General features: G+C 44.4%; 1 protein-coding gene across 1 annotated transcript; it reads left to right on the top strand.

Moving 5' to 3' along the window:
• The first annotated feature begins 32,534 nt into the window (after positions 1-32,534).
• Positions 32,535-65,796, top strand: rnf139 (ring finger protein 139). The gene is made up of 6 exons (XM_084312250.1): positions 32,535-32,878; positions 46,546-47,201; positions 48,127-48,274; positions 52,528-52,634; positions 53,742-53,993; positions 61,943-65,796. The coding sequence occupies exons 1-6, from the start codon at positions 32,713-32,715 to the stop codon at positions 62,723-62,725; spliced, it is 2,112 nt and encodes a 703-aa protein (XP_084168376.1). The 5' UTR covers positions 32,535-32,712; the 3' UTR covers positions 62,726-65,796.
• Positions 65,797-66,669: the final 873 nt, after the last annotated feature.

Below are 66,669 nucleotides of genomic sequence, written 5' to 3'. Positions count from 1 at the left end.
GGTTCAGGTTAGCTTGGTTCAGGTTAGTTTGGTTCAGCTTAGCTTGGTTCAGGTTAGCTTTGTTCAGGTTAGCTTGGTTAGTAAACATACCATACTGTACTTTTACTGTAAACAGATACTATACTGTACTTCTACTGTAAACAGATACTATACTGTACATCTACTGTAAAAAGATACTATACTGTACTTCTACTGCAAAACGATACTATACTGTACTTTTACTGTAACCAGATACTATACTGTACTTCTACTGTAAACAGATACTATACTGTACGTATACTGTAAACAGATACTATACTGTACTTCTACTGTAAACAGATACTATACTGTACTTCTACTGTAAAAAGATACTATACTGTACTTCTACTGTAAACAGATACTATACTGTACTTCTACTGTAAACAGATACTATACTGTACTTCTACTGTAAACCGGTACTATACTTCTACTGTGCTAAGACCCTATGCTTCTACAGTGAAAATATATGACTACACAGGACAGAATGTTGCTTACTGTTTACTCATCAGATATCTCTATACTCTGCGTCCCACAGAGCCCTCTTCACTCGCTGGAGCGACTCAGAGAAAGCAGTCTACACTATCCCTGGGGTGTCCCCGGGTATGATGCAGCTCATCATAGAGTACTCCTACACACGCTTTGTGCTGGTGACAGCAGAGAACGTGGAAGAGCTTCTGGTGGCTGCAGACCAGCTTCGCGTCACTGGCATAGTAGGAGCGTGCTCTGACTTCCTAGAGGGCCAGCTGTCTCTGGAAAACTGTGTTGGCATCAGGAGGTTGGTGGACATCTACTGCTGCCCTGACCTGAGGCGCAAGGCCCATCTCTTCATCGTGTGCCACTTTGAGGAGATGTTGCACGTCTCACAGGAGTTTGTGGAGCTGTCCCTGCAGCAACTGGTGGACATCATCGAGAGGGATGATCTAAACGTGAAGAGCAAGGAGACGGTGTTCGAGGCCGTCCTCCGTTGGATCGACCACTCCCGTGAGGAGCGTAAAACACACATCCCTTTGCTGCTGCCCAAGGTAACTAATTGTATTACGGATACACAAACATGGTTGCTAGTGCCTGAGCCACATTTATTTTTAATTTTATTTTTATTATTTTACTTTTTCTTGTTTGTCTGTCTCTTGTCAAGGTCATTATGATTCATGTTACTGTTATTATTGTTGTCGTCGCTGTTGCCATTATTATTATTATTATTATTATTATTATTATTATTATTATTATTATTATTATTATTATTATTATTATTATTATTATTATTATTATTATTATTATTATTATTATTATTGTACTGTTATGTTCTGTTTTATGTATGAAAATAAAATAAAATAAAAACATTTATATAAAAAAATAAAAAAACGAATTGTATTACTGTGCATTACATTGAAACAACACTAGGTTCTCTAGTACGGTGGTTCTCAAACATTTGGGTCCAAACTGTTCCCTAGCAACAGAAACCGCCTACAACCGATGTCTAAGTTGTACCCGCTGTCTGCTTGTCTCTTCCCAGGTTCGCATGGGCTTGATGAGGCCTGACTACTTCAGGAGCAACGTCCAGAACAACCCTGTGGTGAGGGACAGCCACGACTGCAGGCCCCTCATCCTCAGCGTCCTGAACCCCCCTGGCTCCGACAGGCTCCCAAACCCCCTGATGCGTCCACGCCGGCCCCAGGAGGTCCTATTGGCCATCGGAGGCTGGGGTGACCGCATCCTGACCATGGAGGCTTACGATATCCGAGCCGGTGGATGGATGGACGTGAGCGTTGAGAGGGAGAGTCCCCTGTGGCGCCACGGCACCGCTTATCTCCACGGTCTGGTCTACTGCGTCGGTGGCTCGGACGGCACAAAGGCTTTCAACAGTGTGTGCAGGTTCAACTCCGTCACTCGCAGCTGGCTGCAGGTGGCTCCCATGCACTCACCCCGCTGGGACCTCAGCACGGTCGCGTTGGGCGGCTGTATCTACGCCATGGGAGGGTGGGACGGACGCGTGGACCTGAACACCGCCGAGCGCTACGAGCCTGAAACCGACCAGTGGACAGTGATCTCACCCATGCTGGAGCACAGGAGCACCGCCGGGGCAGCAGCCCTCCAGGGCAAGGTGGGTGGAACTGAGGGACACAGGGTGCTAGATGAACACAAGGAACGTTAGATCAGAAATCATAAATGTCTTTATTGCCAAGTAAGCTTGCACATACAAAAGATGTGTCTGGGTCCTTTGGTGCATCAACATTAACAGACAATTAAAGTAGAATGAAATCAAATGGAATATATAAACTAAATTAGAATATTCTTTCTTATTACAGGTTTACATCTGTGGTGGCGAGAACAAGAGGGCGGGGTGTCTGTTCACAGCTGAGTGCTACAGCCCAGACACTAACCAGTGGACTCTGATCGCCCCCATGAGCACCAGGCGTTACGGAGTGGGAGTCGCTGCATACGGAGGAAGAGTCTATGCGGTAGGTGCACATGGAGACAAATGCTTTATACTAGATATTTGTAGATATGTATCATTTGACTTTTAATGCCTCTGTGATGCCCTAATTTCCCTAAATGGATTAATACAGTGTCTGCCTGCCTTAACCACACAATAAAACATTCCTCTCATGTGTCCTGTCCTCAGGTGGGAGGGTGGGACAGTAGAAACAACCTGCGTAGCACGGAGGCCTACAGCCCCTTGACTGACTCCTGGAGCGCCCTGCCCAACATGCTCACCCCCCGCAACAGCTTTGGCATCGCGGTGCTGGACGACCTGCTCTTCGTGGTCGGAGGCTACAATGGCTCCAGAACCATCTCCAAGGTGGAGCGCTACGACCAGAGCAGCGACAAGTGGACTGTAGCCGAGGACATGAAGATCCTGCGCGGTGACCTAAGCTGCTGCATAATGCATGGCCTGCCATTTTACATGAGCCAGTACGCTGCTCCCCGTGGAGGAGGAGGAGGAGGAGGAGGAGGAGGAGGAGAGGAGGAAGAGGAGGAAGATGAGGAAGAGTATTAGGAGGAGGAGGAGGAGGAGGAGGAGGAAGATGAGGAAGAGTATGAGGAGGAGGAGGATTAGGAGGAGGAGGAGGAGGAAGAGGAGCAAGAGGAAGAGGAGGAAGAGGAGCAAGAGGAAGAGGAGCAAGAGGAAGAGGAGGAGGAGGATTAGGAGGAGGAAGAGGAGGAGGAAGAGGAAGAGGAGGCAGCAGGGGATCCATCTAAGAACCTTAAACATTTATTAAACCAAAAGAAATCCTAGGAAATTAATAAATTACTATCAGCCAAAGGTGGTGCATTTCTTTCTTCTAGTAATTCAGACAATATCTGTTTTTAGTTTGTGTAATGTAATGTAATATCTGTTTTTAGTTTGTGTAATGTAATGTAATATCTGTTTTTAGTTTGTGTAATGTAATGTAATATCTGTTTTTAGTTTGTGTAATGTAATGTAATATCTGTTTTTAGTTTGTGTAATGCACATAATATGGGAACTTTTATCCATATGCTAGCCCGGCATAGTTCTGACAGCTGTCAGTTTATATATATATAAATAACTGTCTTTTACTAGTACCTTACTACTATGTACTATGTTACTATCCGTATACTACTACCTACCATGCTAATATGTCTATTATACTATGCACTCAGGGTGTAACACTCAAGTTCAACACTATTTGACGAACAATGCCACTGACCATAAGCTGCCAGAGATGCACATCTCCTGCTGACCAGAAAACCACACACTTTTCTGATAGTGGGGTTGCCTGGACAATCAGTCATTTCAAATGTATATGCGAAAGTTTCGTTTTCACTTCTAATTTGAAGATAAGGATCTATAGAACAATTTTGGCTTGAGTGTCAAGGAACCAGTTGAATTTAATAAAAATGTATCCAAAATGGCCACAATCGAAATCATGAATTCTTTAAAAACGTCTTAATGTTCACACAATTGCTGTGTAATATAATTTTGTATTGCTATTTTAAGTTAATACTGTGTGAGGAATCAACTGGAGTTCAAATATTGATGTTTTGAATATTCTGGTATGGCAAAAATCAAAGATGGCTGCAATTTCTGTATTTATTTCGATTTACGCTTCATACCTTTTATTCTATTGAACCTAGAATGGTGATGTTGGTGCCTGTACCTATGTTTTCATGAATGAGTAATTGAATAAAAATTAAATAAACATGATTGGAGCATATCTTATATGATATTTCACACAATGAGACAATAAATATGTGGAGAACTAGAGTTAGATATGAGAACTGTAAACAACAGTTGATTGTGAAGAACAAACGATGATTGTGAAGAACGTCCTCATCACAAGAAAGGATCTGCATCTCGGCACCAATGTCAACGCCATGCCAAAGACCTGATGGAGGTGTTGCTGAGCAATGGGAATCCCTTTGAGGAGGGCAGTAAAGACGGTTACATTAGACAATAAGGTGTGTGAGTCTGCGGCTGCTGCCGTATCTGTCCATCAACTCGAATCTACGGGACAAGAGCAGTACAACAATTTCAGGAAGAGTGCTTGAATCAAATGACAGACTTCTGACAGCACCGATCAAGCGAAATGCAGAGCTCTATGGGAAAGCTTTTATTGTGCTAGACACAATACACGTCAAGTAGAGATATTTCTGTTGACGTGCAGTTAGTTGCGCCAGGTGTAACAAGACATTTTCTCATTCCTGTCAAATAAGTTGTTAACAGATGGACAGTTCCCAGATGACAATGATGTCTACATCACTGCAGGTGATCAAGTCCACCATGTTGGAAACAGTCCACCAATGGATCAATGCAACCATGAGGAAGCTGACACTCGTGTCCTATAATACATCTCCTCCACGCCCTCCAAACATCATCAATTGGGAGGGTGCATACTGGAGATACAGATGTTTGTCGTAATCCTTCTGACTAATTTCCATCACATCAAGCCACTAACAGATACACACCCACTCAGGGACGTGCACAGGACTTTAGAGGGGCAGGTGCTCAAAGGCTGAAAAGGGCACTATACCTGTGTGTGTTTTAACCGAGCGCGCGTTAAAACAAGCCCGTTTGGGGGGGGGGGCAGGTGGCGCACGGAGATTACATTCGTCACCAACACCGGGAGACACTAGGACTCGCCTGTTCGAATCCAGCTACCGGCGTTGCTATCAGCTTGGCTGTCCTCTCACACTGATACAATTGGCTGTATCAGGGGGTGGGAAAGCTGAAGGGTGGGTCCTGGGCGTTGTGGACAGCGACCCCTACAGTTCGGTCGGGGCGCCTGCTCAGCGAGGGTTGGAACTGAGGAGAGATAGTGTGGCCTCCCACACGCTACACTCTCCCCGGTGAGAACCTGCGCGGCCAGGTTGGCCTGCCCCAGGCTGCACATGCGTCGGAGGAAAGCATGTGACAGTCTCCGGTCTCCCGGACCAACAGTAGGGGAAAGTACGCAACAACCAGGAAGGGTGGGATGGGAGAAAAATCGGGAAAAAGGAGGGGAAGAAAGATATATATATATATATATATATATATATATATATATATATATATATATATATATATATATATATATATATATATATATATATATATATATATATATATATATATAAAAAAAAAAAAAAAAAAACGTTTTTTAAGGGCCCTTTTCAGGCGGGGGCCCCCTTTTTATGCTTTTTGGGGGGTTTTGGTGATCAAATATTGAATATTGAACTATAATAATCAGTGCAGGGGCTCACTTATCCTTGAAAGACACTTTTATCACTGGCTTAAAAGGCCCATACATCTCCATAAATGTTCAGGGGGGAGGGAATAAGTGCTTACCCTACAGACCCCAAGAAGTGCTGTATATTCTGTATTGTTTAATATAAATGCATTTTTTATTCCAATCCCAATTTGTATTTGAGATTCCCGAATCCCATCGGACTTGACTTCTTCGTGTCCCTCAGTGAGTGTAATACCAGCATTCAACTGTATGCGCCACAGCGGTTTCTATCATCATCATCATCACCACCCACGCTATGCATAAAATATATAGGTCCGCGGAGAGGCACGCTGAGGAGGCCGTGCAAACTCTTTACCTAATATTTTGATTCCATCCTGACATTTTTCAGTAGGAAGGGCAGTCTATATGCATAACGAAATTTTTTATTTTATTTTTTTCAGAAAGGGCACTTTTTTTATGAGGCTCAAAAAGGCAGGTGCTCAAGCACCCCTTGGGCTCTATGTGTGCACGTGCCTGCTTTCAACATTCATCTGTTATGGAATGTTAATATTCTCGACCATGTCCTGAAAAACATTAGTATTTTTGTGTGTCAACAAAGGATGTTTTTAATGAAGGGGAAACTAGTCTTCCCAACTGTTGTCAATTGAACACATTTCAAATGCACCAAAGAATGGTTTGCGCCTCAATTAGAATGAACAGAGTAGAAAGCTTAATATTGTTATTATCTTAAATTATTTTGATCTATTTTCCTTCACCTGGTGATTGACAGAATGTATAATAAACTTTATATTGTTATTTCTCACAAGTGATGTTGAAGAGTGGAGGATTTTGGGGCGTAACTTGCGGGGGGGTCCGCGGAAAATGTCCCCCGCATGATTTCAGAATGCAGTATTTGTCCCCCCCATGTTTCTACCCCCAAACCGCTGCAACTGCGCGGCCTGGCGGCCAGCACTGTGACTCGCTACTACACAGTGCCGGCACTGCAGATTTACCCTACTCTTGGAATTCATTGCCAGATCCTCAAAGTCATAGGGGCGCTGTTTCGATAATGCAGTGTTATTAAAGCAGCGTGTAGCCGACGCATGAACCAGTTGGGATTCGAATAGACGCGGCCTGGAAGCGTCAACGCGGAACTGGACGCTTTGGACGCTCTCAATTCGCAGTAAAGGAATATATCTGCGGTTTCCCTGGCGGATGGCGAACAAGCCAGCCGATTCTACTATAAGTCATGACATTTGACATAGTCTATGACATCATACTTAACTTAAACTTGAATTCTAACGCAGGAGTCCTGGACCCGCGACAGGTAAGGTAAGCGATTTTAGATGTATCACTTTAAGTGTGCGGCTGTTGTCCGACTCCGAATACTAGTGAATATTGAAAAATAAATGCATGACATTTAGAGACGTCCCCGTCGTAGCGTTCTGGTGCGGGGATATGGGTCTCTCTGTGCGGGGGCGCAACAGCAACAGGTGGGGTAGGCTGGGCAGAGATGTATGCATCAAAACGATTACATTGTTTGTCTCGCATACATTCGATTTATAATGCGAGCACCTGCATTACAATCAAATGTAGCCCTGTAGCCCTCACCTCCATAGCCATGAAGTGCTTTGAGAAGCTAGTGAAGGGCTACATCTGTTCCTCCCTCCCCATCAACCTGGACCCCCTGCAATTTGCATATCGCCCCAACAGGTCCACGGAGGACGCCATAGCCCATGTGCTGCACACAGCAGCATCACACCTGGACAAGAGGCAGGGGAACTATGTGAGAATGCTGTTCATCGACTACAGCTCAGCATTCAATACCATAGTCCCCTCCAAACTCATAGCCAAGCTCAGGGACCTGGGCTTGAACTATGACCTCTGCCAGTGGGTCTTGGACTTCCTGACGGACAGACCCCAGGTGGTAAGAGCAGGCAACTGCACCTCCTCATCCATCACGCTCAACATAGGGGCCCCCCAGGGCTGTGTTCTGAGCCCCCTCCTCTACTCCCTGTACACACATGACTGCGTGGCACAGCGGAACAACAACACAATCATCAAATTTGCTGATGACAGAGTAGTGGTGGGCCTGATCTCTGCCAACGACGAGAGGGCCTACCTGGAAGAGGTAGAGAATCTGTCACAGTGGTGTCAGGAGAACTGCCTCTCCCTGAACGTCAGCAAAACAAAATAGATGATTGTGGACTTCAGGAGGTCGGGGGTCAAGGACTACAGCCCCCTCAGCATCGACGGGGCACCGGTTGAGAGAGTGAACAGTTTCAAGTACCTCGGAGCCCACATATCCGAGGACTTGACATGGACCACACACATTGACAGTGTTGTGAAGAAGGCACGACAACGCCTCTACTTCCTCAGGCGCCTAAGGAAGTTCCAAGTCAGTCAGAGGATCCTTAGGAACTTCTACTCATGTACAATAGAGAGCATCCTGACTGGCAACATCACCTCTTGGTTTGGGAACAGCACTGCACAAGACCGTAGCAGACTACAAAGAGTGACACGTTCAGCCGAACGCACAATTGGAGGGGGGCTACCCACCCTCCAGAACATCTACAACAAGCGGTGCAGGGGGAAGGCTAAGAGAATCATCAAGGACTCCAGCCACCCGAACAACTGCCTCTTTGAACTGCTGCGGTCAGGCAAGCGATACCGGAGTCTTAAGGCGAGCACAGAAAGACTCAGAAGAAGCTTCTATCCCCAGGCCATCAGGCTGCTCAACGAACAATAAACACTATGCAACAACCATCAAATGCACACAGCACACACACCCACACGCACACACTCACTTAAACAAACAACACACTGCAGCACCCACTCTCCACACTTTAGATCACACTAACACACTTTATATTTATTGATAAAGGATTTGCACTACAACTCGTACACCTACTGTAAATTGTACCTCATCCCATTTCTGCTTCGCACTATATAGTATTGTATATTAGTACACTGCATAGTATATTGTATATTATATGGTAACTGTTACAAAGGATCAGATTAAACCGAATATATATATTTATTGATTGATTTATATTGCATAATATTTGTATATCGTTTGATATCCCTTGTATATTCCTTGTACATATACACGGAATATCCCTTTAGCCTAGTACAGACCATAATATTTCATTCTCCTATTGGACAGCGGTCCACAGGCGCCAAGGCCATGCCTCCAAAGTCAGGTTCAAAGCCACCGTCAAGACATGTCTGTACATGCCCGGCCTTGCCCAAGAATACGAGACAGAAATGAGGTTGGCACTAGATTGTTCGCCGTGCATATAAATATGGCGCAGGTGAATACAGAAGTAGGTTACCCAATAAGTTGAAGCCTCACCCACGATACTCTGTGCGGTGAAGTATGGCCTGTTTGGCCCCAAATAAGAGCATTGAGACCGCGTGCGAATTGATAACTGAATTGTCAGAGTTTGGCGCTATACCGTCGAGTGCGACATATTTCTATTAAGTCAGTAATAGTCTATTTGTGTATAGTGTATCGTGCGGCTAAAGTTCTACAGTGACCAGCATCACCAACGCTTCCTCGTATCAGCTAGAGAGCTTATCCAGGCTGGGCTGCTTTCATGGCGCTTTCACCCGAGGAGCCCTAGACGAGAACCGTGTGGACATGTACACTGGATTAATCTACCCGACGACTACATAGCCCTTTGCGGCTGGATTATATTTGCTTTTGGTCCTGTGATTAATGGAGCGGAGAATCGCCGACGCCTACACGTGTGTGGGATTTACCCTGTGAGGAGCCACGTCGAGTCTGCGCCTCAGAGAGCCTGAGGCAGGCTAGCTTTCTTCCCTGTGGATCTACAGGCTACGGAGAACAGCTGTATTCGTCTGTGGATCAAGATCTTATTGCACCGTCTCCCGTACTCGGAGTCTCCTTATCATCGTTGACCCAGGCTCTACTACCGACAGATCCTCTACCCCTGCTGGCTTACAACCGGGGGGACCCTTCCAGTATCTCCCGCTATACATTACTAGTGTACCATAGATATAATTCCCTAAGATTCAGGTTGTATAATTACCTCCTGCGTAATCAGAGAATGGACATTCATTATTGATTTGCCTACGCACATTCCTTTGCCTTATAAGCGCATCCAAAGTAAAATAGAGAAGTATATTATGTACCTTTTGCTGCAATAAATACTTAATTACAACTTTGTGTGGAACCGATTCATTGTGGGAAGTGTTCATCATATTTATATATCATGTACTGTATGGCCAGTAATTAAAGTACATAAGACGGTAGTGGTTTAATGATACCATACTTATCAATACAGTCAGGGAATTGTACCCCTCAGTTACAATTGGTCCTTCGAGCCGGAAGGTAACTAGTGTAATATTAATATAGTGGTATTAATATTGACATGGCCAATGATGAACACTCCACAAAACGGTTCTCCTAAAGTAGATCGCCCGCAGCGTAGACGGCAGACACCTCAGTACTTAGAGGATTACGTTGCCAATATACTACCTAGCTTTCTACAGACGGTAAACGCGGAAAAAGTAGATAGTAAAATTATGTCCGACCCTATCGACCAGGCTACCCCGCCAATAGAGGCCCTAGTGGGTTCTAACGTAACTGACCAAGCTCACGGTAGGGACCAGGAGGGACCCGACATGACTTTACCCCCCGCCAAGACCGAAGAAGTAGTCCCCGGAGAGCTCCAGGATAAAGACAGCCCTCCAGGGATGGAACTCGACCCGCTACAAGAAGAGGCGAGCACCCCGGAGATGGATCTCCTGGACTCGCCACAGGAGAACAGATCTCCAACGAGTACTGCCAGGAGCGGATCACCTCAACCAGCGTCTTCCCCCAGCGAGGCGGACAAGATGCTGGCACAGGCATTCCTCGCCAGCCTGGCAGCCTCAACAGAGCGCGATCGACTCCAAGCACAGACGCCTAGTGAGCGCGAACATTCTTCCATGGAAAGAGAACGCCTTCAAGCGCAGCAACGGAGCGACGAAGATCGTATACGTCTAGAGATTAGACGCCTTCAGACGGAAGAGAATATGGTAAGGGACCGGGCCGAAGCCCAGCGCGCCGCCGCCGAAGCCCAGCGCGCCGCTGCCGGTGCCCAAAGAGAAGCAGAGCGCGACCTCGCTCTCACCAAGCGCGAAGCCGAGCGCGACCGATTACAAGCGCAGATAATGGAGCAGCTGATCACCAGGGCAACACCCCCTCCCTCCGCACGGGGTTCCAGGGCCTCGTCAAGACAAGGGTCAAGGGCACCCTCCCCTACCCGATCAAGCGACCCTGAGCCCGACCACCAGAGAGAGCCTATACCCCCCTCCGAACCCCTTCCCCGACCGGTCCAAGTGAGACCCAGCTACAAGGAAGAAACGGTCTACACCGCGGAGAGGCTAAATAGACAACTACAGGATCTAGAGGACCTGCCAGAGGAAGAAGAAGAGGGAGAGGAGGAGAGTCAAGCCCGACAGCAGCACAGTACTCCACAGGACCAGGAGGTCCAGTACAGCCCAGGCTCTACCCCCGCGGCTCTGCGCTACAGACCCCCGACTCAATTCACGGGTGAGCTTGACGCACGACCAGCCCCGAGGAACAGCACCTGGATACGCGGGCCATGGTACCCAGCAGGTACCAGCCCACCAAGAGGCGTAAGAGGAGACTCGCCTAGGAGGCCTCTCTTCCAACGCTCACCGATGTGCCAGCCATCCATGGCATCATACATTGGCACACCGACGTTTCCGGACTTCACCCACGAGAACAGAGCACAGTACACAGAGCTACGAATGTGCTTAGAGACAATGATGTCCGATGTAGCTGATGAACCGTACAAGTATGCTATCCTACTGAAGCACCTCAAGGTGCCCCGAGCGCACAATATAGCGCTGGCCTATGCCACCTCTACTACCCCATACACAGCGGCTCTAGCAGCACTCGACCAAAGATATGGACGCATATGGGACTACGTAATACAAGAGATAAGGCATATTGACCGCCTACCCCCAGCCACAGACAATCGCTCACTAGATGACCTGTCTATCAAGGTACAATCCCTGGTAGGGATGCTGGGGGCGCAAAGAGAAAAGGGTATGCACGAACTGTACGCGAACTCTAATGTCGAGAGGATTTTAGAGAAGCTTCCGCCCGCCCGACAAGAGCGCTTCAGGCGGCAAAGAGACCACCGTGATCCTAACGGTCCTGAGCCATCCCTCCTAGACCTAGCCGACTTCCTGGCGAGAGAAGTCAACAGCCTACGGTTGGATACGTTCATGCGGAGCACACCAAGCTCCAGAGAGGGACCTAGGAGAGCAAACGATGGCCGCAGATTGGTGACCGTCATGCACCAATCAGAATCAGTACCAAGCAGCAAGAACCACAGTACCCCCTCGATGAAAGAGAAGTGGAAGATGGTGTGCCCGTACTGCGAAAAGGAACACTGGTTGTCACAATGTGACACGTTCAAGAAGATGACCGCCGACGAGGTGAGTCAATGGGTAAAGTCCAACCGACGCTGTTACCGATGTGCGCGCAGTCACATGGCAGCCGATTGCCGCTTAAAGAAGAGGTGTAGTCGGTGTGACGGAGCCCACCTAGATGTCCTACACGACAGTAACAGAAGAAAGCCTGCACCCTCAAGCAGCACAAAGGCAAGTGTTATGTACATTGACCCCGCCAGCAGCGGGGGCGCCCGAGTGCTCTTAAAGGTGGTCCGCGTAACACTGAGTTACCAAGATAAGGTCATGGACACTTACGCCGTCCTTGACGACGGGTCAGAGAAGACCCTTCTCCTCGCGTCCGCTGCGGCCCAGCTGGGGCTGCGGGGGAGCGAAAACCAGATGACGATTCGGACAATAAGAAGAGATCTAAAGACGATAAAGGGCGAGAATGTCTCCTTCACTATCGCAGCAAGCGGGCAGCCAGAGAGACGGTATAGGATTACTAACGCTTTCACCAGCCAAGAAATAGGCCTGTCGCAGTACACCTACCCCATCGCCAAGCTGATGGATAAATATGTGCACCTGCGTCAACTACCTATACCGCTCATAGACGGTGCCACCCTGCTGATAGGCTCCGACCATGCAGACCTCATCGTCCCGATAGACCGGGTCCACACAGGGCCCAGAGGCTGTCCTGCAGCAGTCGAGACCCGCCTAGGATGGACATTACAAGGCCCCCTCGCTAAGTCTCTTAACCAAACAGCAGCCACTAACTGCCTCCACTCCAGAGTGACAGAAGAAGACACCACCCTCCTACAGCATGTCGAGAGGCTATGGACACTAGAGACAATGCCCTTTAAGAACGAAAAGAAAGACATTCGTTCCAAGGAAGACATTTACGCTATAGCCCTCCCCGAGCAGGGGACAAAGAGAGTCAAAGTCAACGGAGTGATGAGATACGCAACTCCACTCCTGAGGCGAGAGGGTATGCCTACCTTCCACGCCCCAAAAGAAGCGACGGAGCGGTATCTATTGAACACAGAGCGGCGCCTAGCCAGAGACCCCGCTCAAGAGACTGTGTACCGCGCTGAGATTAACAAGCTAATCACAGCGGGACACATAAAGAAAATTGACATTAAAGAGGCCGATCAGACGACCGAATCATGGTACGTGCCGCACCACAAAGTCCACCACAACGGCAAGGATCGTATTGTGTTCAACTGCAGCTACCAGATCGGATCACAAAATCTGAATAAAGAGCTCTTGCCCGGCCCAACACTCGGCCCCTCTCTACTAGGCGTGTTACTACGTTTCCGCCAAGACAAGGTGGCCATCAGCGGCGACATCAAAGGGATGTTCCTGCAGGTGAGACTAGTGGAGGAGGACAAGCCCCTGCTGCGGTTCCTATGGAGAGAGAGGATCGGGGATGAGCAACCAGCCATCTATCAATGGGAAGTCCTCCCTTTCGGAACCACATGCAGCCCATGCTGTGCTACGTTTGCACTGCAAAAGCACGTCGCAGAGGATCCAGCAGCTGATGAAGAGGTCCGACAAAGTGTAGGAAATAGTTTCTACGTGGACAACTGTCTGCAAAGCGTCTCGACGCCAGAAGAAGCCGAGGCCCTTCTACTCAAGCTCTGCGCCTCCCTGATCAAAGGCGGCTTTGATCTCAGGCAGTGGGCCAGCAGCGACCCGCAAGTATTGCGCAGCCTCTCCCCCGAGGACAAGGCAGCAAGCAGCGAGACCTGGATGGCGACCATCCCAGGAGAAGCCCAAGAAATGACATTAGGACTAGTCTGGCGCTTCAAAACAGACTCGCTCCATTATAAACACACACCCCTGACCAAGGAGCAGGGAAGGTCGACTGCACTACCGACCACCAGACGGAGTGTATACAGAACACTCGCCAGACAATATGACCCGTTGGGATGTATTCTACCTTACACCACCAGGGCAAAGATGATTGTAAGAGCGCTATGGGACAAGGACCAGGGCTGGGACGACCCCATACCCGAGCACCTTGCGTCCACATGGAGAGAGTGGGAGACGGAACTCAGCTCACTCCCAGGTGTCAACATACGCCGCAGCTACTTCCCACCCACAGTGAGGCCGGAGACGTGCCAGATGGACCTGCACGTCTTCAGCGACGCCTCCGAAGTAGCCTACGGTTCAGTGGCCTACTTGCGTGCCCGAGAGGAGGGAGGAGAAATACATACTGCTTTCATCCTGGCTCGCTCAAGAATAGCCCCACGCAAGCAACAGTCTATCCCGCGTCTAGAGCTCTGCGCAGCCCTAGCAGGAGCGCAACTCGCCACGTTAATCCAACGTGAACTCACCATTCCGGTGCAAAGAACAATCTTGTGGTCAGACTCCACGACAGTACTCACATGGATCCGGTCTGATTCGTGCAGATACAAGGTCTTCGTGGGAGTCAGAGTCACAGAGATTCAAGATTTAACAGAAGTAGCAAGCTGGAGGTATGTGGACACAAAACACAACCCAGCTGACGTCATCACCCGGGGAATGTCCCTGGATGACCTCACCCGTCACAACCTATACAGTGACGGGCCAGAGTTCCTCAAGCTCCCGGAAGAAGAGTGGCCTACACCCACCCCACGGGAAGCGAGTAAAGAGGAGGCCGAAAACAAGAAATCTATGTTCTGTGGATTGAACACACTCGTCTCCACAGACCCAGACATAGACGATTGCCTCACCCTAGAGAGTGCGCAGCTAAAGACATTCCTGTGGCACCACCCAGAGGTTCAGCTCACTACTGACATTACAGCAGCTGACTACGAAGAAGCAGAACTTCTTCTACTACAACGAGCCCAGAGAGACTCGTTTCCCGATGAGCTAGACTGTCTACAGGGAGCAAAGCCTGTCCCATCAGACAGCAGACTGCTCCACCTAGCCCCCGAGAGCGACGCCCATGGTCTCATCAGAGTGGGTGGTCGTCTGCGGAGAGCTCCAGACTTACCGGATGACGTCAAGTACCCGATAGTCTTAAACAGCCGACACAAGGTCACAGAGCTGATCATAAAGAAATACGACGAGGATGTGCATCACGCCGGGGCAGAGAGAGTCTTCGCGGAGATCAGACGTCGTTATTGGATACTGCAAGGGAGAGAAGCAGTGCGGCGCTTCCAGCGAACCTGTCTAGACTGTCGTAAGTGGCGAGCGCAGCCCAGTATACCCCGGATGGCTGACCTACCTCCCTGTCGCCTCCGACTCGGCGACAAGCCTTTTCACTCCACCGGTATGGACTGTTTCGGCCCGCTGTATATAAAGAAAGGAAGAGGAACCGAGAAGCGGTGGGGTATTGTATTCAAATGCATGACCACCCGAGCGATGCATATAGAACTCCTTCCAACCATGAGCACAGACTCATTCCTTATGGCCTTCCGAAGATTCACATCACGGAAAGGCAAACCGTCTATACTATTGTCTGATCACGGGACAAACTTCAAAGGCGGAGAAAGAGAGCTGAGAGAGAGCTTCCAAGCTATGGGCCCAGAACTTAAGACCCACCTCGCTCCATCCCAGATTGACTTCCAGTTTAATCCCCCGAACGCACCTCACTTCGGTGGAACTTGGGAACGAGAAGTACGTTCAATAAAGACAGCCCTGTACGCCGTGCTTGGGGCCCAGACCGTGGCGGAAGAAGTCCTAATGACAGTCCTCGCGGAGATCGAGGGAGTATTGAACTCAAAGCCCCTCGGTTACGTCTCAAGTGATGTAGCAGATGTCGACCCAGTCACCCCCAACACACTCTTGATGGGGCGGCTGGACCCCGCGCTACCACAGACAATGTACAGGCCTGAAGAAGCGAACGGCCGAAGAATGTGGAGGTACAGTCAAGTATTGGCTGACAAGTTTTGGAACAGCTTCCTACTCCACTATCTACCGTCTCTACAGACCCGCCAGAAATGGGTGAAAGAGAGAGACAATTTGACAGAAGGAACAGTCGTCATGATTATCGACCAGTCACTACCCCGAGCTATGTGGCTGGCTGGCCGCGTAAGCAAAGTGATCACCGGTGCCGACGGAAAGGTCCGAGCAGCCGAAGTGCTCGTCCAAGGACGGATCTACACCCGACCCGTGGCGAGGCTAATAGAACTGCCAAGGCTCCCCGATACTATCGATGACGACCATGACCCCATGACTTTGTGAACTGCCCGACCCCTCACAACAGACATTGAGTAGTGGACAGTGCGGTTAATCTGTCTCTGCTTAGCTAATTAGGTGGGACTAATTAGGAGGCGGCTGTTACAAAGGATTAAACCGAATATATATATTTATTGATTGATATATATTGCATAATATTTGTATATCGTTTGATATCCCTTGTATATTCCTTGTACATATACACGGAATATCCCTTTAGCCTAGTACAGACCATAATATTTCATTCTCCTATTGGACAGCGGTCCACAGGCGCCAAGGCCATGCCTCCAGAGTCAGGTTCAAAGCCACCGTCAAGACATGTCTGTACATGCCCGGCATTGCCCAAGAATACGAGACAGAAATGAGGTTGGCACTAGATTGTTCGCCGTGCATATAAATATGGCGCAGGTGAATACAGAAGTAGGTTACCCAATAAGTTGAAGCCTCACCCACGATACTCCGTGCGGTGAAGTATGGCCTGTTTGGCCCCAAATAAGAGCATTGAGACCGCGTGCGAATTGATAACTGAATTGTCAGAGTTTGGCGCTATACCGTCGAGTGCGACATATTTCTATTAAGTCAGTAATAGTCTATTTGTGTATAGTGTATCGTGCGGCTAAAGTTCTACAGTGACCAGCATCACCAACGCTTCCTCGTATCAGCTAGAGAGCTTATCCAGGCTGGGCTGCTTTCATGGCGCTTTCACCCGAGGAGCCCTAGACGAGAACCGTGTGGACATGTACACTGGATTAATCTACCCGACGACTACATAGCCCTTTGCGGCTGGATTATATTTGCTTTTGGTCCTGTGATTAATGGAGCGGAGAATCGCCGACGCCTACACGTGTGTGGGATTTACCCTGTGAGGAGCCACGTCGAGTCTGCGCCTCAGAGAGCCTGAGGCAGGCTAGCTTTCTTCCCTGTGGATCTACAGGCTACGGAGAACAGCTGTATTCGTCTGTGGATCAAGATCTTATTGCACCGTCTCCCGTACTCGGAGTCTCCTTATCATCGTTGACCCAGGCTCTACTACCGACAGATCCTCTACCCCTGCTGGCTTACAACCGGGGGGACCCTTCCAGTATCTCCCGCTATACATTACTAGTGTACCATAGATATAATTCCCTAAGATTCAGGTTGTATAATTACCTCCTGCGTAACCAGAGAATGGACATTCATTATTGATTTGCCTACGCACATTCCTTTGCCTTATAAGCGCATCCAAAGTAAAATAGAGAAGTATATTATGTACCTTTTGCTGCAATAAATACTTAATTACAACTTTGTGTGGAACCGATTCATTGTGGGAAGTGTTCATCATATTTATATATCATGTACTGTATGGCCAGTAATTAAAGTACATAAGACGGTAGTGGTTTAATGATACCATACTTATCAATACAGTCAGGGAATTGTACCCCTCAGTTACAGTAACTCAGTTACGTCTATTCTGCATCGAACATGTACATATGTCTATACTGAACACTGTGACCTCATTTTTTACTTCTAATTTACATGCCATACTATGTTATTTTATTCCATACTTATCTTGTCTTGCACAGTCTCTGGAGCGTAACAGTAAGAAGCATTTTGTATAAAAGTATTCTGTACTTCAAGTTTCAAGTTTCAAGTTTCTTTAATAGTTGCCATACAGAAGTACAGAATACTTTTATACAAAATGCTTCTTACTGTTACGCTCCAGAGACTGTGCAAGACAAGATAAGTATGAAATAACATAACATAGTATGGCATGTAAATTAGAAGTAAAAAAAAAATAAAAAATTAGGTCACAGTGTTCAGTATAGACATATGTACAATGTTCGATGCAGAATAGACGTAACTGAGTTACCATATAATATACAATACTATGCAGTGTACTAATATACAATACTATATAGTGCAAGGCAGGAATGGGATGAGGTGCAATTTAGGTACAATTTACAGTAGGTGTACGAATTGTAGTGCAAATCCTTTATCAATAAATATAAAGTGTGTTTGTGTGATCTAAAGTGTGGAGAGTGGGTGCTGCAGTGTGTTGTTTGTTTAAGTGAGTGTGTGTGTGTGGGTGTGTGTGCTGTGTGCATTTGATGGTTGTTGCATAGTGTTTATTGTTCGTTTAGCAGCCTGATGGCCTGGGGATAGAAGCTTCTTCTGAGTCTTTCTGTGCTCGCCTTATGACTCCGGTATCGCTTGCCTGACCGCAGCAGTTCAAAGAGGCAGTTGTTCGGGTAGCTCGAGTCCTTAATAATTCTCTTAGCCTTCCCCCTGCACCGCTTGTTGTAAATGTTCTGGAGGGTGGGAAGCCCCCCTCCAATTGTGCGTTCGGCTGAACGTGTCACTCTTTGTAGTCTGCTACGGTCTTGTGCAGTGCTATTCCCAAACCAGGAGGTGATGTTGCCAGTCAGGATGCTCTCTATTGTACATGAGTAGAAGTTCCTAAGGATCTTCTGACTGACTTGGACTGACTTCTGTATGACAACTATTAAAGAAACTTGAACTTGAACTTGAAATGACTGATCTGTTATGTGTTATGGACCCGAGTCTCAAGAGGCACTTTATAATAGAAAAAAGACAGTGCAAACATGTATATGTCGCTTACAGTTTATTATGCCTATGCAGCTCGTTTATTTTGACAGAGTTAAAAAAAATTCACTAGTATCATTATATTAAATTAGCGGACGTGCAGCTGGACAAGCCCTGGCTCCACGATGACCACTTCTTACAAGAGGCACCACCGCCTGGGAAAATGCGTATTGCACACCTGGTATTAGAAAAAAAAATTGGGAAGGGGGGGCGCCTCCCCCTACCCCCCCCCCCCCCCCTGCGACGTCACTGACTACGCCCCCTAATATGTCCCCCCCACCGCTAAGAACAAAGTTCCGCCACTTACATGACATCACTATAACACTGGTTGTAATGACACACATAAGACAAACTCTAACCATAACCAACTTCGAAAGAGTGCCTAAGCTTAACCGTCGGAATCAGGGCAGGTGTTCTATCGCCATGCTCTAACTCTAAGACAAACTCTAACCATAACCAACTTCGAACGAGCGCCAAGCCTAACCAGTGTAGAAACTTGCGGTCCCACGATTGGGCGTACATGTCACATGACCAGAAATGACCTGGCCAATCAGAGACGCGGAAATGCAGTTCTGTTACAGAAAGCATTCAGGCGGCCAATCAGAGACGCGGAAATGCAGTTGTTATAGCCTAGGAAATGTCCCGGCCTAGTGGTCACACTTGTGTACTGCTGAAATACTCTCACCTGAGCATCAATATACACTAACATTAAGAGTTTGCCGTTAGGACAACTTGAGAAGACCCCTTCAGCTAATTGTCCGTGCTTGTCAACCACTTGAGAAGACCCCTTCAGCTAATTGTCCTTGATTGTGTCGTGACTCGTGAGTAAATACCTATGTAAGTTGTTTTTATAGTTTTAATCAGTCGGAATTGATTGATTGATAAGTTCAATCAAACTGTACAGTAAATCAAACGGTTGTCTGCTAATTAACACAATCACCGTTAGCCAACCTGTTAGCATGTCAACAAATTAACGTTATGCTAGTTTGTTTCACAAGTACATAAATCATATACAAGGATAGACTTAACGGATTCTGTACCTCATAATTGGGCTAACTTCTAGTCAGTTAAATTATAGTGAAATGAACTCATTTAGCTGGGATACAAACTGGCTGGAACCCTCTCAAAGACCCCTGACTTACAGTACAACAAAAATAACTTGAGTGCAAATACAAAAGTAAAGTGCAATATACAATGTATAAGTGATTAAACTGGAGTACATGTATAAATGAGTATTAGTGCTAATCAGACATAATACAATTTTGGTTTCAATATCAATATTCTATCTAGAAAAGCAGGTTGTAACAGGAAGCATCACTGCATTATTTTTTTAATGACTGATTTAGTCCAGAACTCCATTGCTGTCTTGTAGTTCTGTTAGAATTTAGAAAGTGAGTCATTCTTATACATGAAGTACTTCATATTGGGAACACTTCTAGTCAGTTAAATAATAGTTAAAAGTTAATAGTGGCTATACCGGATTGCCTATACTCTAGGATGTTATCCACTGTTCAAACTCCTGCATTTCACTGTCTAACTGCCTTACACACCTACCTCAAACTATATTCTGCATATACGTCTGTATGATAGCATGTGCAATAATGCTGCATATATATAATGTGTACTATATCATATCCCCCCCACCCCACCTCCTCCAATGTAGTTTTTTTGTCAAATGTATAATCTCTTTTTTAGACTCTTTTTGTACGGTATGTAAATCTGGTATGTCATAAATGTATAAATGTAGCAGTACTGTCTATATGTATGTCATATGTTATGATGAATTGAAAATGGGGGACCCTGATGTAAACAAGACGAAAGTCTTTCTCTGGTCTGCATCCCCTTAATTAACAATTGTGTGTATTGAGCTGTACAGAAATAAATTAAACCACATTATCAGAGGAGCTAAAAAGCATTACTACAATATGGAATTATCTAAAAACAAAAATAACATGACTCTCTTATGGAGAACAATTAACTCTATCCTCAACAAAAAAAATAAACGTAATCAGTTGCCTAATGAATTTAAGGTTGATGGGGGTATTATCACTGACCCGCAATTAATTGCCAATAACTTTAATAATTTTTTCTCAGAAGTTGGTCCAACACTGGCTGCAAAGATTCCATTTAGTAATCATAGTCCCCTTCAGTTTATGAATCCTCCAATCAATGACAGTTTTAATTTCTTGCCGGTTACAGAGGATGAGGTTCGGGAGATCTTGATAAACCTGGGGGACTCTTCTCCGGGTTATGATGGTATTGGGAGGTAGAATCAGCTGTGTTCAACGAAGTCATTCTTCTCAGCCTCTATTCCATAAGTTAGGTATACTCAGTGTTTATCAATCTTCTTCAGATTGGTTTATTTGTGCAGTTCTTTAAACAGAGCCCTTCCCTTTTTTTCATGACATGTTTGCCCACAATCACCAAATTCATATTCAATTCACCTCACTCCTAGAACCCACCTCACCCCTGCCCACTTTGACAACCTAGGATGGCTTAGAGTAGACGACAGAGTACAGCAACTTGCAATGGGCCTGGTCTACAAGATACACTACACCAGGGGTTCTCAACCTTTCTGCTTCCCCTGTGTCCAATGTGTCCAATAAAATATTCCAGGGCACCCCTACATACGATAAAGACTTTTCCGGTCCTGTCTTTTTGGCTACAATGATGACAAAAGTGCTTGCTTTCAAAATAACGTTTATTTAACCCATTGAAACCGGGAAACACATTTGTGTGTATATGCAGGCTATATAATGCATTATTAGCAGGCGTTTCAGGTCTAAATGTATAAATAAATATATAAATAAAAATAAATTGTGATTTTTTTTTTTAAATACAGAAAAGGATCACTAACTATCCTATATCTAACTATCTGTTGCAGCTGCAGTTTTCCAAAAAAAATAACTAGTGTGACCATTTCTCAAAAATCAAAGGATCACCAAGTTACCATTTCTCAAAAAATTTAAATAAATACAGAAAATAAGCACTTGTGGACATTTCTAGCTCAGTGCGAGGTCTGCTGCTGGCTAATAATACGGTCAATACATGGAGAGATCAATGACAAGGCAACACGCGTCATCCTCAACTTTCCATAATGTGTCTAGATAAATCCATTTGATTAGATCCAGCACTGAATGCATTTAGTTATTATCAATTTTCAATGACGACGATTGCCGATAGCCGCTTGGCATTTCCTTGATAACGGACATAGGACCCGTGATGTCACACGAATGAGACTGTTGGTAAAAGTAATTATTATAAGTCAAGAGCAAGACATTTTGATCGATTTCTTTTTTAGTTCATGTTATTAGATTAGGCAATTATTGTATACACATGAAGCACTAGATAGACTATTTGTTTAGTTAAATAGTTGTCATTCTATATTTTTAAAGAAACATTCCCAGGCATCTCGCGGCACCGCTGGCAGCTCTCCGCGGCACCCCTAAATAATGTAAGCCAAATAATAAAGGCATTTTAAAATTGTAGAGCTGCCTTGGATCTCAACTTTTCTTCTATAACGAATCCTACCCCGGATTTAATCCAAAGAGCACCTACCGAAACAAAACAAGAACGCTGAAGCCCTCTCCATATCCTCTTTTTTGATGTCTCTTGCTCTGTTGCGGCGGCCATTTGAGAGGTAACCAGTTACACTGAAGACACGTTCGGCAAAGGCTTGGGATGCTGGCATCGCCAGGAGATCCAAGGCCAGAGGTTTCAGATGTGGAAACACCATAGGACTCTGAGAAATCCAGAACTCCATAGCAGATTCCTCAACGTCTGTGTTAGCACTAGCAGCCTGGTGGTTGGACAGCCCTTCTTTGTATTTCAGAATCTCCTGTCTAATGTTAGTGGTCTTGGGCATCTTTCGCCTTGCTGGACGACTGGCACTGAAAATCTCTGCCGAGGGTGTCTCTGCTGAAGCCACGTTTTCCAGTTCCTCATCATCGGTCACCTGCTCCACTCGCACTTCCACTCTTCGTGGCATGCTGTGAGCAATGTAGTCTTCTGCCTTTCGTAGAAGATCCTGCATTCCCTCGTCTTCATTCTCAATAAGGGTCTCAGCTGATACATGGGAATCAACAAAACAAGCTGCTGCAGCAAGAGGAGAGAACTTGACGGCTGTGACGTCAAGGAAAACGCTGAAACGATTGTGCATGTTGCAAAGCATCTTCTGTGCCAGTGAAGCTGCCTCTCTGTAGTTTCTAGAATGAGCTACATTGAATTCAGACCGATGACTTCTGAGATCCAAAAGAGCAGGCACAACGAGGGAAAGGGATTGGGTGTCACTTTGCAGCATCTTTGTGTGCAAATGGCAGTAGAAGGTCTCGCAGCATGTCAATCTTCTGCCACTCACTGGGCTGCAGGCTGGGTCAGCTCATGGATTCCGCTACTGCTGTGACGCGGTCCTTGAGTTGAAGACAACGCGCCATCATGGCGTGACAACTGGACCATCTGGTGCAGGGGTGGGCAACTTTGTATATGGTGAGGGCCACAAAATGTCCACAATCAATCTGGGGGGCCGCATTGTTTATCGGCAGTCCCGCCAGTAGTACCCCATCACTCAAATAGCCACAAGGTATATAAACAATTATAATTTGTTGTAACTTTGTTTTTATTCCATTTCAAATGCATTTAGTAATGCAATTTCAACTTTATGAATTTATAAACAGCTGAATTTAAAAGTATTGCTGTGTAACCCCAAATATATACAAAAATTATCAATTATAATTAAGGCTTCTAATAAAATAAATGTATGAACTTAAAGCCCACTGCTCAACAAACACAAAGCAGCATTCCTGCTGCATTTCACTACAACAGTCAATCAAAAGTGCAATAATAAATGATTTTGTTAAATGTATAAACTTTTATCCTGCTACTAAACAAAACATTATAACACTGAAATGCATGTTATGGATATGAAGCACTCAAGAATGTTTTGTTTAGTAGCAGGATAAAAGTGTATACATTTAACAAAATCATTTATTATTGCACTTTTGATTTACTGTTGTAGTGAAATGCAGCAGGAATGCTGCTTTGTGTTTGTGTTATTAGTGTTATCTGAACACTACAAAAGTAAACAAGTAAAGTGCAAGTAAAGTAAAGTGCAATACTACATGCCTCCCATTGACCCTTTATCAAACTGGCATGACATTCACCCTCGCCCCACAGTGGGTCAATAATGGTTATAATAATAATAATAATAATAATAATAATAATAATAATAATAATAATAATAATAATAATAATAATAATAATAATAATAATAATAATAATAATAATAATAATAATAATAATAATAATGGTCCCCTCTCTACACCTCTCCATCATCCCCCCCCCCCCCTCTCTACATCTCTTCATCATCTCTTCCCCCCTCTCTACACCTCTTCATCATCTCCTTCCCCCCCTCTACACCTCTTCATCATCTCCTCCTCCCCCCTGTCTTTAATGAGACACTTGTTGTCTCTCTTGTTGGCGCACAATAGCAGGAATGTCAACTTCAATGTTTGTGCATGCAATCTGCATCAGATGAAATAATGTTTCATCCGACAGCCTGTTTCTCTCCTTTGACTTGATGTGCTTCATGTTTGAGAAATTGCTCTCACATATGTATGTGCTCCCAAACATAGAGAGGGCAAAGTCCCTGAGGAGTGGGAAGCGGGGCTCAGGTAGCAGTTTCCAAAACGAAATTCCCCTCTCATTTCTCTTTGCTTGAAAAAAAGGATCCGACTGTAGCTTGCACAGTTCAAGCTGCAACGGTGGGGGCTGCTCTGACACCGTAGCGGTGAGGGGGCCGGCAAACAGCGCTATCCGTGACGGCATGCCATTGAAATCTTCAAACCGATCATTGAATTGCATTTGCAGTGTTTCAATGTCGCTCCTGTACTTTCTGACGGCCCAGCCATCGGATTTCTGTGTGTAGCTGCAAGTCGCCATAATCAGTGTCCATCTCTTCCAAAAAGGAGACAAACGTTCTATGGTTTAGTGACCTGTTGCCTCCACGAATTAGATTGGTAACCTTGGTAACCAAATCCATAACATGGCTGCAGTCAAGCTTCTTGGCACAGAGAGCCTCCTATATCAGAAAAGAAATAAAATAAAAAACGATTTAACGACTCTCGCATATAATTTGACTACACTCGACTCACATTGGTCATTATAATGACCCACAATAGATGGAAATTATGTTAGCGAACTTACCTGATGTATAATGCAGTGCAGCATTGGACACTCAATGCCACTCTGCCTTAGAAGCCCGGCGAATCCTGTGCGTTTTCCTTTCATTGCCGGTGCTCCATCGGTAACAACAGCCGACAGTTTATCAAAACCCCCATATTGCTGCACGGCACTTTCAACAGCGTTTCATATGTCCACACTAGGGCTGACCCCTATTAGTCAAATAGTCGACTAATCGATCGAAAGGAGCCATAGTCGACTGCCAACTCTTCTTAGTCGAATACAATACAAAAAAATAAAAAAATAATTTTTTTTTTTTTTTTTTAATATTGGCCTGGGGCCGCATAGAACGTCGGTGAGGGCCGCATGCGGCCCGCGGGCCGCCAGTTGCCCCTCCCTGATCTGGTGGGACAGTCTTTGAGGAGGATGAGACCAGACCTCTGCAGCAAGCGCTCTGTGGCGACAGATGATGTGCGGAACTGGTTGACCAGGTGTCTTGTTTTGTCCAGCAGTCTTCGGATTGAGGCTTCCTTGTTCAGCGGCATGTTTACTACAAGCTGGAGGGTGTGCACAACGCATAGGGTCCTCTCCATTGCTCCATAGGCATAGTCATCCCTACATGATGGAGATAAGAAAAAATACAAATGCATAGTTTAATCCATTTATTCTTTTTAACTTATTTATTCAATTCACAATGTTTAACCTTTTAACGTATTAACTTATTTATTATGTAAATGGAATTCAATTATAACCAGGCAGTTACCCATTTATTATTATTCGAATGAATATAGAATTATTTCAACTTCAAGCACAGACTGACCCGTCAATGTCATCCTCTCCTTCCTGCAGCACATCGTTGTTGTTCTCGTCAATGTCATCCTCATTGTGCTCAGAGTCCGACTCCTCAGAAGTTGTGGCCTCTTCTGCAGTACGGAACGGGAACGCAGCCACCATGTTGCTGCCATTGTCAGTGATCCTCATGAGGATTTTCTCTTTTGGGATCCCCCAGGCTTCTATGCACTCCTCCACAAGCGCACTTATAGCTTGAGCAGTGGGGGGGTGAACCATTTCCTTCAGGTTCAGGAGAATATGTTCAGGCTTATTATCTTCTGGGTTGAAATAACAAGCACGGATTGCAATGAAGGATGCAGTGAGACCCTTTTTGGACCATATGTCTAAACCTAAGGTTACTTTGCGTGCCATGGACAACCTTGTGCCTGCATTTTTCTCGTTGTTCCACATACACTTTGTCCATCAGGTTGGAAACTTTAGTCTTTTTTGGCACTCTGAACCTTTTATCAAATGTTCGCAACATCATTATGAAATCGTCATCTTCCACTGTACGTGCAGGGAGTGCTGTGCGGCCAATCCAGGCGGCGACTGCCTCCTTTCTGCTTAGTTGCTTGAGGGAGTTCTGTTTGTATAAGGCGCCAAATAAATCACCTGTGGATGGAGGCTTTGGCTGTAGTGTCTTGGGTTTCTTCACATCTGCAATCTAAGACAGGAATAAATAAAGTCAGAACAGAATATGCAACTTCTGAAAAGTCTAACTCTTCCACTATAGGTCAGAGGTTACGTAGTAGTAACTGGGCTGGGACTGTATATTCTAGGGTGACCATATTGTGATTTCCAAAAAAAGAGGACGATGCCCACAGCCTCAAGATACTTAAAGTTGACTCAAAGATATGCCTTATAATTTTAATATATTTAAAGTATGCCTCCTCTGTAACTAACTATGGATATACAATTATTATTTATATAACAATTATATCTCTATTACCAAAGTTACTCAACATGCTTTATTATGCTTAGTCATCTGACAAATCACAAGAAAATAACTTAAAAAGCAACCTATAAATAACAAAATAGCTCTTTTCTTTCAAGCCTTACTACTAAATATGAATTCATGTAAATAATACCTCTTTCTGTATACAATTTTTTTTTAGTTCAGAGGAAAGAGACATTCACATCAGCATTTCATATTAATTCCCACAGTGGCATAAAAAAGTGTCTTTTCAGTATATAGATTGTCCGTCAGTATAGTCATATACTGTGTAGCCTGCCTGCTTGCAGTTGGGATTTTTATAGATGAATCATTGTTTAATAATAAAATGTGTGGCAAACAAGTTAAGTTTATCTCCGTTATATTAGTGAGAAATAACGCAACCTTGGCCCAAAAAGCGAGTACTCATATGTATGTATGTTCCTATGACTTTTTGCGGACATAAAGCACATAGGGGACTTTGTAAAATTTTTATTTGACAGAGTTTCCTGGGTGACCGATAAAATCTTTGTATCAGTTTGTAATAAGTTAATTGATTATTATAATTACGAGAGGTTAACGGAATATTATCCCATACATTCTGCCAATTTATGCAGGCGTTGTAATCCTTTAAATCTATGTTCCAGACAGTGGTATTACCTGTAGTTCCGTTTAGTTTTCCTTGTATTTTATTATATAACCCAGAAACAAAACCATTTTAACATTTATGCCACTCACTATAATCATTAAAGGATGAACTGGTAAAGGCTGATTCCATGGGACACCATAAGTGCGCATTGCAGTGCGCAACTGTAAATAAAAAAAAGAAGGATGTACTAGCAGACCAGGCTGCAGAAACAAATTAGTGGGGGGGCATTAAATGTTCTCGGGGGGGCACAATGGTTTTTCAACACAGGTTCCTTTTTATACGTTTCAGCTGGGACAGCGGCGCTGTGGCTTGCTTGGCGCTGCCCACGGTGATGAACTAAACAGCAGAGAGTCAATTGAAAAATCTAATTTCTCTCTATCTTAAGAACTTTCACTTATACAAAAACAGACTGAACGGATATATATAACAGACCTGCTGGGGCAGCGGACTGAGAGCAGGGGACACAAACAGGCTGGATAAGATGGTCAAGAAGGCCAGTAGCGTGGTTGGGGTGGAGCTGGACTCTAGCGAGGGTGGCGGAGAGGAGGAACCTTGCTAAGCTCCAGGCCAGGCACGTGCATACATAGGGGTGAAGGGGTGCCCGGGCACCTGCCTTTTTCGTTTCTCATTAGAAAGTGCCCTTTTTATGCCACCCTCTTTTTTATTTATTTTTATTTTTTTTACAGTTGCACATATATATATATATACTGCCCTGCCCTTCCAAATGAAAGATGTCACGATAGAATCTAAATATTAGGTAAAGAAAGAGAGAGAAATGCCACCCCTCTCGTAAATAATAGGTCCTTCCAGCCAACATGTAAACCGCGCAGGGCCAGCAGTGCACTGAACAGGAAATTGATATCCAGCTGTTGTTGAGCTCACGGTGCCCTCACACTCGAGTCGAGACCTCTTTTTTTACAGTTACTATTTCAACTAAAACAAAGCAAGAGTACACATCAGGTAAGGTATTTGCCCAACAAAATAAAATGTCGGGTTTGCAGTGCACTGTATATTTTCGTGAAACACGTCGCCAGCCTCTCCCTGTCTGCTGCTGCTAGTGCAGGAAAATCACGGAGCATACTCTCTCTCTCTCTCTCTCTCTCTCTCTCTCTCTCTCTCTCTCTCTCTCTCGCAGCTGTTGGTCTGGAGCGCATATTGTGTTATTAAAGGGACACTATGTAGTTTTGGTGACATCTATCGGTGAAACTGAATGTACCATGATATACTTGTATTAACCCCAAAAATCGGGCTCGCGCGCTGCGCGCGCTCGCATTACATTTACTAAATAATGCCCTTTTATGATTTCAGGCACCTGCCTTTCTAAGGTCTTGTGCACGTCCCTGCTCCAGGCCATCAGGGAAAACCCCTCCCACCCACTATACACAGACTTGGCTGACAGCAGGAGCATGTTATAGGCTCACACTACCTAAATGCAGCACTGAACGGCACAGGAAGTCCTTCATTCCGACAGCCATCAGACTATACAATGCATCACTGTGCCTCACTGCATCACTGAGCACAGAGTGACAATTACCATCTTCCTGGACTCTTACTTTTTAAACAGCACTGTGCATTATTACACCTACTGTAGACTTCAGTATATTTTTACTGTATTTATTTACTGTATCTTTTATTCAATTTTTATTCTATTTCATTTTATTCTATTCTTAGGCCATTTGTTTTGTTATTCTTATTTGTGACTTGTTCTGTCTAAATGTTTAATGTTGAGTGATTTGCAGTGTCAAATTTCCCTCAGGATAATACATTTCTATTCTATTCTATATCTTTGAAAAGTCTCCATTTATTCAACACTTCTGAATTCACTGACAAACTGAACTGAACTGACAAAAATAAGGTGCATAAAAAAGCAAACAAAATTCCTCCACAGGCTGGACCATCATAAGTAGAGAGGCAAGCAGCGTTTGGGGACAGAGTGAAATCTTCTTAAAACACTGCCCCTCCACTCATTCCTGAACTTTTTTGTTAAGTCCTTCTCACATGCCAACTGAATTAAATTGGCCTTAGCTGCGTCGATGAAACATACTAAGGCGATGTTCTGTAAAGACGTTCTTGAGGGTAAAAAACGAATTCTCACAGAGTGCCGTGCTAGCTTCAGTAGTGTTGTTGTTGACATCAGTGCCCACTAGGGCTGTCCCCGACTAAGGATTTGGATAGTTGACTTTGATTATAAAAAAAAAAAAAAAAAAAAAACGTTTTTTTTTTTTTTTACCAGGGTGGGCACAGCTGACTCAGTGGGCGGGCCCGGCCCCCTAATGCCCGCCCATGGCGCCGGGACTGTGTACTAGGGACATTATAGATTTGTTTGAGCTCTTGAAAGGATCTGAGACCGTATTCACTGTATATGTCAGATAGTTTGTGAATACCTTGTCTTTGCCAATTGGGAAATGTAGCTGGTTTCCCTCCCAACGTTAGGAACTTGTTACATTCACCCACACAAGAGCTGAGTAATCACACACCCCACGCCTCTCTCACAGCTCTTTCCCCTTCCTCAACACACACACACACACACGCACACACACACACACACACACACACACACACACACACACACACACACACGACTATTAATTATATATCCTGGGGATCACCACTACATCTACTAGCTAGCAACAGACGGGCTAATCCACCACAAATGGCTCCATGATATATACTAGTCCATACAAATTCACTCAAGTCATACTCATATGGTGCTAATGCATTTTTACATAGTCACAGGGTGTACGTTGAATGAATGAATGAATGAATGAAAACTTTATTAACAGATTGCAGAATGGGTACAGTACAGTACAGCTCAATACATACAATTGTTAAGGGGATGCAGACCAGAGAAAGACTTTCGTCTTGTTTACATCAGGGTCCCCCATTTTCAATTCATCGTAACATATATGACATACATGACATACAGATAGACAGTACTGCTACATCTATACATTTATGACATACCAGATTTGCAATTACAGTACTGTTTGTGATACAAAAAGAGTCCAGAAAGAAAAGAGTATATACATTAGGCGTAGAAACTGTACATTGGATTGGGTAGGTGGGGGTGGGGGGGGACTGTACATTGGAGGTGGTTGGGTGGGTGGGGGGGGGGGGGGGGGGGGGGGGGGGGGGGGTTGGGTAGGAGTGGGGGGGGGGGGGTTGGGTAGGAGGGGTGGGTGGGGGACACTGTACAACTGTACAAACAACACTGTACATTGGATTATTGACAAGACCATACTTGGTAATTTACTGTACATTGGAGGGGGTTGTGTTCGGACATTTACAGGGGCCAGTTTCGAGTTGCAGTCTCCCTTAGGTGTTTTTTGAGAGTGTTTTTGAAAGTGGGTAGTGATTCACATTCCTTTACAGCTTTGGGTAGGGCGTTCCACATTGATGTAGCATAATTGCGAAACGTGTTTAGTCCCTTGTTTGAGCCGAATCTGGGTTTAACATGATTTGTGGAGCTCCCTCTGGTGTTGTGATCGTGGTATTCACTGACCTTTGGGAAGTATTTTGTCATGTACATGGGTACCTTGGTCGTGTAGTGTATCTTGTAGACCAGGCCCATTGCAAGTTGCTGTACTCTGTCGTCTACTCTAAGCCATCCTAGGTTGTCAAAGTGGGCAGGGGTGAGGTGGGTTCTAGGAGTAAGGTCAAGCAGTAGTCTGACCAGTTTGTTTTGAGATGTTTGTAATTTTATTTTTAGCACCTTTGAGGTGCTTTGGTACCATGAGGTGCAAGCATAGTCGTAGTACCCTTGAATGAGTGCTCCTGCTAGAGTCTTCAGGGTATTCTTGTTTACCAGTGAGGAGATCCGGTACAAGAATCGTGTTCGTTGGTTGACTTTTTTTTATTACATTGGATGCCATTTTGTCACAGGAAAGATTTGCCTCTAGGATGGAACCCAGGTAGGTAATATCTTCTTTCCTTGTGACAATATTGTCACCCACTGTAACTGAGAAGCCGTCGGTCTTGCTGAGTTTGTTATTTGAACCGAAGAGAATGGACTCTGTTTTGCCCATGTGTAATGATAGTTTGTTATCAGCGAGCCATATGCAGATTTTGCCTAGTTCTGAGCTGAGGGTTTTTTCAACCTGTAACTTGTTCTTGTCAGAGACCAGCAGGGCTGAGTCGTCCGCAAACAGGAACAAGTTGCAGTCACAAGCTGACGACATGTCATTTGCATAAATTAGGAACAGTAGCGGACCTAGTATGCTTCCTTGTGGAACACCGCAGTTTACTGTGAGGGGGGGGGGATAGGGTACCGTTTACCTCCACCATCTGCTCTCTCCCCTCCAGGTAGGATTGCATCCAGCTCACTGATAGGTTTAAGCGTACTTATACTTTGTGAGCCAACCCCGGGCCCTGTGAGTAGCTAGCAACAGACGGGCTAATCCACCACAAATTCACTCAGTCATATAAGGCCCCCAACTATTGGTTAAGGTTAGAGAATTTGTCTTAGAGCCAAAGTATAGACGCAATCAAGACCCTCACGTCATCACGTCACTTTTTGTAACACTTTAGACGTCACGTCCGGTCCCGAGTGGACGCAGCACTTCCGCGTTCTTTGCATAGCAACAACAGTGCTATTGCAACCATAGATATCTATAGAACACTAGATAGCTTAAGGCGGAGTCACCAGCGTCACTGAACCGCCGCCATCTTGCTCCAGTTAGCCTTGAGTGAGAGTGAGTGAGCTGCACAGACAAAAATACTCATAACTCGCTGAAATATTGACGGATTTACAAACGGGTTGGTTTGCTATAAACATCAAAGATGTAGTTATGATGCTGCATACTTATAAAAAAAAAGTGTTTTAAAGATGTTTTTTTTTACAAACCGCTTGAATCATAGCCACGTTAATAATGCTTGTAATAAACCAAACCGTTTGTAAATCCGTCAATATTTCAGCGAGTTATGAGTATTTTTGTCTGTGCAGCTCACTCACTCTCACTCAAGGCTAACTGGAGCAAGATGGCGGCGGTTCAGTGACGTCGCTCTCCATTGGCCGGCAGCGCGGGCAAGCTATCTAGTGTTCTATATATATCTATGATTGCAACAGCAACAGGGGAGCGCGGTTGCAGCAGACAGAGCCTGGGATGGCGAACGACAGGGACCCGTTTAAATAACGCGTGTCAACTCAAAACCCGAAGTCGAAGACAAAGTGGTGTCCGTTGGGGGATCTTTCCAGTATTATATTATGGAGGGACCGAGTACTCCTCGGGGACTGAAGCCTTGTTGAAGCCGCCCGCATGGCGTCGTCTACTCAAGTCCGGTTAGGCCAGCAGGCCTTAGCCGCGCTAGATGTGGCACTTCGAGTCCCTTGCCTCTTTATTATCGACGCCATTTTTAACTCTTATTATGATCCCGGGTCGGGATGGGCCGGGACGTCGGGCAAGATCTTCATCAGAGTCATGGGTAAGATAACTGTTGTGTACCACCACTACCTATACTACTACATGGCCAGCAGTCAACCGCACTCAACACAGTGACAGCTAGCCTGCTAACATCGGCCTGTGTCTCTCTCTGTCACCTGCACTCAACACAGTGACAGCTAGCCTGCTAACATCGGCCTGTGTCTCTCTCTGTCACCTGCACTCAACACAGTGACATCTAGCCTGCATTATGGGGTAGAACACATAGTAGCATACTACAAAAACCTAGGGGTCCACAAAGACGACTTCAAACTTGAAATGGTAACAACCGATGAGGTACTCAAAAAATTGAGCGCCCTCCAACCTAACAAGGCCACTGGCCATGACAACATCCCCTCCAAATTCCTCAGAGACGCAGCAGCCGCCATCACCCCAGTTATCACTCGCATAATAAACCTCTCTATAAAACAGGGACACGTCCCCAAGGACTTCAAAATTGCGAGAGTGACCCCTCTGCACAAAAAGGGCAGCAAATTAGACCCAGGCAACTACCACCCTGTTTCTATTCTTACCTCCATCTCGAAAGTCATGGATAAAATAGTCTTCGAACAGGTCGAAAAGTACCTGGCGGAAAAAAAAATCTAATCTACGAATTCCAATCTGGCTTCAGAACGTCCCACTCCACTGACACATGCCTCCTCTATTTGAACGACCACATCAAACAAGAGGTGGACGCGGGCAAATACTGCGGCATGGTCATGCTGGACCCACAAAAGGCCTTCGACACTGTCAATCACTCCATTCTGATGGACAAGCTAAAAGCAATTGGTTTTGATAGCTTATCAGTGAGCTGGATGCAATCCTACCTGGAGGGGAGAGAACAGATGGTAGAGGTAAACGGTACTCTATCCCCCCCCCTCACAGTGAGCTGTGGTGTTCCACAAGGAAGCATACTAGGACCGCTACTCTTCCTAATTTATGCAAATGACATGTTGTCAGCCTGTGACTGCAACTTGTTCCTGTTTGCGGACGACTCAGCCCTGCTGGTCTCTGACAAGAACAAGTTGCAGGTTGAAAAAACCCTCAGCTCGGAACTAGGCAAAATCTGCATATGGCTATAAACTATCATTACACATGGGCAAAACAGAGTCCATTCTCTTCGGTTCAAATAACAAACTCAGCAAGACCGACGGCTTCTCAGTTGCAGTGGGTGACAATATTGTCACAAGGAAAGGCGAAATTACCTACCTGGGCTCCATCCTAGAGGCAAATCTTTCCTGTGACAAAATGGCATCCAATGTAATAAAAAAAAGTCAACCAACGAACTAGATTCTTGTACCGGATCTCCTCTCTGGTAAACAAGAATACCCTGAAGACTCTGGCAGGAGCACTCATTCAAGGGTACTACGACTATGCGTGCACCTCATGGTACCAAAGCACCTCAAAGGCGCTTAAAACAAAAGTACAAACATCACAAAACAAACTGGTCAGACTACTACTTGACCTTACCCCCAGAACCCACCTCACCCCTGCCCACTTTGACAACCTAGGATGGCTTAGAGTAGACGACAGAGTACAGCAACTTGCAATGGGCCTGGTCTACAAGATACACTATACGACTAAGGTACCCATGTTCATGTCAAAATACTTCCCAAAGGTCAGTGAATACCACAACCACTACACCAGAGGAAGCTCAACAAATCATGTTAAACCCAGATTCGGCTCAAACAAGGGACTAAATACGTTTTGCAATTATGCCACATCAATGTGGAACGCCCTACCCAAAGCTGTAAAGGAATGTGAATCCCTACCCACATTCAAAACCGCTCTTAAAGAGCACCTACGGGTGGCTGCAATTCGAAACTGGCCACCGTAAATGCCCAAAACCCCCACCACCTCCTAATAGACAGTCTCCTCCCCACCGCATGTATATATTCCCTCCCCGCCGTTACCGTATGTATATCTCTCTCCCACCCACCCACCCCCTCCTAATGTACAGTCCCCTCCCCATCATATGTATATACTCTGTCAGGATCTAGGGGTAACAGTACTGTATATTTGAATACCGTTTATGTCACAAATGTATCAGTACTAAATACCTATATGTCCCTATGCCATAAATGTCATGTATGTTGTGTATGTCATAAATGTCTATATGAATTGAAAATGGGGGACCCTGATGGAAACAAGACAAACGTCTTTCTCAGGTCTGCATCCCCTTAACAATTGTATGTATTGAGCCGTACTGTATTGTACCCATTCTGCAATCTGTTAAATAAAGTTTTCATTCATTCAGCCTGCTAACATCGGCCTGTGTCTCTCTCTCTGTCACCTGCACTCAACACAGTGACAGCTAGCATCGGCCTGTGTCTGTCACCTGTCATTGATTGATTGATTGGAAATTGTATGATTGCAGAATGGGTACTGTTCTGAAGGATCAGATTAAACCGAATATATATATTTATTTATATATATATATTTAATTGTATTTGTATATCCCCTGATATCCCTTGTATATTCCTTGTACAATATGCATTGAATATCCCTTCTAGTCTACTGAACATCCCATAATAGTCTCCATTCTACCATTGGACGAGACCTTGGTGCCAGGTCGCCATACCCCTCAGACCAGGTTCAATCGTACCGCTCAACATGTATGGACAAGTCCTAGTTCCGCGTAGGAATATGTCTACCGCACCACTAATGGTACTATTTGTTCATAGTGCGTATATATACTGCGCTATTAAAGTAGAGCTTTCTTTTAGTCCAGTTCCTTACCCTCCAACAGAGTGACAGACGCAAAAGCCTCCCCGCGAACCACGTGTGGGCAGTAAGGCCAATTCGGCCCAGTATCGGCATTGAGACATCGTGTATATTAATATTTGAATAGTCATATTTGGCACTATATCGTCGAGTTGGACGTATTCTATTAAGCTAATAATAGTCTATTCATATGTAGTGCCTCGTGCGGTAAGAGTTCTATAGTAATCAGCACCCCCATCGTTTCGGGCATCAGCTGGACGCTTATCCAGGGTGGTTGACCCCACGTGAAGCTGCACCCGAGGAGCTCCAGGCCAAAGAGCGAGTGGACCTGTATATTGGATTATTCTACCGACGACGGCTAGCCTTCCCCGGCTTGGATTATGCTTTGAGTACTTTGATTATTCTATGGATAAAGGCCAACACTGCGGTGTGTTGGAAATACCCCCCCCGGAGAGGACGACAGGTGAGACGGCGCTCTGCACAACGAGGTCGCCTCACGTCTCTCCATCGTGGACCGGAGGACGCCGGCCACAGAGAGTCCAACTGCTTTCATCTGTGGATCGAGGATCGCTGGGCACCGGGTCGCACGACTGTGGGCTCTCCCAGGATACCCTCGGCCAGACGGGATACAGCCAGACTCTACCCCCCCCCCCCTCCAGCTGTCCTACAAGCAGTCGGAACCTTCCCCTAGTGTATCCAGCTATATAATCATTCAAGTATCATTGCTATTGTTCCCTAAATATTCCAGGTTGTATATTTGCTTCCTGCGCAATCAGAGATTGGACATTCGATATTGATCTACCTACGAATACTCATTTGCCATAAAAGTGCATACTATTTCAAATCATAAATGTAATTAAGTGATCGTTGTACATACCTTTTGCTATGTATTATTATTAAACGCAGACTTTCGACTTGGTACATTTGTGTTGGATCCGTTTCATCAGGTGGGAGTGTTTATCATAATTATTCATACCTAGTACTGGGTGGCCAGAGTCTAAAGTACAAGAGGTAGTGGTAGTAAGTATCATATCTAACAATACAGTCAGGGAATTGTACCCCTCAGTTACAGGTACAATACAGTACGGCTCAATACACACAATTGTTAAGGGAATGCAGACCAGAGAAAGACTTTCGTCTTGTTTACATCAGGGTCCCCCATTTTCAATTCATCATAACAACATGACATACAGATAGACAGTACTGCTACATCTAGACATTTATGACATACCAGATTTACAAATACAGTACTGTTTGTGATACAAAAATAGTCTAAAAAAGAGTATATACATTTGACGAAGAAACTGTACATTGGAGCCGGAGGAGGTTGGTAGGTAGGTGGGTGTATGGGGGGGGGGGGGGGGTTGTGTAGGTGGGGTGGGGTGGGGGGGCGACTGTACATTGGAGGTGGGTGGGGTGGGGTTGGGTGTCACCTGTCATTGCGGCATCAAGTAGAGTGCTACACTACTTTACCCCGACCGAACCGTTTAGCTAGTATCAGCAGTTAAATATGCTGGAAGTGGGGTTTTGTCTTTGTTAAAATAAGTGGTCTACGTGTTGAAATAATAGCTCTACATTCCGACAGCCGTCACCGATATATATACAGTGTTTTGGTCAGTAACATGGGTCTCCCACTCCCTCCGCTCTAACAGTAAACAGTCAATCCCCGTTCCCACTTTATCAGGAGAGAGAACTCCACGCTGCAAAAATGGTCTGACAAAAACAAGAAATAAAAACGAGTTATAAGCAAATATGTGGTTGAAACACGTCAAATAATATACCAGCTAATTTGGCTTGGCAGGATTTCTTAAAATAAGAAACTATATATGGTTTTTTCTCTCCTGGTTGGAGAAAGTGGGAAAGGATACCAGAAAATGTATTTTGTGTTAATGTGTTTACTGCAGAGCGGATGGGTCAGAGGGAGACCCATGTCACTCACTGACCTAGCCCCTTTCGTGACTGTGATGCACGCCAACATGGTTTGGCCAGTGAATACACAGTCACTTCCTAGCCCACAGCAAACCAAGCAATGTTGACCATGAAGATCTGGTTTGATTGATTGATTGATTGATTGATTGATTGAAAACTTTATTAACAGATTGCAGAATGGGTACAGTACAGTACAGCTCAATACATACAATTGTTAAGGGGATGCAGACCAGAGAAAGACTTTCGTCTTGTTTACATCAGGGTCCCCCATTTTCAATTCATCGTAACATATATGACATACATGACATACAGATAGACAGTACTGCTACACTGTCTATTCGAACCGTTCATTATACAAGTATCAGAGAAATGTCAAAGGTACTCACAGTTGCACGAGGGTTTCGTACAAAAATACGGGATGGTTTGAAAGCTCTGCGTTGCTAATAAACATTTTAAATAATTTGTATAAACGTGTAAACATCAGAGGTCAGCATTGCATCAAAATGGCTTACTCTCTTCCGCTTTGTGACATGCCGGAGCGCTGCCTGTGATTGCTGGGCGCACCAGGCATGTCACAAAGCAGAAGAAGAGAAGAAGCCAATCACAGCGCTCCGGCATGTCACAAAGCGGAAGAAGAGAGTAAGACATTTTGATGCAATGCTGACCTTGGTGATGTTTACATGTTTATAAAAATTATTTAAAATGTTTATTAGCAACGCCGAGCTTTCAAACCATCCTGTATTATTTTTTTATCTACTTTTCCTCCCCCTTTTTCTGTATTTTTCTCCTATCCCGATTTAGTCGTTATGCCAATTCCCTTCCTGGTCGTTGCACGCATTTCCCCCCACTTGCCGGCTTAGGGAGCGTTGATGGATACATGTGGAGTCAGCCAGCCGCTTTTCACCTGACAGCGAGGACTCTCACTGGGGGAGCAGGCGCCCCGATCGACCTGTAGGAGTCGCTGTTTACAACGACCAGGATACACACCCCACCGGTATGGACGACCGACCAAGCCGGAGGTACCGCTGACAGCTGGATTCAATACCAGTGTCTCTGCGGTGGTAGGCAGGCGCTTAGTCCGCTGCGCTACCCAGCCGCCCACCATCCCGTATTTTTGTCCGAAACCCTTGTGCAACTGAGTACCTTTGAAATTTCTCTGATACTTGTATAATGAACGGTTCGTCCAGAACCAGATCTTCGTGGTCAACATTGCTTGGTTTGCTGTGGGCTAGGAAGTGACTGTGTATTCACTGGCCAAACCATGTTGGCGTGCATCACAGTCACGAAAGGGGCTATCACTGACCAGACTATATCAGATGGTGGTCAGAATGTAGAGTTATTTAACACTTATTTTAACAAAAACAATACCACTTACATCACCCGTACCAAGAAGCAAGACTTCTGGTTTCACTCAGCCTTTTTACATTTTAACAACGGTGTATGAGCCAAAGCTATATATGTAGGTTATTGTATTATATGAATGTTTAATATTGATTGGATTTAGATAGTCATTGAACCGTCTTATTTGTCATAATAGAACATTCTAGAACAGAGCTGATAAGAAGTAGTCTTCACATGGAACCAGAACGAGGCTATCACGAGGCAAGGAGGCTCTTGAAAAAGCATTTGGGAAATGGATACAAGATCTCAATGGCGTATAGAGTTAGAGACAAGGCACTGAACTGGCCTACTATCAAGTCCGATGACTGAGAGGCGCTCCAGTGGCTCCACTCCTTTGGCCTCTATCTCACTGGATGCCTCAACGCTATGGCTGACGTGGAGTACATGCAGGAGCTTGACAGCATATCAAATATGCGTGCCATCACAGCCAAGCTTCCGTACAAGCACAGGGGCGGGGAAGAAGAGGGTGAAGCCAGTTCTATGGTCACTTGCCATTGCTAACTAGCTACTTGCTAGTCACTGGTGTTTACAAAACGCTAACGTCCTTTGATTTGTCTGGTGTTTTTGTTGTTAGCAGGGAGTTTCTTTCAGCCGAGGCCTAAGCCTTCTTGCTGTTAGTTGATTTGATTTGTATCGGTTCAAAACAAGTTTGTTAATCTCATCCGTATCATTTTATATAGGTAGCAGTTAGTGGCAAGGTCAAAGTTGGGTCCCAATGCAAAGCTGTTGAGAGAAAGCACACAGGTTAAGTAGCACAGCAGCTGCTGTATTGTGATCTACCTAAACTAGATCTATGTTGCTATACCAGGGCAAATGGGTCTCTCTCTCTACTATTGATTGATAGGTTACATAATTTAACGTTGGCACATTTTCTACACCTTTGACCAGTATGTCTGCTCAGAGACTGCTTTAGATCATGCATTAACCAAGAGGTCTAGATTTGGCACGACAGCAAGACAAATCTGGAACAGGCTAATGTGTTAATATATTTAAATCTACAATAGGCTATTTAGACTTTTTTTTTTTTTTTTTTTAAATGTGTCCTCGAGTCGCGACTCGCTAGGGTATGTTTTCATCACACTGTCCTGGCTAGGGTATGTTTTCATCACACTGTCCTGGCTAGGGCATGTTTTCATCACACTGTCCTGGCTAGGGCATGTTTTCATCGCACTGTCCTGGCTAGGGCATGTTTTCATCAGACTGTCCTGGCTAGGGTCAGTTTTCATCACACGTTCCTGGCTACAGCATGTTACTGTCCTAGCTAGTGTATGTTTTCATCAGACTGTCCTAGCTAGCTACTAGGGTACGTTTTCGTCATTGACTGAACATTTTAATGAACAGATTGCAGATTGGGTACAGTACAGCTCAATACACACAATTGTTATGGGGATGCAGCAGACCAGAGAGACTTTCGTCTTGTTTACATCAGGGTCCCCCATTTTCAATTCATAATGACTTATGACATGTACACAACATACAGATATAAAAATCTAATCTAAATCATCTAATCTAATCATGACATTTATGACATACAGATATACAGTGCTGTTACATTTGTGACATACAAGATATGCAAATATACAGTACTGTTAAACAGAGACCCTAACCGTAAATATATACATATCAGACTGTGTCCTAGCTAGGGTACAGATGGGGAGTTACTCAAGGACGCTTCAACATGCTCCCGGGGGAGTGGGAAATCGAACCGGGAACCTTTTGATTACCAGACGGCTTCTCTACCTCCTGAGTCACTAATTTCAGGGCCACTGTTCAATGATGGCAGCCACACATTACACTATAAAAACACGATAGTTGATGATGATAAATATTTCACTTCATTAACAGAAATAATCTAAAACTATTAAGTCTGCTATAAAAGCTATTCTCCCTCTCTGCCACTGTGTGTGTACGTTTAATATAGGCTACTGTTTTTGACATGGATTAGGCTAATTCGCTTTAACAATCCTAATTTTAAAGTGTATTCAAAAGGAAGATATTGATTTATATATATTGTGTGTGTATATATATAATATACACGACGCATGCAGTATATCAAAATATATTTTTAAACTTATTTCCTGTGCTGGCACAAGCACTACAATAGTGTGGAGTGGAGAGATAACTCATAATACATATACTCATAATACATATACTAACATGGAGATATACTAAAAAGATATTTATCATTTTTGGCCAGTAAAAACCTCTGGCTGGTAGTTAAATAAATAAAATAAAACGTCCCTGTTCTTTTTTTTAACCACTTTTTCTCCTTCAATTTTTCTCCCATCCCAATTCCGCTGTGCCAATTCTCTGTCTTCTCTGTGTTTTTTTTCTTTTTTTCTTTTTTTTCTGTTTATGATTTTCCTCCTCCGATTTTCTCCCCGTCTCAATTTAGTCCTTGTGCCAATTCCCCCCCCTCCCCTACCTGGCGCTGTAAGCATGTTCTCCTATGAGTCGGTGCAAGGCGTCCCGAGTTGATCACACGCTTCCTCCAAGGCGTGCACCGACAGCCAGTGACGTATTTTCACTTGGCAGCGAGGGCTCTCATTGGTGAAGCGTAACGCGTGGGAGGGCACTAGGGCTGTCTTAAATACTTCGAAGCTTCGTTCGATGGCACAAGCTTCGAACATTAAAAAAAAATCGAAGTTAAAAAAAAATTTTTTTTTTTTTTTTACTTCGGTGTGTGTGTGCATGGGGCCATTGGGTGGGGCCGGGGGACAAATACACTGGAGGAAAGGAGCCCAGCTCAGCACTGCCCGAATTATATCATCACTATTGCCTGTTTGAAGGATATCATCCTCAAACACATATACAACACCTACACGCCTATTCTCAGTCCTTGCCCCACAATGGTGGAATGAACTACCCACCCCAGTTAGGACAGCCGAATCCCGTCCAATCTTTCGCCGTCGACTAAAGACGCACTTCTTCAACCATTATCTGAAAAAAAAAAAAATCGAACCCTAACTAACCTTACTGTCATGCACTTGTCCTAATAAACTAACCTACACTGTAACACGCAACACTTTGATGAATATTGTTACTCAGCTGATAGAGTTGTATCCTTCCTGATGACCTGTCGTACAGAACTTGTAAGTCGCTTTGGATAAAAGCGTCAGCTAAATGACTAAATGTAAATGTGAATGTAAATGCCTTGTAGAATTCCACACATAAGAAAGAAAGATACTGGGATCCAGTGGGATGAATAAACAAAATAGGAAATAAAATGTAGAAATGCATGCAATACATAAATAAATATTAATCTCCATATATAAAATAGAACATTTAGATAAGGTGCTACTGAGATGTTTTGGTGAGTTCTTTGTTTTTTTGTGGAAGTAGCCCTTCTTAAAAATGCATGAACATTCACTGATAATTGGTCTGTAGTGGAGTCTACAAGGTCTACATTGCCGGACCATGTAGAATCCGGACCTTGTAGACTGACATAATTCTGTGCATAGTTTAGTCTACACAGGCCATATTTCAAATAATCAAAATCTTACTTCATTCATCTTAAACATTCTTGATTTGGGGGATTGGTAGTTCCCATGAAATCTGAAGTTGTTCAAACGACAACAGCGATCCACCTTGAATTAAATCACACAGCCGTGTTGGCTGCGTCACAGTCACGAAAGGGGCTACTTAATTCATTAATCCAATCCACTTTATTTATAGAGCACATTTAAAAACAACAAAGTTTACCAAAGTGCTGTACAAGTCCCACAACATAAGATAAAAAAAAAATTATAAAAAAAAAAGTAACAAAATCTTTTTTAATTCGAAGCTTCGAATTAAAATCTAAGCTCGGCCCCGAAGGTTCGATTGCCAAAAAAAATTCGAAGGTCAGCCCTAGAGGGCACGCTATCTCCACCAAGTCTTGCTCCGCTGAGCAAGCGCCGAGACCTGACCTGTAGGCATCGCTGTCCACAACGCCAGATTCCCACCCTCCAGCTTTCCACCCCCTAATACAGCCAATTGTATTAGTGTGAATGACCAGCCAAGCTGGTGGCACGCTGGGAGCTGGATTCGAACACAGTGTCTCAAGTTTCAAGTTTCAAGTTTCTTTAATAGTTGTCATACAGAAGTACAGAATACTTTTGTACAAAATGCTTCTTACTGTTGCGCTCCAGAGACTGTGCATGACAAGATAAGTATGAAATAAAAACATAGTAAAAATTAGAAGAAAAAAAAGAGGTCACAGTGTTCAGTTTAGACATATGTACAATGTTCGTAGACGTAGTTACCATACAATATACAATACTGTGCAGTGTACTAATATACAATACTATATAGTGCAAGGCATAAATGGACGAGGTGCAGTTTAGGTACAATTCACAGTAGGTGTACGAGTTGTAGTGCAAATCCTTTATCAATAAATATAAAGTGTAAGTGTGTTTGTGTGATCTAAAGTGTGGAGAGTGGGTGCTGCAGTGTGTTGTTTGAGTGAGTGAGTGTGTGTGTGCGTGTGGGTGTGTGTGCTGTGTGCATTTGATGGTTGTTGCATAGTGATTATTGTTCGTTTAGCGATTATTGTTCGTTTAGCAGCCTGATGGCCTGGGGATAGAAGCTCCTTCTGAGTCTTTCTGTGCTCGCCATAAGACTCCGGTATCGCTTGCCTGACGGCAGCAGTTCAAAGAGGCAGTTGTTCGGGTGGCTCGAGTCCTTAATAATTCTCTTAGCCTTCCCCTTGCACCGCTTGTTGTAAATGTTCTGGAGGGTGGGAAGCCCCCCTCTAATTGTGCGTTCGGCTGAACGTGTCACTCTTTGTAGTCTGCTACGGTCTTGTGCAGTGCTATTCCCAAACCAGGAGGTGATGTTGCCGGTCAGGATGCTCTCTATTGTACATGAGTAGAAGTTCCTAAGGATCTTCTGACTGACTTGGAACTTCCTTAGGCGCCTGAGGAAGTAGAGGCGTTGTCGTGCCTTCTTCACAACACTGTCAATGTGTGTGGTCCATGTCAAGTCCTCGGATATGTGGGCTCCGAGGTACTTGAAACTGTTCACTCTCTCAACTGGTGCCCCGTCGATGCTGAGGGGGCTGTAGTCCTTGACCCCCGACCTCCTGAAGTCCACAATCATCTCTTTTGTTTTGCTGACGTTCAGGGACGTTCAGGGACGTTTTCCCAGCGTTGGTGACGAACGCAATCTCCGCTATGCCACCTGACCGCCCTCCCTCCTCTGTCTTGAACGTTGCTCGCATATGCCCCCCACTGGGCGGTTGTAGGGAGGATAGAAGCCTTGCATCACGTGTCCCCTCCGATACACGAGGAGGCAGCCTGTCTCATCTTTTCACCTGCCAGCGCGGACTCATTGGCGAGGAGTAACGTGTAGGAGGCTCACACTACCCCCGCCATTTCCTGTCTCTGCTGTGCAGGCGTCCCCCAACCGACCTGTAGGAGTCGCTGTCCACAACGTCCAGATTACCACCCATCGACTTCCACCCGCTAACTCCGCCAAATGAGTTAGTATGACGGCTGGCCCAAGCCGGAGGCAACGCCGACAGCCGGAGTCGAACCCGGTGTCTCTTGCGTTGGTGACGAGCGCAATATCCGCTGCGCCACCCAGCCGCCCTAAATACTTCCCTGTTCTAAAGCATTTAGCTACATGCATGAATACATTGTAATGATGAACAATGTCATAGTAACTGGTGGTGGGTGTTATATTCAAGATAATAAAGGAGCTATAATGAGTCGATAGATAAAAAGCAGTAATGGCATGTAGGTTACTCACCCTACTCATGTACAGTAGGCTTCCACACTACACAGTGTCAGAGAGGCAACTACCCATGTGACCTTAGTAGTAGTTAGGGGTGGGGAAAAATCGATACGTAGTAGTATCGCGATACTGTATCGATACAGGGACGCCAAGTATCGATATTTAATTATTAATTAAAAAAAAATATATATAAAAATATATATTTTTTTTGTATAAGGAAGTTGCATTGTTCATTTCAATACCTGTAATAGTACAGTAGTCCACACACACATGTGCATTCAGTTAAGTTGGAATATGACTGTAATACAAACAGTTCAGTTTGTCAGGTACATGCAACACAGATTACAGTGTTGACATCTGTCTGCTTGAGAAAATACCATGTTCTACAATAAAAATGATTGAAGTGAGATGAACAGACTGAACTTTATTTTATTAGATAAAACATGTTGACAAAGTTTTACTTTGCAGTTGAAAAAGGTAATACATTTGATAAAAAATAAAGAAAGAAAAAACGCAATACTCAGTGTATCGCAATATATTTTGTATCGCGATACTATCATATCGTAGGGATGGGTACCTTTCACATTTGAACCGATACCGGTACCGGTACCTGTGAATCGATACCGGTACCCAACGGTACCTTTTTTCGGTACTTTAGTCTAAAAAAAATTATTTACCTACCTCGGTCGCGAAAAAAAAAATCCTAACTTCAAATAACTACAATTTCGACCGTTTTTGGCTTGCCATTGCTCCAACTGCTTTGTTGTTGAATCAAGTCAAATCCTAGGTAAGCATATATTGTGCGTGTGAACGTTGACATGAAAAGAAAAAAGTAAATTTTTTTTTTTTTGGTATCTCACTTGAATCGATACTCGGTAGTACCGACGTGTTTCGGTTCGGTACCTCAAAAGAACCGAATTCGGTACCCATCCCTATCATATCGTGACGCAAGTATCGCGATAGTATCGTATCGTGAGGTCTCTGGCGATTCCCACCCCTAGTAGTAGTAGTACCACACTTTTGAAATGTTCAATTGCAAATTGAATCAATTGTAGATGAATGAGGTAAATGAATCGTTTAGATTAATTGATAAAATAATCAACAGATTAAGCCATAACAACATAATCGTTAGTTGCAGCCCTAAGGCAGGCAGGCTTGTTTCATTGTATTCCTTTAAAGTTTAAACCAATCACAAGCATCCTGGGTGGCACTGGCTCTAAGACCAGGATGTAGCGACGATGCCCTTGCAAAATAGTATTGCAGGAAGGGGATGAGGATTCTGACTGAAATAGTTGGCCAGTGGCGTACTTTATACCCAGAGTCTATATCCTGTGAGTCAGACTAGCGTGGTACTGGTGCTCGCTCAGAAGGCCCTGTTCATATTCTACACCCTCAGTATCTCTCTCTCTCTATCTTTCAGGCATCCTGGTCTTCAGCGTGGTACTGGTGCTCTCTCAGAAGGCCCTGTTAAAGTTCTACACCCTCTTCAGTATCTCTCTCTCTCTTTATCTTTCAGGCATCCTGGTCTTCAGCGTGGTACTGGTGCTCTCTCAGAAGGCCCTGTTAAAGTTCTACACCCTCTTCAGTATCTCTCTCTCTTTATCTTTCAGGCATCCTGGTCTTCAGCGTGGTACTGGTGCTCTCTCAGAAGGCCCTGTTAAAGTTCTACACCCTCTTCAGTATCTCTCTCTCTTTATCTTTATCTTTCAGGCATCCTGGTCTTCAGCGTGGTACTGGTGCTCTCTCAGAAGGCCCTGTTAAAGTTCTACACCCTCTTCAGTATCTCTCTCTCTCTTTATCTTTCAGGCATCCTGGTCTTCAGCGTGGTACTGGTGCTCTCTCAGAAGGCCCTGTTAAAGTTCTACACCCTCTTCAGTATCTCTCTCTCTCTTTATCTTTCAGGCATCCTGGTCTTCAGCGTGGTACTGGTGCTCTCTCAGAAGGCCCTGTTAAAGTTCTACACCCTCTTCTTCGCCGTCCTTCTGGCCGCGGCGGCCGTCCTCATCAACTACTACGCCACCTCTCACATAGACTTCTACAGCGCCTACTACAAAGCGGCGCTGGGCTTCCGGCTCTTGCCCCGGAGCGGGCCCACGCTGTGGCTGGGCATGGCCGTGGTCCAGCTCCTCTTCGGCATGGGCTACGTCTTCCTGCTCAACCTCCAGTCGGTGTTCGCCGCCCTGGTGGTCCTCGACATCATGATCCCCCTGTGGGGGCTCATCCTCGAGCTCCCCGCGGACGTGCGGCAGCTGGTGGCGGTGTTCTCCGGCGTGGCGCTGGCCCTCAACACGGCCGTGTGCCTCGCCATGAAGCTCCGGTGGTTCTACTACTCCTGCCGGTACGTCTACCTGCTCATCCGGCACATGTACAGGATCTACGGCGTGCAGCTGCTGGCGGAGGACACCTGGAAGAGGATCCGCTTCCCCGACGTGCTGCGTGTCTTCTGGCTCACCAGGGTCACGGCGCAGGCGCTCATCCTGCTCTACGTGGTGCGGGCGGTGAGGAGGGAGAGCGGAGACGCCACCGGCGGAGGAGTGGACGGCGGTTCTGGCGCACAGGTAGGACTCGACTGGGATTCCGTTTTTAGAAGGGTTCGGATTGCGTTACATTATTACAGGATTATAAGGGTTCGGATGTGTTACATTATTCCAGGTTATTTTAGGGATGCAATGCTAACACTTCTCATATCCTTTGTCTCCCATTATTTCCTCATTTCATGATTTCTGCTGTGCAAACATCCTCTATACACAGTCCATAAAGATCCTGTATTGATGAGTATTTTGCTGGCCGGTACAATGTGATGATGAGCAAAGACGGTTCAGCTTTGAGCTCAATAGCAAGATATTCAAATGATGTAAATTCACCCATTGTCAATGTCATTACATACAAACGATGTAGATAAAATAGCGGCAAGCCCTCCCCCTTTTCTATTTTGTCTGACCGATTGATAATACTTATAATTTGGAGGGCAGGCTTCCATCAGCGTTGCCGTTGTCGCACCAGTAATGTAATTTAGCCAGGTCTCGACTAGGAACATCCATTGCAAATTCTTTTCAGTTATCAGATCATTGATTAAGAAAGATTTGTTGCTCAACGATCTAACATTCAGAAGGGCCATTGTCAGTGATTTTGTGATGGGGGGTGAGGCCGGCCTTGGCTGAGCGATGATGGGTCTGAGGTTGCTAAGTGTTACAGTATGTGTCAGGCATTTCTTCTTGAGTCTGATAGTACTGAGAACAGGAACAGCATGGTTTGTTATTGGAACAAATTGATAGCAGTAGTTTGGGTGCGAGGTGGGGGGGCGTGGTCGACGTTTCGGAGGTTGCCGTTGCGGGCTCTCGAGGAAAGATGGCGGAATAGTTCTTTTTTGATGTTTTGGAGATGCCTGGCTGTAAATCCGACCAGTAATTTACCAGTTTGATCATTTGTATTGTCTGTGTCTCTTCAAAGCGGTGTGTGACGGACAGTATTGTCTTCCTGCAGGGCTTCCCGCTGAGCTGGGATGTGTTCTGGGAGCTGACCAGCAACCTGATCATCTCTGGCTGTGACTCCACTCTCACTGTCCTGGGGATGAGCGCCGTCATCTCCTCTATAGCACATTACATGGGCATGATCATCCTGGCCTTCATAGGTAGGCGTGCGTGTGTGTGTGTGTGTTGCGAATTCACACTTGTTGAGGGTAAATGTAGTTCTGTTTCTTTGCTGGGGAACAAAATGGAACAGTGTAGATTCTTACTTTTAATGGAGGAATGAACAAATCAGGCTTAGGCCTACATGATTTAATAAATTATTTTAATTAAATTTACAACAAGCATCTACACTGATTGTGTAGCAAATCACCTTGAAAGGCAAATGATGTGAGACGAGACATCACATTCCCAGGAGCCTTATAGTACAAAGAATCAATGTTTTTAATTCATCAGCTGTTCTGCAGGTAAGGAGAGAGAACGCTGCAGCCTGACCCCCCCCCCCCCCCCTTGGAGTGCCCCCCCAAAACATTCCCCCATTTACTCTATAAGAATATAATTAAATTCTCTCATGACAGTCAAATGTACAACGTAATAATAATATAATACACTTTATTTGTATAGCACTTTTCATACAGAAGTTGCAGTTCAAAGTGCTTCACAACAGTAAAAAATACAGGCATAAGCTAGCATAAAAAAAGATGGAGGTAGCAAGGTAAGGTAAATCACAATGTTTCACATTAGGATCTAGCATCCCAATAGGCCTTTCTGTTTACAGTTTCATTCGGTAATACAAATAATAAAAATAGAATAGAGAGAGTAAAAACAAAGTGCGGTTGGATTCAGTTTAAAAATAGGCAAACAATTATAAAATAGAACGGATATATGGGTATTTAACATACAACAGGGCAGTGCATCAGTAAGAAGTAAAAAGTGTGATAAAATAGTTCAATTTTGAATTGAACAGAGCAGTGGTCTTAAAATTACAGTGCATAGAACCGACACATGAATTTGATAGGAAGTGTAGGTAGGGTAAGAATAGTGCAGGTAAAGTACAATTTGTGTCAGGATATCCCTGATGTTTCATTTAAATGCCTGAGCAAAGGGTAAACGTAAAGGGTTTTTGGCACACACAGCCCCATTCCTTACTCAAGGGTGATGTTGTCGATGGGTAGTGTCCTTTACCGACACAGTCCATGCTGTTCTTCATAGTAGACACAACAGACCAGCTAGTTTGCCATAAAACTAATGTCAAGAAAGAGAATCTCTGGAAACAACTTAACTTTTTAGTATGTTTAACGCTGCTATAGATAACGTTTTCAATTTTTTTTTATAATACATCCACAGAGCTTTTAGAAAGGTGTGGAATAAAATTATTGCTTTCCCCCAAAACTATTATTGATTTATGAATTTATCATTTAAAAGATTTTGGCGGGTCCAAAATGAATGTTATTCACATGTTATGTGCATCTATCCCCTCCCTACTTACCATTTCCCATTTCCCCACGTGGAATGCACCTAGTTGGGAGGTCCCCTTTTCTCTGCTCCTGTTTTCAAAAAGAAAAGCTTGTCAACTTTCTCTGTTTCTGACAACTATTATAATAAACTAGTTTGTATAACGTTAAACTAGTTTGGCAGTTTGATCAGAACTTATTGTGATGGTGCAGCGTGTGATAATTACAATAATTATCGTTCCCCATGTAATCCTGTGTAAGCAGCGCACCAATGTTTTTGTCTGACGTGCTGGTGCTCTAGTGCGACATCTAGTGGCTGAATGTTATCTTTTTTTTTATCTACTTTTTCACCCCATTTTTCTATTTTTCTCCCATCCCAATTTCGTGTTATCCAATTCTGCCCTCTCCTGTCTCGAACGTTGTTAGACTATGCCTCCCACTGGTCGGCTGCAATGTGGACCAAGCCTTGCATCACGTGTCCCCTCCGGTACACAAGGAGGCAGCTGTCGCATCTTTTCACCTGTACATCGCGATCTCTCAGCGGCGAGGAGTAACGCGTGGGAGGCTCACACTGCCCCCGTTGCTTCCTGATTCTGCTGTACAGGTGCACCAACCGACCTGTAGGAGTCGCTGTCCACAACGTCCGATCCCCACCCACAGGCTTTCCCACCCCCTAATACTGCCAATTGTATTAGTATGAACGACCAGCCAAGCCGGAAGCAACGCCGAGAGCTGGGCACGAACCCAGCATCTCCTGCGTTAGTGACGAGCGCCTTGCCCACTGCGCCACTTAGCTGCCCAGAGTGGCTGAATGTTATCTGTAGTTAAAGTGCTTTCATCAACTTGACATTAGTTTTATGGCTAACTAAGGAGGAGCTGGATGTCTAGTATGAAGCACAGCATGTGATTGTGCTGAGAAAGGACTCAACCTTTTTTGACAACATCATCCACAACAAGTAAGAAATGGGGCTAGGTCTCTTAACCCTTTAACCTAATCAAATATATTTGTAAATCCTGAAATCACAAGGTAATGTCCCCATGGGCTGGACAAGTCTTTAACACTTTCAGCACCAGCCATTATCTCCATCCTTGTAGTCAATGGGCCACACTTTAAAATATAGGGATTTTCACTGTGCGTCACGGATGTTTGCAGAGTTATATCTATATTCTAGTGATGCACCGATGTGAAAATTGTGGCCGATACCAATAACAGATATTAATATTGCTGTTCTGGCCGATACCGATATTTACCGATGTCGATATCTCTGTATAGAAAACACTTTTTTATGATAATCAAATAAAGAGCTATTTTCCAAAACGCATATTTTTTTTTACTTTTGTAACTTATTTTCAGAAATGACTGATATTTTTTAACTATTTGAGGCCAAAACATGTAAAAAGAAAAATAAATTTAATATCGCCCCATATCGGCCCTATCTTGATATCGGACCGATACCGATGTGTAAAAAAAACTGCCATATCGTGCATCACTACTATATTCTATATTATAGCTATAGAGAGAGTAAATTTTTTCATCTGTACGTTTGCGTGTTGATGTCATATAGTCCTTACCTTTACTAGGAGGTATCCCAAAAAGAATATTCCAATAGTCTGATCACTATTTCCAGTATTGATGTCCATCGGGTCCCTGACATGAACTGGCACAAAATATGCATGAAGTGTGCTGAACACGTTCCAAAGTGCTCGGATGAAGTGATTCATTTGACTTGGTCTAAATTCTCCGCCCGGACCATATACAATGTAACAGTGTGAAATAAGGTTTCAAAGGGTAGGCGATACTGCCACCTAGATGGATTCTGCCGGTATTGCACTCTTGGGGTCTCAGAATGTGTTCCAATGGTAACACCGAGGTCCGTGAGAGGATATTAAAAAATCGAATAAAAGAAAAAACGGTAAACGATCGAAAACCCGACTATACTCTGGTTTTGGCTCTCACCGGTTGGCGAGATAACCCGGCTATAGTCGTGGTTGGCCGTGAATGAGTTAAAACGAGTCGAGAAGAAACATCACAATGAATCAAATGTATGTCAGTATTCCAATGTACAGTGTCCCCTACCCAACCCCCCCCCACCTCCAATGTACAGCCCCACCCCACCTACCCAACCTCCCCCAATGCACAGTTTCTATGTCAAATGTATATACTCTTCTTCTGGATTTTTTTAGTATCACAAACAGTACTGTATTTGAAAATCTGGTAATCTGGTATGTCATAAATGTATAGATGTAGCAGTACTGTCTATCTGTATGTCATGTGTGTCATATGATGAATTGAAAATGGGGGACCCTGATGGAAACAAGACGAAAGTCTTTCTCAGGTCTGCATCCTCTTAACAATTGTATGTATTGAGCCGTACTGTACTGTACCCATTCTGCAATCTGTTAATAAACTTTTCAATCAATCAATCAATCAATCGAGAACAAAAACCACCATAAAATCCAAAATAAATAAATGCGACACTCCCAGATATACCCCATCGAAGGAAGGTAAGGAAAAACTCACTAAAAACCTAGCAATAGGAAAAAAGCACCACAGGCGATGTGGAGGAGAGAAACCTTAGAAGGGCCGTTCAAGGGGGGATCTCCCTTCCTACTTGGATGTCGGTGATAATATAGTGTTGCTATGGATGATCGATGGGTGGAGATTAAAACGGACGAATAGTTGGTATGTATTCATATACGTGTAATAAAACACATTATGTACATGCAATAGCAACTGGGGTACATAAGGACATTTTTAAAAGATTTGAATGGAATAGAGCTAAGAACAACAACAACAAAAGAAAAAGCATAGGGAAACGAGTGCGTCGAACAGAAGATGGTATGAAGCTGATCCATGACCTCAATGGTGGCGCGCTCATAACCAGTATGGGGTAGAACAGTCACTGCAGTAGAACAGTCAAGTGTGTGTGTGTGTGATAACCATCGCGCGTCGTCTCCCGTAGGCTCGACGGAGGACGAAGACAAGCGTCTGGGCTTCGTGGCACCGGTTCTGTTCTTCATCCTTGCGCTGCAGACGGGCCTCAGCAGCCTGGACCCCGAGGAACGCCTGGTACGTTGTTAGAAATTGTAATTTCATTTACTTTTGTATTTATTTAAAGATCCCCTCCACTCTTGGAGGCGTGTCTTTGACTATACAGATTGTTATTTGTGCAGAACTTGTCACCAGAGTGTCTTTTTTCACATTCTTCCCCTGGAGAGGGAGGAGCTTCTCTGCACTTCCCCTGAAACCTGAGTTGAGTGTGTGATGTCACTAATAGGCAGAACCTCATGGTCCAGTATGTGGCAACTCGACACCCTTTATCTTCAGCAAACACAGAAAGCTGAGTAGGTATTGACACGTCTTGAAAGAATATAAGCTGCCGACTTGGAATTCCTGGTAAATATCAATGGGAGCTTGTTGCCAATTTGCATATTCGTAGATCCTCGCATCTCAATGAGGGCAAAGCTGTAGAGATTAGGTACGTACCTCGGTTTTGAAGTCGAGGTTCGGTACGGGTTTTTGGTACAGTGGGGGAAAGTGGCTTTCCATGTTCCACTCAGGGGGTGATGTAGTCTGCACTGCAGTAGTAATTATACTTGTATAATATTTGTAACGAATATACTATATTGAAATTAATCGACTTGTAAACATTTAAAAAATAATAATAATAATAATTATATTAGATTGTGAAAGGGTTAAACCTTTCACTGCGACAATACAGAAGGTTAACCCTTTCACTACCACACTACAAAGGGTGGTTAACCCTTTCACAACCACACTACAGACGGTTAACCCTTTCACTACTACACTACAGACGGCCGGTGGGCGGTCGTTAGTGGTTAACATACTGTTGTATTCGTTCGGTACACAGCCGTTCGGTACGGTACGTACTACACACTGAAACGGTTTGGTACGGATACGTGTACCTTTACACCCCTAGTAGAGATGCTGCCAAGATCAAGTGATAAAGTCATGTATTTAACATTTTTGATGGAAAAAACAGCCTATTATTATACTAATTGTCATTCAATATAGAAACATCTTAAGAGTTTAAAATACATCCGGTGGGGATCATTAACTTTAATTTATTTACGGTAAGTGTGACAGAGCTGTACATACATAAATGAAAAATACTTTTTTCAAAATAAAAGTCCCCTGTGTGTCCTGACCCGACAGGTACGTCTGAGTCGGAACATGTGTCTCCTGCTGACGGCCATCCTGCACTTCATCCATGGCATGACCGACCCCGTGCTCATGGCCCTGAGCGCGTCGCACGTCTCCTCCCTCCGGCGCCACCTGCCTGTGCTGCTGGTGTCCCTGGCGCTCTTCTTCCTGCCCGTGGCGCTCAGCTACGCCCTGTGGCACCACTACGCCCTCAACACCTGGCTCTTCGCCGTCACCGCCTTCTGCGTGGAGCTCTGCCTCAAGGTGGGTGTTACGTTACCATCGATGAACCCTTTCACTACCACACTACAGACGGTTAGCCGTCTGTAGTGTGGTAGTGAAAGGGTTAACCGTCTGTAGTGTGGTTGTGAAAGGGTTAACCCTTTGTCGTGTGGTAGTGAAAGGGTTAACCTTCTCTAGTGTGGTAGTGAAAGGGTTAACCTTCTGTATTGTCGCAGTGAAAGGGTTAACCCTTTGTCGTGTGGTAGTGAAAGGGTTATCATAGAAATACTCGTCGTCTGGTATCAATGGAACGTAATGTGAAACGGTAGCCAAAAGTAACAGAGTTGTTTTTAACTCATTGAGCGCCACGCCCCTTCTGGGAAATTAGGTCTAGATGGCCACCGCTTTAATCAATGGGAGGACGGGGATATTTGCGAGTGCTTAAAATATATCTTAAATTATGGCTATGGGTCTAATACACCCGTCGCTTATCAATGAGTTGCTTGCAGTCAACATGTACAAAACGGATTGTTTTTTCATCGGCACATTTCCGTTTTATACCGTTTTGAATAGGAGTATAGTTTTGGTGATTTCTAGTAATTCCAGAGAGACTCTATAATAGCCTTTTAGTGGAATACACAAAACACGTTGTAATTTTTCGGCTGATTTATGAATAGTTTTCAAATAATGCACGATACAGAAGCGGGCTGAAAAATCGCTTATCCGTGCATTGGTCGGCGCCAACGGCACACACACAGACACATTGTGATCGCTGTGAAAAAAACATCTGATTAACCCAAGATTGGTAACATAGTCCTTACCTCACATCTGATGTCCTGCAAAAAGATTCATCTAATTCCTGATCGCCATTCCAAATATTGATCGCGTTTATTGATCCAACGTTATATATCCAAAACGCATAATCCACGATGGTCAAAGTGTCCTCAGTCAATGTGGTATAACGATACTGCATGCCCGAGAAGGAAAACCTGGACCGGACTTTTTTTTTGAATGCACAGTCCCAGTCAATCCAATCCAATGATGTGCAATACCATCCGGGAGACGATAGGCGGCGGTATTTGCCCTTTTGAGAGCTCGGACCCATTCCCAACGATAACATCAGGTTGGATGGATGAAAATGAATGGATATCGCTAATAAAAGACCAGTTAACCCGACTATACTCGTGACTGCAGGGCTCTAGACTCACTGTTTTCACCACCGTCCCAGAACCGTCCCGAAATACAGTTTTAACCGTCCCAAAGTGAATGTAAACCGTCCGAAATTGTTTTTAATATATATAATCTATCAATGTCGATTTGATCATATGGGGACATATTTTGTGCTGATAATGGCACAGAGGGTGAGACCAACTGTACCGTACCTTTTGATTAGGGGTGCACCGATGTATCGGTCGCGTATCGGTATCGGCCGATAAGTGCCTTGTTGACTGCAATCGGCCTATCGGCCGATAAGCTCGAATGTGCCGATGGCAGTAGCCGATAAATATCCATCAATTTGTGTAGCGTCAAAAGACAAAAAAAAGTTCACTCGTGACCTGCACAACGCCATCCCCAGTCCCCCACACACACAAGCTACTGCATCAAAGTTACTACTTATGATTAACAAGGCATGGGTGGCTACGTGGCGTAGTGGGCAAGGCGCTCGCCACGAATGCGGAGACGCTGGGATCGCCTGTTCGATCCCAGCGCTCCACATTGCTTTCAGTTTAGCTGGTCGTCCGTACTAATACACATTGGCCGTATTAGGGGGTGGGAAACTGATGGGTGGGGATCGGGCGTTGTGGACAGCGACTCCTACAGGTCGGTTGGTGCGCCTGTGCAGTAGAATCAGGAAGTGTCGGGGGTCAGCGTGAGCCTCCTACTCGTTACTCCTCGCCACAGAGATCGAGCTGCGCAGGTGAAAAGATGCGACTGCTGTTACCTCAAGTACCGGAGGGGACTTGTGCTATGTATGACTTAGTCCACATTGCAGCCGGCTTGTGGGAGGCAAGAAACAGCGTTCGTGACAGGGGAGGGTTGAAATTGGATGATACGAAATTGGGATGGGAGAAAATATAGAAAATGGGAGAAAAAGTGGATAAAAATAAATGATTAACAAGGCATTTGTTTTGTGGCATTAACGTTATATAGTTAGTGTTACAGGTTCAATAACATCAGCATATTATTTACCCGAACTTAGCCAGCATTACTCGTTCATACTAGCTCAGTTCCTTCCGTTGCTCATAGAGCCCTGAGTTTTACCCATTCTGCAATCTGTTAATAAAGTTTTCAATGAGACACATGTATAGAAAGGCTTTGTTTTATTATAACATTCGTTGCAGTAAAATCATTATGTCTCGTTTAGTCATCCTCCGGAGCTAAAAGCTAAACGTCGGCCGCGCCGCCTGTTGTTGTTGTAGAAAACCTCTCGTCAAAATCAATGGCGGACAAAAGCGGAAGTAAAAAATGTATACGCGCTTGCCGATTGGTGGTAACAGCAGAGGCGGGTGCAAGCGGTGTGTGACGTAATTGGCAGAATCGACTGTCAATCCAAATTTCATTGGTTGAGAGCTCTGGTTGAGACAATTATCCAGCTGCAGCCCGGTAGACCATACTGGGAGAACTAGTATCTAGCTGCAGCCCGGCAGACCATACTGGGAGAGAGATAGTGCTATTTCTTGATGTTTCCTTTTTTTAAGTAAGTAAAGAGGCCTATGTTCATATCGGTGAGCACAATTTGTAACACAAATATACAGTAGTTTCATTAAAAAAAATATATATATATATATATTACAAAAAAAAAATTTACAAAAAAAAATTTAAAAACTTTTTTTCCACAAATATCGGTATCGGCCGATTGTGTTAGTGGAACAATCGGTATCGGTGGCAAATTTTCATATCGGTGCATCCCTACTTTTGATTATTGTAAGCACAAAGATAATACGCAGCTATAACTAGAACGTGTCGATAACATACAGTTCCAATAGACTAACATTACACTTCTGTGATTTAAATGTGTCCTTACCTTAGACTCAGGGGTTGTATTGTTGAATGCAGTTCCCTGTTGCCACCACGCAACAAGTCAAAATGCTTGCTATCTGCAAACAGCTACACTGTCTGTGTGTATACTCTGCTTTGGTCAAATCACATTCAGCATGCCATCTTCGCAGTGTTGTTATGGAGCATGATAGCTAATTAGCCAATGTTCAGCTGCAAAAACGAATAATGTAAATTATGTTATAAGACATTGATATCAGGAGTTATCTGTAGCTACTGCTAGCCCGCTAGATGACGTTAGACAATGCATCATGTATTAAATAAAGTGAACTATTTAGTTTACTGGGTCATTTTGTTAAAACAGTGAGCTAGATTTAGATTTAATTAGTTAGATTTAATTTATAATTATATTGAACAAATTGTTTACACTGCTTCCCCCATGCTCAGCATATTTTTACTGTATTTATTTCTGTATATTTTATTTCATTTTATTCTATTTTACTCAACTTGATTTGATTTGTGTTATTATTCTAACTCGTGACCTGTCCTGTCTAAATGTTTAAATGTTGAGCGATTTGCAGTGCCAAATTTCCCACGGGATAATAAAAGTATTTCTATTCTATTCTATTCTAACGTGAGCTACCTAGCTAACGGAGGTCTCATGCTGGCCGATCGATCGGCATGGAGCATCCCTATCATTCTTAAACTGAAATGCGCATTTGTTGATATCAGGAGCTATCAGTAGCTAGCCAGTTAGACAACGCCTCATGTAGGGGTGGACGGTATAAACGGTATACGGTATAAACGGTATGAATTTGCTCTACGGTATGGATTTTGACTATACCGTGTAACCGGTAGGGCAGCTCTAAAATAGCAATGACGTCATGTAACCACAGCGCGACTATTTCAATCGCATTTGCCCCTAAAAATAGATCGAATTAGTCATAGATAATAGATATGTGCAAACTGGAAAAAGTTATTTAGGAGGCTTCGCGCAGTGGGCACTGGGCGTGTCAACACGCAATTGTCATTTCATAATAAACCCATATCACCGCGGCGCACAGCAAGTTTCAATTTCAGTTCCTGCCATTTTTAACCAGTGGAGAAAGGTAAGAGATCTTACCTATCGTTTTTCTTATATGAATTATTCTACGTTAATAAAACATACCTGGTGATCAACTACAGTTTGCTGTAAACATTATGATATGTGTGTAGTGTTATGATAACGACGGGAGGACGGCTGCAGCAGTGGATTTGCGAAATAGCATGCAGCTGCAGAGCCGCAGAGCCAGTGGCTCTTTCAGGTCTGGTCACAGGCCCGCTCAACAGCGCCCCCCCACCAAACGGCTGAACGACCTGAAAGAGCCACTGGCTCTGCGGCTCTGCAGCTACATATGCTTCTAGCTAAATCCAGCCCCGCTGTTTGCAATGGGAGCAGCACGGAGTCTCGACTCGGGACTTATTTTATTTGGAATATAATGACTTTATACGCAAAAGTAGCCTAGTTTTAAGTAAAAATATTATAAATCTACATGCCTTGAGGATGTCATTCTTTATATAGCCTGCCTATCAGGCAAAAAAAAATATTCTAACGGAAACACTGATACCGTGATATATACCGTTACCGTCTATGCTTCAAATTATACCGTGATATAAATTTTAGACCATACCGTCCACCCCTAGCCTCATGTATTAAACAAAAAAGTTGACTGTGTAGTTTTGTTTAAACAGTAACGTTAGCTCGGTAGCTAACGTTAGCTCACAAGCGATGGCTAGTTAGCCAACGCTAGCCAGCACTTGCGCAAACGAATGCCAGTGATGTTGATATCAGGATCTATCAGTAGCTAGATAACATTAGACAACGCCTCATGTATTAAACAAAAGTGAATAGATGACTGGGCCATTTTGTTTAATGCTTGTTATGTTGAAAGAGGAGCTCTGAGCTGCTCATGCAGTCGACTTTTGCCGTGGTTTGTTGACATGCCATGCGTCTGGGAGGGGGAGGAGGGGCAAGCCGTGCAGCAGCAGTGTGGCTGTGAGAGAAGAGCGAGTGAACCTAGTGTGGTTTGTTGATGAGAATGGTGGGCAGGAGCTGCAGCTGGATTAGCGTATCGCTGCGTTGGGAGGCATTGTCATTGGATTTGACAAATCACGCTACGTTTAGACTTCAGTGAACTCTGTCAACTTAGTCAGCACGAGACATGCACCATTTGGCAGCAATATATGCGCACACTGACAGTCGGCTAATTGACATTTCCTGTGAAAAAAAAATCCTCTTCGTCCCGTTTGCGTCCTGGCAAAGATTTCTGTTCGTCCCAAATCAATATTTGATCGTCCAGGTGACGACGGGACATCGTTAGTTTCGAGCCCTGCGTGACTGGCATCCAATGAGTTAATGATGATTACCGTTGAGGGTGCAGGAATACAATAAAAGGATAACAAACAAACAAAGGACAGGACTGTGCAGACAGGTGATCAGCCACAGAACACAGGGGAGAACAAAACCGATATTCACAAGGGGATGACGAGAACTAGGAACACCTGGGCTGATTACAAATGGATACACCTGGGAGGGAAATGACAAAGAACTACAGGAAGCCAAGACAAGGAACTACAACTAGGGCACAGGACAATATGGCCGCCGTGTGTTCTCACAGCCGAGCCACGCCAAGTCGGAAAACTCTATCTCTGTTTTCTACCGTCTTTCACCTTCTCTCTTCTTCCTTCGCTCTGACTCTTCCTCAAGGTGGTGGTGGTATCGCTGACGGTAGGGCTGTGCGATTTGGAAGTCTTGTATCACGATATGGAAGATTTCATATCTCAATACAATAACGATGTCACGATATAGTACGTTTTCTGTAAATTCAATAAAACACACAAAATAACCACATACTAAATACACATGAAAATAATGCATGCACACACAGAAAACATCTCTCACCTCAGCATCTCTTTCTACCGCACAGATTTTTATTTCAGAGTAGGTTATGATGAATTAGCAATAATTCACTTTATAAAGTAAAATTGGATTAATACCACGGCTTGAGTTGAGTGAAAATGGATGACTGACGAGCTTCTAAAAGCGAAAGTAAATACAAACATAAGGTAGGCTACAACTGTGTCCTCCAATGGTCCGCGAAAGCAGATTGGTGCATTTTTATTCAATAAAAAGATGGATGCTCTGTGTTTGGTTGAAAAGTTGAGACATTTGTATTGCTGCGCACAGTGGGATGAGGTGTGCTTGATTTCTATCACAGGGCAGCTGTTCTGTATTGTATTGTGGGGAGTTTCGTTCTGTGTCACCCTCCTCTGTTTGTTTGTTATTCCACCACATGTCTGGAATGAATTTAAATTAGAGCTGGGCCGTTAACGGCGTTAACGTGCTGCGTTAACGGGATACTAGTATCGCGCGATAATATAATTGACGCAGTTAATCTAATTTTTTTTTTTTTTTTTTTTTTTTTACATTTTACTTTTATTTACCCAGGGTAGGTTCGCTGAGCACAGATGCTCTTTTTCAGGAACGCCCTGCTTCACATTCACACAGTTCCATTCACACCTGGGAGCTGCCCAGTACAACCACAGTTGACACCATTGGCCACTGAGCAACTCCACTGGAGCAGTTGATTTGCATTGGCAGGTTTGGCCCTGTCTGGCACCCAACGGGAAAAATATTATAGACACCGCTACATAAAACAAGCTGGTCTGCCTGAGTGACTGGTGGAAGAAGGAGAAATAGAGATTGGACTGATTGATACTGTACTGTACTGGTAATATTATTTATTTGTGTTAACTTCTGAATAAAACAACTTATTAAACACAAGTAGGCTACATCTTATTGAACATTATTTTGATATTTCATTACCAATTATCATAGCAAAACAGCTTTTTCAAACAGTCTGTAATGCATTTTGGAAACGGAAGATGGGCTTATGGTGTAATGGGCCACCTGGCCTGAGAAACATGAGGAAAGAAAAAGTAAGGACTTACTTCTGGTCATTATTTGGGTAGAACACACATATTTTGAATGGCTTCGGCAGATTTTTTTTTTAGACATTTTAATCTAGATTAATCTAGATTAAATCCAGGATTGCAGATAGATTAATCTAGATTAAAAAAAATTAATCTATGCCCACCTCTAATTTAAATACTGATGTAAAGTAATTCTGCGGCTTTTCTGTGACAACGGCGATAGACATTTTTCTCTTATGTATCTCACGTATTGTCATATCGAACAGCCCTAGCTTGACCTCTTCTTGGCTGACGGCCTCTGCAGCACTACATACTATACACATACTGTACAATATACACTTGACTGCTTTCATAGGTGCTGGTATAATATCGCTGATGGTCTGCAGCCTGTTCATAGTTTATAAAATAAGATATTCCTTTATTGATCCCCTTGGGGAAATTCAGGCATCATAGCAGCATGGGGGAGGGGGAGGGGAGGTACAGGTAGTGAAAACGAGCAGTGTAAACAATATAACAAGTCAATATAATTAACTAACTCACTGAAATATACAGTATTACTATTCACATAAGGTGCAGTATGCATAAGGTAGTGTTATTGTCCTTTTTAGGTTCCTAGTAGTTGTAGTTGGATGTCTGGCAGCGGTCCCTGCCCACTGTTGTGGGAGGGGATAGCAGCCAGCTTCCTTCTCATCGCCCTCTCTGCCACCACCTCTAGTCTGACCAGCTCGACTCCCACCACGGAGCTAGCCTTCCTCACCAGCTTGTTCAGTTTGTTGGTGTCCCTCGAGTTGATGTAGCCCCCCCCCCCCCCCCCCCCCCCCCCCCCCCAGCATGCCACAGCATAGAAGAGGACGCTGGCCACTATAGACTGGTAGAATGACTGCAGCAGTCTATTGCACACATTGAAGGACCCGAGTCTCCTCAGGAAGAATAGCCTGCTCTGTCCCTTCCTGTAGAGGGCCTCTGTGTTATAGCTCACTACCACTGACTACTACCCCTCTCTCTCTCCCTCTCCCCGCCAGGTGGTGGTGTCCCTGACGGTGTACGGCTTCTTCATGGCCGACGGCTTCTACAACGTGCTGTGGGAGAAGCTCGACGACTACGTCTACTACGTGCGCTCCGTGGGCAACGTCGTGGAGTTCCTCTTCGGAGTCATCATGTTCGGCAACGGCGCCTACACCATGATGTTCGAGTCGGGCAGCAAGATCCGCGCCTGCATGATGTGCCTGCACGCCTACTTCAACATCTACCTGCAGGCCCGCAACGGCTGGAGGACCTTCATCAACCGGCGCACCGCCGTCAAGAAGATCAACTCGCTGTCGGAGGTGCGCGGCCACCAGCTCCGGGACATCGAGGACGTGTGCGCCATCTGCTACCAGGAGTTCGCCACGTCGGCACGCGTCACGCCCTGCCACCACTACTTCCACGCGCTGTGCCTGAGGAAGTGGCTGTACATCCAGGACACCTGCCCCATGTGCCACCAGAAGGTGTACGTGGAGGAGGAGAGCCAGGGCCGCGCCACCTTCTCCAACAACAACGGGGGCTACGCCGCGCCGGCCGGACAGGAGGAGGACGGGGGAGAGGAGGACGGGGGAGAGCTGGACGGGGGAGAGGAGCACCGGGGACAGTTCGCCGGGGAGCCGGTGGCGGCGGAGGGAGCGGAGGGGGGCGCGCTGGATGCAGGCGACCTGCTGGAGGACAACGACAGCATAGAGTACGACGAGGACGAGTGGGGGACTCTGAACGGAGGGACCCCCGTAGAGGAGGACTATATAAACGACGACACGGACTCCAACGGAGACTGAGCGTCGCAGATCTATAGAGAAACGCAGAGAAGATTTAATAAATATATCTTTATTATATTTAAGTTAAGAAAAATTAAAAAAAAAAAAAAAAAAAAAAAAAATGAAAGGATCAACTTTAGCATTTTAATATTAGTTCTAAAGACAGAAAACGTGTCGGGGAGATCACTTCTCTTTTTGTTTTTAGATAATTTTTCTTTCGACTGGGGTTTGGCTCTAAAAGGGCTTGTGGAAAGTGTAACTGCTGCTCTGAATCTGTGTGTGTGTGCGCGTGCATGTGAGTATGCATGCATTTGTGTGCGAGTGTGCCCGCTGACTAGATAATATGACGAGGCTGACTTAAAGATGCAATTCACTGTATTTGTGTTTGCAGCAGGGTTGGGACCAATTCAGGAAGTGGGATTTTCTTAATTAAAAAAAAATAAAATACAGGAAGAAACCTTATCCTCCCTGTTGACGAGTAAACTATGCTGCGTTCATTTGCAGTCAGAGGTGGGAAGTGGGGAGACGTCATCATCTCCGACCTGCGTGCATTCACACGACGTCGTCTGACAAAAATGGACGCCCACGCTGAACTGTGTGTTGCGTTTAGTTATATCGGTATGCCGTTTGGTCTGAAAGCATACTAAGTTGAAAATAAGATCATACAATCTTATACATTTCATATAGTTTCTCACCCTTATGCGATGCGGGCGGCCATGTTGAAATGACACCGAGGCTTGAGAAATCGTACCCGAGTTTGTGACCACGAACACCCAAGTTGACTCCTCTTTTTATTTATTTTTCTAGTAGGAAGTGGACATTTCCGTCCTCCGAGATAATCGAACTGAGACTGAACGAACAGTCGTCGGCAAGTAATTATTTTCTATTTTGAATTGAGTGTGAATTGGTCCCAACCAACAAACCAATGGATTGTAGGGAAGGAGGTTGCGTGCTTACTGTTTCCCTGAAATGGAGCAAGCAGAGAAGGAATAGAGCAAGCAGAGAAGGAATAGAGCAAGCGGAGAAGGAATATAGCAAGCGGAGAAGGAAAAGAGCAAGCGGAGAAGGAAAAGAGCAAGCAGAGAAGGAGAAGGAAGAGCAGAGGGGGAAAAGAGCAAGTGGAGAGAACCGAAGAGAGGGCTCAAGAGCTCTGCGCAAACGAGAGAAAGAGGTTTGTCCGATTTTTAATAGTGACTCGCTACTGTAATCACTGATATACCTCTTAACGTTACTTACGACTGGTCTCTTGTGTGACCTTGCTTACATTATGTACGTTATTGTACATGTAATAATTAAACAAACACACGTTACCTTTTTCCCTTTTTGGAGTAAGAGAAAAGGTTGTATTCAGTTGAGTGTTCAGGTTAACGGCTACTTCTCATTTCTCTTCACGTAAGGGGGATGTTTCTGTTCCGTTTGTTGTTGTGTTTTGCCGGTTAAATCAAACCGATGATTGCTCAGGGTCGCTACAGGCGAGGGAAGACCTGGGAATGTGGTGGAATTTGTACACGTTTTGTTTTCAAGGGGAGGAGGGGAAATTCAGACAAATATGAATATCCAAATGGTTTTGGAAATGTCTGTTTTTTGTTTCTTTCCCTTAAACTGCTGCTGGTAGATCTACGTGGGTAACCGTTGCCTCGTTGAAGGAATGATGAAACAAATAATAAATGTGCTGTAAATAAGTCTTAAATAGCTCTACATTCCAACAGTCATCACTGATCAAGTGTTTGGTCAGTAACATGGGTCTCCCAGCCCCTCCGCTCTGCAGTAAACGGAAAATACATGTTCTGGTATCTCTTCCCACTTTATCAGGAGAGAGAACCCTAGATATTTTTACTTATTTCCAGAAATCTTGCCAAGCCAAATTTGCTCACTGGTAGATTATTTTACTTGTTTCATTTGTTTAAAACTAATTTCTTTTTTATTTTTTTTGTGTGACTATTTTTACAGTGTGGAGTTCTCTCTCCTGATTGGATTAAGTGGGAAGGGAAACCAGAACTTGTATTTTCTGTTTACTGCAGAGCGGACCCATGTTACTGACCAAACACTCTATATCAAAGCTATTATTTTAACACGTAGACCACTTATTTAAACAAACAAAATACAGTCCCTAGTGATTGTTTTAGAAAAAAGAAACGTGGACATTCAAACAACAATACATTTGAAACCTTTGTTCGCCGTGGGAAACTAGCTTTAACTGCTTTTTACGGAATAAATCGTGAAAAAGTACATTTTGTTGCACAACCCCATCTGCCAAGCCACAGCGCCGCTCTGAGCGATCATCTGTCATCATCGCGTCTCACCTCCGCTGCCACCGGCTCGGCTCAGTCACAACAAGTTAGCGACAGGAGAGCTTGATTTTATTTGGTCTCAATATGCAACACTTTTGAGTATTTCATTACTGAAGGCACCGGCCTCCACAGCCCGGGCGTCTTAATGGGTTTTGACTACAATGTTAAAAGGGCAAGTTCGGGATTTTGGGCCCTATTTTCATATTCATCGATGTTGTTTTAAGGGTAGAGTCCTTTTTCTCGGTAAAAACTAATTTAAAGGTGCTAGAACACCAGAGTTTTATCACCATGAAGTTTCATTCGAACCGCCAACCAAATGTTAAATACTAGTGGTAAACTCTGGCAGGTTCCATGATATCAGAGTTCACCCGAGTTATGACCTTTCACTGACCTTTCCTTTGGTGGCGCAAACATAATCCATATAAACATGGGAGTATCATGAGACATAATCAGAAATATGATGTTGACATGCTGGGATTTTTAAAAATCACATAACCCTCCTTTTATCTATTTATAAATAAATAAAAGGTTGAAGAATCTGCTGCCTTGCATCTGATTGGTGCTGACTTTAGGATCTAACTAGCGCACCCTAACGCTATCACCTCGTATTTATTTGGTCACGTGATGGGTCTCCCAGTTGACGGGTACGGACCCAATTTGTTTGTCATTTGTTTAAATTGTAGGTAGTGGAGCTAGAGGTCCAAACCGCTGAATGTTTCCTTGGAGATCATCACTGTGTTGTTGTCATTGGTAAAACGGCAAGGAATTACTCACGCTAATCAGAAAAGGATAAAGATGCCTAATCTGGTTTTAAAGCAATTTCTTTTTTCTTTTTTTGGGGGGGGGGGGGGGGGGGGGGGGGATTTTGATTCTTTGGGTTGGATAGTTCCCGAAAAGCTTTTTAAAAGGTAAAGCTGTTAATTTTTGCCTTTTGTTTTAAAAGGAGTTTTATGTAAATAAAATAATCTTTGATATTGTTTTTGGTTTGTACATTTTAAAAAGATTCACCCACCTTTCCAAATAAAGATTCATCTTTGCACAAATGTTTTCTCAGTAAATTAATCCAATCCGTCGATTCTCATGCCGAATGAATATCCACATAAACGGGTATGTAACTATGAAAAAAAAAACATGGTATTGATTTAATAGTGAACTTATTGTATGATATTCCATATTTTGATACATTGCCAGACCAGAGGTGTAGCCCTCCTATCGACTTGGATAAAAGCATCTGCTAAATCAGTGGTTCTCAAAGTGGGGTCCGGGGACCACCATGGGTCCTTGAGAGAGTTCCAGGGGGGTCCCAGAGAAATAGGGAATAGTTTTTTTTTCACAAAGAATTAGCCCGATTGATTGATTGAAACCTTTATTCATTCTCGTTGAGATTACAAGTTCAAACAATTCTGTGTACTCTGTACATATGAGAGAACGCATAAGAATGACTACTCTGATCATAGGTTTCACTCTGCCCTGTCTACATTATAGACCATTATGGAGATCTGGAATAATTCATATCTAACAAGTATAACGGAAGATATTCCTTTATTGATCCCCTTGGGGAAATTCAGGCAGCATGGGGGAGGGGAGATTACAGGTAGCCCTACATGTGATAGTACAGGTCATAAAATGATAGCCCAGTAGAGAAGTAAAAATAAAAATAGGCAGTGTAAACAA

Source organism: Notolepis coatsorum, assembly GCF_963971535.1.
Source record: "Notolepis coatsorum genome assembly, chromosome: 4".
In the NCBI taxonomy this organism is placed as follows: Eukaryota; Metazoa; Chordata; class Actinopteri; order Aulopiformes; family Paralepididae; genus Notolepis; species Notolepis coatsorum.
This window is presented reverse-complemented; position numbering and strand designations above follow the sequence as displayed.

What these genes read in the sequence shown, in the direction of transcription:
- rnf139 (XM_084312250.1), top strand. Translation starts at nt 32,713, where the DNA reads ATGGCGTCGTCTACTCAAGTCCGGTTAGGCCAGCAGGCCTTAGCCGCG. An exon ending in ACGGCGGTTCTGGCGCACAG is followed by an intron (nt 47,202 to 48,126) that starts GTAGGACTCGAC and finishes GTCTTCCTGCAG; the next exon opens with GGCTTCCCGCTGAGCTGGGA. An exon ending in GCGTGGAGCTCTGCCTCAAG is followed by an intron (nt 53,994 to 61,942) that starts GTGGGTGTTACG and finishes TCTCCCCGCCAG; the next exon opens with GTGGTGGTGTCCCTGACGGT.